Genomic DNA, 72,089 nt, shown 5'->3' on the forward strand with positions numbered 1-72,089 from the left:
TACCGCAAAGTCAGTGGCTGGTGGTAAGGTCTCAGACCCAAAATGGACGCATGCCAATTATTATTTTGCCGCACATCCATTTTCTGCAAAAATTTTAAAAAGGTATTTTTTTTACAGGCATGCTGAAAAATGGATCTGCGTGCACCCAAAACCCGCACCTACACTACCACAGGCCATTTTTCAATGCACCTTAGTAAAAGGACCCCTGGGGAAATATGTGTGCTCTTAAAAATGTTTCTAAAGATATTCAAAGACAAAGACTTCTATGTATCAAATGAGCTTCAGTATAATTATTGAATACCAAAAAATCTTACATCTTGGAATTGTGAACAATGGTGGCTATTTTAGAAGCCCTATTCACAATATGCACATGTAAATTCTGGCTTTTATATGTGGATATCCAAAAAGAAAAACTGATTTTAGAAAGCTGGATTTACATGTGTAAATGGCAAAGGGGTGTGGTTTAGGCATGATCAGGGTGGGACTAGGGTGGGACCAAAACATACATAGATGTACATGCTCCTATTTCAGAAGGAGAATACACATCTATAAGCACTAAAATCAACATTGGGATTTATACCTGCTCCTAGGCACTTCTACCTCCTCAAAGGCACATTTTAAGTTGGCCAGGGGTTTACAATGAAGAACTAAGGTAGTCTTTCACTTTAATGCCATGTAGGTTATTCCTATCTCCAAAATGAAACTTCTAACTGGTTATATCATACAATAGAGCCAGTTAGGTGCAGATATTCAGCGCCAAACCGGTTTAAATAGCAGGCCTATCTTTTGCCACTAAAACATTAACCGGTTATCAGTGAATATGAGCATAGCCAAAATAAACCCAGATATTCAATGCCAGCCACTGGATACAGCCCGGCATTGAATATCCAGGTTTAATGCTGTCGGCGGCCAGCAAACGCTTCATATCGTGCTGAATATTGGGCCCTATGTCTTTATTAAAAACAATAATACACAAAATACCAATTGGTGTAAAAGTACTGTCTGTGACATGATAATATATACTTTGCTGATAGGCATGTGCAAGAGCAGAGATTGGGTGGAGCATGGATAGAGCATGCATGTATAGGTGTAGATGATAAAATATGCTCACCTATGTGCAATGTTATGCTAGTATTTTTTAAGACAAGTAGGTGCCTATTTGTCTTTATAGAATTCACCTAAAATAGGCACCAGAAAATGTGTTCACATTAGGTGCCTCCATTGGCATAGTTTGCCTGTTTCGTTTGGGGAAGAGGTAGGTAGCTCAGATCAGTGGTGGGGTGAGGATGAACTTTCTCTCCTTCCCCTCAAATTGGTATCAATTAATTTTCTGTTCTCTCTCCCCCCACTCCACTAATACTCTCTCCCCCAACACATACACACTGATTATACAAACATCACTTTCTCATTCCTTGCCCTTTCTCGAGGCCTGTCATCACTATCTCAACCTTCTCTTCTGTTCAGTTGTAGTTGCTTTTTCAAATCTTTATATTTCTTAATTTATTTTTATTATCTTCCTTTATGTTTCTTTTTAATTCTTTTATTTAGATTTGTTTTCACTTTTTTAGCTTTTCCTTATTAATTCATTTTATCTTTTCTCACCTTTCGTCTCCCCTCTTGTTTCTAAGTTTTCTTCTGTTACCCATTTATTCTATTAGCATTTATTCTACATATTTTCATCCTGTTGTCAGTTTTCTTTTGCTTATATTATTCCTAGGTTCCATTTTTTTTTCCTTTTTCTTGTTTTTCCTTATCCTACCTGTACTCTTCCATTCTCCTCTCCCTCCCTTCCTGCTCTGTTTCACACACTCCTCCTTGCACATCATCTCCCCACACACTTTCTTCCTGCCCACTCACCCTGTCCTTCCTCTCCATACCAAGGCCACCGAGAGACACAGCTGGCCCCATGGTAAACAATCTTAAGGACCCTGCCACTGCTGCCGCCATCGCCTCCCGCTTCCACTTTCCTCCTCATGTTTGTAAAAATCAAGACCACCTGTCTACCTTTTAAAGCAGCAGACTGTGAGGCTGGTGCAAGCAGTGTGTATCTGTTGCTGGCTGCTTGTTCTTGCTGCTGGTGAAGAACTGCTGTTTTAAAAGGTATGTGGGAGACTAATTTTTACAAAACTGAATTTATTTGAATCAGTTCACCAAAAATGATTCAGTGAATTGATTCGTAATGCAAATCAGACAAAACTAGCACTGAGCTCTCCTTGAAGGCTGGGCCCAGGGAATCTTGCGCCCCCCTCCCCCGCTCCATACATTCCTCATCCTTCATCTCTTCCTCCACCACTTCCTTCTTACTTCTGTTTCCTCCTCATCACTATCTCTCTCTCTCTCTTGATTTGACTCTTCCTTTCCTCTCAGCTCTCTCCTTTCCCCTTTCCCACTCTCTCCTTCTCTCTCTCTCTCTCCTTTATCACTATCTCTCACATTCCTCTACTCTCTCTCTCTCTCTTTCTCTCCTCCCCTCATTTTCTTTTTTCTTATCCTTCCTTTCTCTTCCTTCTCCTGCTGGCACAGTGTCTCCTACTCTATCCTTCTCAACACTCTCTTTCTTCCTCCTGACACACTGTCGCACTCTCCTCTACCTCCTCCAGACTAACATCTCCACCTTTCTCCCCTTCCCCTGTCCAGTCCAGCATTTCAATCTCTCTTCTCTTCTCCTCCAGTCCAGCATCTCTACCTCTCTCATTACTCTTACCCTTCCACTCCAGCATTTAACCCTCCACCTCTCTCTTCTCCTTTCCAGTACAGCACTTTCATCCTCCATCTCGCCCTCCTAGTCCAGCATTTCTACCTCTCCCCATCCCCCACCCAATGCCAATTGTCATATCTCTACCTCTTTCCTCTTAAAAACTCTCTCCATGTGGTGGTTCCTTCTTCTGCAACTGAAGATGAATGGATCTTCAGGAGCTTAGCCGAGATTGGGTGGCAGAGCCGGTGGTGGGAGGCGGGGATAGTGCTGGGCAGACTTGTATGATCTGTGCCCTGAAGAGGACAGGTACAAATCAAGGTAGGGTATACCCAAAAAGTAGTACATATGAGTTTATCTTGTTGGGCAGACTGGATGGACTGTGCAGGTCTTTTTCTGCCGTCATCTACTATGTTACTATGTTACAACTGCAAAAAGGAAAAGAAAATACCTCAGCAGAAATCCACAAGGACAACACAAAGAGGAGATGGGAAAGAACGGAGGCTCCTTCATCTAGCCTGGTCACAGCACCAAGAAAGACAGTATTGAGAAATGCTAAGATGCCCTGTGGAGGGGGAGGAGTCAAGATGGTGATGGGAGCAGACTTGGAGGAGTGAGCTCCGTTGGTTCACAGTCTGCTGTTTGCGGTACTGGACCTGATAGGGGAAACAGAACATGTACCTTTCCCGAGGAGGACTGTGCTGGTGCCCTCCCTGGACAATGGACTTCAAACAATTTGTGGTTCCTGTGCTGGAGCTGACCTCGGAAGGTTAAAGCTGTATTGGAGAGCCAGTGCAAGCTGAAGGGAGTGTGAATATTTCTTCAGTCCTGAGGTACGCAGTACTCCCCCAATACCTAGAAGTGGCCTTGCTGCCAAGGCTGGTGACTTTGGCATTTTGTCAGGAGGCATCTTTATGCTGAAGTTGTTTAGCAGGAGAGACCCAGAGAGTTGTGTGGCCCTTCCTGTTGATTTGGTATTGCCCGGAGCTTCGATGCCCCTGGGTGGTAATGGTCCCTCCAGGATTGGAGTGAGCATTTGTGCCTCTGATTCACTGTGTTTTGGAATCCAAGCTGGAATATCAGGTGAAGGCTAGAGAGAGATACTGGTGGCTGTTGGAAGACTTGAGAAGTCCTTACCAGATCGTTTAGACAAATTTGATGAGAAAGTGGATTTTTTACAGTCCCAGTTGACAGAGTCCAAAGTCTATTCAGTCTATGGGGAACTTTGAGAATCAGTTGAGGCATTTGAATCTAAGATTTATGGATTTTCCCAAATCTCTATTGTCACCTTTAGAGATGGTCAAGAAATAGTTTTGGGAGGTTTTAAGGCTTACCTCAGGAACTATTCCTCCTGACTCATGGGCTTATTATATTAGATCAGGGAAGTTTCTGTGGACAGTTTGGAGTTGACGGATTTTCTGGAAAGTTTCTAACAGGGATATGGTGGAATTAGAAAAGGTACAAAGAAGGACAATGAAAATGATAAAGGGGATGGGACGACTTCCATATGAGGAAAGGCTAAAGTTAGAGAAAAGACAGCTTTGGGGAGATATGATAGAGGTCTATAAAATAATGAGTGAAGTGGAACGGGTAGACGTGAATCGCTTGTTTACTCTTTCCAAAAATTCTAGGACTAGGGGGCACAAATTGAAGCTACAAAGCAATAAATTTAAAACAAATTGGAAAAAATATTTCTTCACTCAATATGTAATTAAACTCTGGAATTTGTTGCCAGAGAATGTAGTAAAAGCAGTTAGCTTAGTGGGGTTTAAAAAAGGTTTGGATGGCTTCCTAAAAGAAAATTCCATAGGCCATTATTAAAATGGACTTGGGGAAAATCCACTGCTTATAAGCATCATAAAATGTATTGTACTGTTCTGGGATCTTGCCAGGTTCCTGTAACCTGGATTACCACTATTGGAAACAGGGTGCTGGGCTTGATAGACCTTCGGTCTGTCCCAGTATGGCAATACTTGTGTACTTATGTACTTAAGTGCTGTAATGGTAAGCCCACCTCCTGTTTTGTATGATCTCCCTTGATAAGTTTCCTATTTTTTATTGATTTGGTTGATTTCCCCCCTTGTACTCTTCAAACAGGGGGTGGTTTTCTTTCGCCTCTCCTCCCTTTTTTTCCTATCATAGGTCAATATTGTAATTGTATTAATATCATTTGACTGATTATTTGATTTTTTTCTTTTTGAGATAATTTTGTATTCAATATAGGCTTTCTGGTTCAATTTATGCTTGAGATGATGTAATTAAAAACTTATAACTTAAAAGAAAAAAAAAAGATGCCCTGTGGAGGCTTCTAGCCCCTATACTCAGCAGTGGTCTGGCAGCTTCCTGTCCCTACAGTAATAGAAAAAATGTGTCAGAGGGGTTGGATACCAGCGTAATCCTATTGAATGCAGGGGCTAGTGCTCTCTGTGGTGGGCCTTACAACAATTTCTCTTAGCACTTCCATTCTTGCTGCCACATCCTGGGTAGAATACCATAAGAACTGAGGGAGCTTTGAAGGGAGATAGTGTGCTGAGGTGAGACAGAGAGTGAAGAAAAAGAAGGAAATGTTGCCTTGGTAGCAGCAGCAGGATGGAAGTACCTGACACCTATGCCCTGTAGTGTTTGATGGGGGGCATTACCCCTCCTTGCCCCCTCAAGGATAAAGAAGATATAGCTGAAAGGAGATATGATAGAGGTCTATAAAATTCTGAGTTGAGTGGAATGGGTAAATATGAATCAACTCTTTCAAAACATACAAAGATTAGGAGATATTCCATGAAGTAACAGTAATATATTCAAAACCAATAAGAAAAAATAGTTTTTCATTCTACGCAAGGGTCTACTTTTTCTGCAATGCTTTCCTACATCTTTCTGCATCGTCTTTGTAAATTACTAGGCTATCTGAACCTTCAGTTTAGAATGTATTCAGATGAGATTCATTTTTTTTCCTGTATTGATAAGTCAGTAAATGAAGATATTGATTACTTAAGACTGTGTTTACAGCCGTGGATGAAAGTGAATAATCTGTCTGTTTTTCCTGTTTCAGATTTTTTTTCTTATTTCACTATTGACAATATTAGCATTCCTATGGTAGAAGAAATCAGAAACTTGGGGGTGTTGCTTGATTCCTCGTTGTCCATGAGACCTTGTGTATGGAAAATTATTCAGCTGGTCTTTCAAAAACTGAAAACAGGCATTTGAAAGACTACTTGAACCCAATCAGTTTTAGGACAGTGTTGCAGAGTTTGATTGTTCCTTATTTTGATTATTGTAATTGACTATTCATGGGATTGCCCAAATGAATACTGAACTCATTGCAAGTAGTATAGAGCGCTACTGCTTGAATGACTGGGGATATTTCCAAGTTTAATTATATAACACCGGTGCTAATTATTTATCTATATATTCATTTATTTTTTTTTTTAATTATATTCTGCACAGTCTACAATTCTTGGCAGATAACAAATAAAGCTGTCACAATATATGAACAACATTTAACATACAATATATCATAAAATTTTAGGGGTCATTTTACCAAACAGTGGTAAAAGGTGGCCTGCGATGACTTCAACGTGCAGGATTGCCAAGTGCCAAGGCCACTTTTTACCACCATGGGTAAAAGGTTATTTTCTTTAAAAGGTCAGTAAATGGCCATGTGCTAATGAAACATATTGGAAGATTGCCATTTGCTGGGGGAGCCCTTACCGCCTTCTATTTAGAAGGCGATGGGCTCCGGCACTAACCCAGTGGTAACTGGGCAGCACATGGTGCTATCCGATTACCACCAGGCACACCCATGGTGCTAGAAAATTTAAAGAATTTCCTAGTGCCAGAAACAGTGTGTGCTAGAAGCCAGAATTATCACTGGGCCAATTTCCTGCACCAAACCTGGCAGGAGCCCTACTTCTGAGTAGTTAAAAGGCCCCTTAATTTGTCTAGGTGGACATCATCTTAAGAACATAAGTGTTGCCATATTGGGACAGATCGAAGGTCCATCAAACCCAGCATCCTGTTTCCAACATGGCCAATCCAGGTTACAAATACCTGGCAACATCCCAAAATATTTTATGCTGCTTATCCTAGAAATAAGCAGTGGGTTTTCCCCAAGTCCATGTTAATAATGACTTTTGGACTTTTCCTTTAGGAAGCTAGCCAAACCTTTTTATACCCCACTAAGCTAACTGCTTTTACTACATTCTTACATGTTGAATGAAGAAATATTTTCTCTGATTGTTTTAAATTTACTACTTTGAAGCTTCATTGTGTGCACCCTAGTCCTAGTATTTTTGGAAAGAGTATACAAGTGATTTACGTCTACCCGTTTCATTCCACTCATTATTTTATAGACCTCTATCAGATCTCCCCTCAGCTGTCTTTTCTCCAAGCTGAAGAGCCCTAGCTGCTTTAGCCTTTCCTCATAGGGAAGTCATTCTATCCCCTTAATACGTTCTTTATCAAATTCTTCAAGTGTTAATTTCAAAAGCCTACTGACTTAACTCAGTTTTCAAGGCCTTTTTAAATAGTTCTAAAGTTTGAATAGATCTTTAAAAAAACAGTCAAGATTTCCAGATTTTTGGACCTGCAACATAAAACATGGAATTTCAGTAGTTCTCAAGGTGTATAACATGATATGAAGGAACATCTAACAAATCTGCAGACACAGATTGCAAAGATTTGGATGGTTGATGCAAATTTAGGACTGAGGAAATTGACAAAGAAACCTTATTAAGCAAAACTTTAAAAAAAATCAATAACATTTTGCATTGTATTCTATATTCAATTGGTAACCAATGTAGGTGATGAAATTTAGGTGGTCAAACCTGAATAGTAGAATTTTGTGCTATTACAATGATTTTAATGATTATTTTAGTTATCCCTAAAAGTAAACTATTACAACAATCAAATTGAGGGATATTTCTCATGATTTAAATAGACTTTAAATGTTTAGAAAAATCACCCCAATCACTTTCTGCACATGATGTTTCATACTCAGATAAAATCAATGATTATACCTAATGATCAAATCTTATCAATAAGCATAATCTCTGAGCCATCAATAATAAAAGGTTTTGGAACATTAGCAACTGGATAGCTTGATAACATCACTTGGGTTTTTGATATATTTAGGGCCCTGTTTACTACGCTGCGCTGTAGGCATGCTAACTTTTTAGAAGTGCGTACTAATGATAGAGACACCCATTATATTCCTATGGGTGTCTCTAGCATTTACGCACACTAAAAGTTCGGGTGCCTACAGCAAGGCTTAGTAAACTGGGCCAATAATTTCAAGTGATTGGTTTTCATCCATTGAATGATTGTTTTCAAATATAAATGAACTAAGTTGATACTTTCTGCAACTGACTTCTCAATCCTAAAGAAAAGTTGAACGTTGTCTGCATAAATCATATATTGCAGTCCTAAACCACCCAACAACACACAAATGAAGAATCTTGCAGTATGCCAGGTGACACTTTATCAAAGGAGGATTTATTGTTATTTTGCACAACACAATATTGTCTATGAGATATACATGATGAAAACTATTTCGGAACAACTCCATTAATACCAATTGATGATAACTGCTGCAGTAAACTTTCATGACTGATTGAATCAAAAGCTGCTGAAATATTTCAGGTAGTCAGGAAACAACTAGTCCTTTTATCAAATCCTGATTGAATGATATCTGTCTTGGAGATCAAAAGTGTCTCAGTGTCATGCTGAGAACAAAACCCAAATTGATAGTTATCCAAAATTTGATGTACATCCAGAAAGTCTATTAATTGATCTAACACTACCTTTTCAATGACCTTCACCAAAAAAAGGTAAAGAAGAGATGGGTCTGTAATTTTCAACATTCAAAGAGTCCAATGAGGCATTTTTAAATGAAGGTTCTAACTGTAGCTTTTTTCAGAGGTTCTGGCAAGAGATTTAGGGGTCCTTTTACTAAGGCGGGCTGAAAAATGACCTGCGCTGGTGTAGATGCACACAGGTCCATTTTTCAGTGCACCTGCAAAAAATGCCATTTTTTTCAGCCGAAAATGGACATGCGGCAAAATAAAAATTGGTGCGCATCCATTTTGGGCCTGAGACCTTACCACCACCCATTGACTTAGCGGCAAGGTCTCACTTGTTAACCAGGCGGTAATCATCAGTGTGTGTACACTGCTGATTACCGCCTGGTTAGCGCCACACGCCAGAAAATAAAATATATTTTCCAGCGCACGTAGTGGACGCATGTAAAAAATGAAAGTACCGCCCAGGCCACAAGGTAGCTGGGCGGTAGTTCCGAATTGGTGCATGTTGGGCACGTATAGGAATCTACGTGGCTTAGTGAAAGGGCCTCTTATTCACAATCTGAGTAATTGTTTCTAAAACTACCCCTTCATAGCTTTAATTATCGAAGGGTGACAAGGATCAAAAGGACAAAATGAATTATTCATATTACAAACTATCATTTTTATTTGTTCAACATTGATACTTGAAAATGTATTCCACTTTTGTTCATCATTCAATGAGCAAATCATTTCAGATGGTAATAAAGAAGAATCAAAAGTCTTAGTAATATTTGCAATCTACTCTGCAAAACCGACTGTAAATTGCTAACATGATATAGAATCAAATGACTTTGAGCATCTATAGAAACTAATGTATTAACTCTCACAAATTGTTCTCTAGATTGAGAAGACAATACAATACTTGTATTAAAAAAATCTCTATTTGTTTTTTATACTAATAAGGCAGCTGAATTGTATTGTATGATCAAATTATAATTTTCCAGTGTTACTCAAGAGAGATATTTCCTCAATTCTAGTTCACACTGACGTACTTCCCTTTTTAAAACATTTTTAAAAATTATTTTTATTGAGGTATAACATAGATAAAAACAGCAACGATTCATTGGCTCCCTATTGAGTGGTGAATTGAATACAAGATGATATTGTTGATTTTTAAGGTGTTAAACAACAATGTAGCTGTTGTAATTGCACCAAGTTTGCATATGTATCAGCAGCCCAGGTCATTAAAATCCTTTCACAGTGTAAAACTGCAGGAATGTAGATCCTCTGATTTTTTTTATATTGCTGGCCCAAAGTTGAGGAACTCATTACTGTCTTCATTGAGAACTAAGGGACCGTTTTACTAAGATGTGGTATGACTATCAGGTGGGTAGCATGCAGTGAAGCAGCATTACTGCGGGGGGTGGGCAGACACTCTGCGGTAGTTCTGGCTTCAGCGTGTGCCGTTTCCTGCACTAGAAAAATAGAAATTATTTTCTAGCGTGATAGGCAGGGAGTAGGTATGTCCAGCAGTAGTTGGATATCGCACGTCTATAGCCACGCACTGCCTGATTACTGCCAGATTAAAATGTGAGCCCTTACTGCCAAGTAAAAGGTGTCGGTAAGGGCTCAGGTAGTAATGGTTGCACACTAATTGTGAAATTAGCACATGGCCATAAAGAACACCAATGGAAAAAAGGCTTTTTATGACCATGGAAAAAAGTGGCCTTGGCGCAGCAATCCAACGCGCCAACACTACCGCAGGCCACATTTTGCCACAGCTCTGTAAAAGAGCCTAGACACTTTTAAAAAATATTTGAAGACCAAGTATGCCATGCTAACCTAATGGTGGTGTCAGTATGTCTCTGTGATTTTGATATTTTATGAAGGAATGTTATCAGTCTGTTTATTTTTTAATGTTTTTTTATGTATTTTATGATGTATGTACATCTGTACCTCACCAAGATTTGTAGTTGTGCAGGTTATACATTCTTCACATAAATAAATAAATAAATACATAAATAAATAAGGTTACTTGCTTGCTTAGGAACTCATTGTTGGATGATGTGGTAAAAACAGTTAATGTAGCTGTGTTTAAAAAAGGCTTAGATTAGTTCCTCAAGGAAAACGTCCACAAACCATTATTAAGGTAGACTAAGGGAAAGCCACGGTTTATCCCCAGGGGCTAAGTAGCGTGAAATCTTGCTTCTTTTTGAGGTGCTGAGCTAGATGGATCTTTGGTCTGCCCCAGTAGGATGTCTCTTGTGTTCTTGTGTAAACTACACCTATGGTGCCCCCTTATAAAATTACCCCCTACCAGAGCAAATCTGTAAAGCATGTGCTCACTGTTATGGCCCAATATGTGCATATGTATATATATGGCAAAATTCTGCTTAAGTGCTATTTACATAGCATGTATTTTACAAGTAGGTGGAGCATGGATGGGACTCCCACATGCGTAACTTACAGAATTTTGCAAATTATGTGTGTATCTCCAGCATTATGGTGCACTTATATACACCAGCTCTTCGGCAGGTGTAAGTGCTCACACCTAAATTATAGGCATGTATATTCATGGTTATACTAGTATTCTAGAAAGCAAAGTTGGCACATATGTTCTTTTATAGATCTGGTTTCTGCCAGGTTTCCAGTAATAGAATGGTCTCCTGCATGTCTAAGCTACTATAGATACTCATATTTAGGTCACAAAATTTATAACTAATTTCAAATGTAAGACAGGGAGGTGACCTATACATGAGCCGATCTATGGGCCCAGCATTTCATTTCCTTCCCTTACACACCCATACTATGTCCAATATCTCCTCTTCATTTCCCTATCCCTCCCAGGGTCCAATATCTCACCCTCTCCTGTGGTTCCATGACCAGTATCTTCACCCCTTGCCTTTTCCGTGCAGCTGCTCTCTCCTCCATACTTCTCGTGCTCTTGTCAGGAGCAGGGCCTTCCAATAAAGGCCCACAATTAAGTGCTGCCATGTCCCACACTCTCCTCAACAGGCAATGCATCATGGGAACATTTTCTAGCTATTTAAGGTTCAAAGGTAGGAGGTGACGTATAAGTGAGAATGACCTACACACAAGTATCCATGAGGTAAGCCTGCACTTATGGTGTTTACATGCATACTTAGGGGGTCTTTTACAAAGTGTCGGTAAGCCCAATGCGGGCTTACCAATTGCTAAATCAGGACTACCGCCGGCCCAGTGCAGCTGCCAGCTGTAGTTCCGCCCTGAGCACGAACCATTTCTGGGAGAAAAAGAAAACTCCCGGAAATGGCTTGCCTGGCGGTAATCAGGCATCGCTGTGCTCTGCCTGGTTATTGCAGGTTACCGTGGGAGCCCTAATCACCACCTCAATGGGGAGACTGTAAGGATTCCCTGCTGCATGGCCACACAGTAAGAGTTCTCTTACCACATAGCAATGTTTGTCTGGGTTTTTTTACCTGCTGTTGTAAAAAGGGCCCTGGCACACTGGAAAAATGGCCCCCACTGCTAGCGCAGGGCCCCTTTTCCCACAGCTTGGTAAAAGGACCCCTGTATGAGCTATATCTTGAGAGATGGCTGGATAGATTTCCTGATTCAGGAACGTGAGCACATTTAATAAATAAAGGTTTTTTTTTTTCTTGATTCCTCTTTTGTTATGCAGATGCAGCAGATTAGATTTTTTTTTTCAAGTCTCTACAATAGTGGTTTGAGACTATTATATTTTGCAAATGCTTCCTATGAAGCAGTGGCATAGCCAGACTGCCAATTTTAGGTGGGCCTGAACCCAAAGAGGGTGGGCACAAAATTTTCTCTCTACCCCCCCCCCCCCCCCAGCAAAATTTAGTCACACTCAGATGCATTTGTCACACAGGGTAAAGTGCTACTTTTCAGTGCATCCGATTTCAGACAATTTATTTAATAGCCTAATCCTTTTCAGTGAGCTTTCAGAGGCCAAAACCTCCTGGCTCAGGTCAGTATAATGCTGTTACAGTATACTCTCCTGACCTAAGGAAGGAAGTATTGGTCTCTGAAACTTTATTAACACCATATTACTTTATCCTAAATTAAAAATAAAATTATTTTCTTTAACTTTGTTGTATGGCCATTTACTTTTTCTCATTGTGTTGCTCCCAGTCTCTAGATTCTGCTTTCCTTCGTTTTCGCTTAACTCTTCTGCCAGGGTTTCCTGGCCATTTGTCATTTTTCTCTCCTTTTTCTTTGCTTTCTTCAATATTTTTCTGCCTCTCTCTGTGTCCAGATTTAATTCATTCTTAATATCCATTCTTTAATTTCCTTCATCTACTTATGGCTTTTCATCTTTTTCTCACCCTTGTTCTCCCCATGCCCCTTCCTCTTATTCTCCAATCTTTCACTACTCCCCCTTTCCATGCAGCAGCTCTCCTCTTTCTCTTCCCATCCTTCCAGTGTCTCCCCTCTCTCTCCACATCCTTCCAATAGTCTCCCCTCTTTCTTTCTGCATCTTTCCATCCAGTGTCACCTCTTTCTCCCTACCCTTCCATCCAGCGTCTTCCCTCTTTCTCTCCCCATCCTTCTACCCATCTACCCTCTCTCCTGATCCTTCCATCTAATGTCTCTCTCCCTCCTTCTAACCAGTGTCTATCTCTCTACCCTTTTCTGTTCAGTGTCCCTTCTCTCTCCACATCCTTCCAGTCTCTCCCCTTTTTCTCTGCATCCTTTCATCCATCTCCCCTCTTTCTCTGCCATCCTTCCATCTGTTTTCTCTCTTTCCCTCCCCATCCTTCCATTTTCCCTCTTTCTCTGCCATCCTCCCATCTGTTTTCCCTCTTTCTCTCCCCATCCTTCCATTTTCCCTCTTTCTCTGCCATCCTCCCATCTGTTTTCCCTCTTTCTCACCCCATCCTTCCATTTTCCCTCTTTCTCTGCCATCCTCCCATCTGTTTTCCCTCTTTCTCTCCCCATCCTTCCATTTTCTCTCTTTCTCTGCCATCCTCCCATCTATTTTCCCTCTTTCTCTCCCCATCCTTCCATTTCCCTCTTTCTCTGCCATCCTCCCATCTGTTTTCCCTCTTTCTCTCCCCATCCTTCCATTTTCCCTCTTTCTCTGCCATCCTCCCATCTGTTTTCCCTCTTTCTCTCCCCATCCTTCCATTTTCCCTCTTTCTCCCCATCCTGCCATCCATTTTCCCTCTCCTGATTCAGGCCCTGGATCGAAGCAGGGGCAGTGACGTAAGAGACGGGCAGAGCCTGCAGAGCCAGTAGCCAATGCTTCGAGGCTGCCTGCGGTGCCGCATTTTTTAAAAAACATTTTTTCTCGTCGAGTCGTCGTTTGCATTGGCGCTCAGCTCAGTCAGCTGAGCGCTTCTTCTTTTTGTAGCTCCGGCCCTGCTGCTCATCAGGAAAAGCAGCAGTGGCTGGCAATGGGAGCTGGGGCTGGCGCCGGTGCGGGCCTGAAGGAAAAGTGGGTGGGTGGGCGGGCCAGAGCTGAAATTGGGTGGGCCTGGACCCACCCAGGCCCACCCGTAGCTACACCCCTGATATGAAGTTGAATAAATTAGTATGGAGCTTATTTAAATGAGAAAGTGTGGCGAGTGAAGTATAGGCAAATGTTTTCAATATCTTATCTTTAGGTACACTTCCAAGGTCTGGCTGTTGGTGTTATTCCGAGAAGGATTCTGCATGTCGAGAAAGGGATATAAAGATGATCAATGCACATTGTGGTTTGGAATGAGGATGGGCCAAAAACCTATATAAAAAAGGAATTTATGCAACTGCATTCCTCTAAATTGTGTTTATGTAATATATGATGCTTATCAAAGGTTCTAAGAAATACAACCATGTTACTCCCCTTTTCCATGCGGAATCTCCCATAGAATTCCATTTAAAATACTCTCGGTGCAGAAAATACACAATTGCAGCATTCCCTCTATATCTCTCTCGACTTTTAACACCATATACTCCAACCAGGTCCCTTTGCTCATCATACTCAAATTTACTAGCTGCCCTTTCACTGCCATATTTGCTACAACTTCATTAATTTGTCTTGAGATCTCACACACTAGATTTACAATAGGTCTCAAGACCTTCCTCTTCAAAGATTTATACAGCTCATGACCTTCTGCTGACCTGCCACATGGTGACAGGCTTGGAGGTCAGTGACTGAAGTCATCTCACCCTGCTCTTTCCTTTCACCAGGTGTATTTTCTTTCCTTTTTCTCCTATAGTAATTAAGTACTAATGTAAACCACTCTGAAAGCTGACTTTGTATAACATACACTATTAAACCTGAAACTTAAACTTGATATCATGTGAGTATTTTTAATATCAGGGTTGGTGAATAACTTTTTTTCTAAGACATGTTTTAAAGTTTCCCTTTATTTTTAATATAATACAGGGGTGAATATTTAAAAGATTGGTGTGGCCAGCTTTGGGAGTTACCTGGACAAATATTTGGGTTTTTAAATTCCTGATGCATTGACTGAATGAATTTTGTCCAGCCACTAACATGTCTGAATGAGTACATAGATACATTTGCTCATAAGGAAAATGATATTGTGATGTTGTTTGCCTGGAAAATCATGAATGGGTGGAACAAGTAAATAGGAAATGGTTGTTTATTATTTCAAATCATATTGTGAGTAGAGGAGTCTAAATGAAGTTAATAATAACACTTTTAAAACTAATTGAAAAAAGTATTTTTTCACACAATGCATAATTAAGCTGTGGAATTTGTAACTGGAAAATGTGGTGAAGGTAGTCAGCATAATTGGATTTAAAATGGGTTTAGACAATTTCCTGGAGGAAAAGTCCATAAACCTTTTTAGCCAGGTAGACATGAGAAAGGTGCTGCTTAACCCCAGGTGTATGTGAAAGCCCGTTATCTAGATACTGTAAATCTCTCTGTTGTGTTTTTAATCTAAAGCCATAGAAACATGATGGCAGATAAAAGCCAAATGGCCCATCCAGTCTGCCCATCCACAGCATCCACTATCTCCTCCTCTCTTCAACTGATCCCATGTGCCTGTCCCATGCTGTCTTGAATTCAGATACAGACCTTATCTCAACCATCTCCATCGGGAGGCTATTCCACACATCCACCACCTTTTCTGTAAAAAAAAGTATTGCCTTATATTACTCCTGAGCCTATAACCTCTTAACTTCATCTTATGCCTTCTCATTTCAGAATTTTCCTTCATTTGAAAAAGGATCACCTCCTGTACATTAATGCCATGGTGATAACTAAATGTCTATCATATTCCCTTTCTCCCACCTTTCTTCCAGAGTATACATATTGTGGTCTACAAATCTATCCCCATACACTTTATAACAGAGACCACTGACCAATTTTGTAGCTGCCCTCTGGACTGACTCCATTCTGTTTATATCATTTTAAAGGTGCATTCTCCAGAATTGCACACAGTATTCTAAATGGGGCCTCACCAGAGACTTATAGAAGGGCATTATCACCTCTTTTTTCCTTCTGGCCTTTCCTCTCCCTATGCACCCGAGCATCCTTCTGGCTTTGACCGTCACCTTTTCTACCTGTTTGATGATCTTAAGGTGGCCAGGTACGATGACTCCCAAATCCCATTCTTCTGTTGTACACTGAAGTACTGCAGCCCCTATATTATACCATTCCTTTGGTTTTATGAAGCCCAAGTGCATGACCCTATAATTTATTTAGCATTAATTCTTAGTTACCAATTACTGGACCATTGTTCAAGCTTTGCTAGATCCCTCCTCATGCTATCCACAACCTCGGCGGTGTCTACCCTATTACAGAGTTAGGTATCATCCACAATGAGACAAACCTTATCAGACAGTCCTTCCGCAATATCACAATATCACTCACAAAGATGCTAAAAAGGGAAAGGGAAATGGGACTTGATATACCGCCTTTCTGAGATTTTTGCAACTACTTTCAGAGTGGTTTACATATATTCAGGTACTTATTTTGTACCAGGGGCAGAGGAGGGTTAAGTGATTTGCCCAGAGTCACAAGGAGCTGCAGTGGGAATCAAACTCAGTTCCCCAAGATCAAAGTCCACTGCAGTAACCACTAGGCTACTCCTCCACTCAGCCCAAGGACAGATCCCTGCAGCACACTACTGATAAAATCCTTTTCCTCAGAGCGAACTCTGTTTAGCACTACCCTCTGTGTTCTTCTGCCTAACAAGTTTTTAAAACAGTCAGCCACTTTATGGCCCATATTATTGTGTTGCCCAGTTTATCAGCCTTCCTAATTTCTCATAACATTTCTACATCTATCTGTTCATCCTGGCCAGGTGAATGGTAGTACACTCCTATCATTATCCTTTATTTCAATCCATAGGGATTCCTGCAGAATTTTCTATCTCCTCTTTAACATACAATGCTACCCCTCTACCAATTCGACTCACCCTATCACTCTGATATAATTTGTACACTGGTATGACAGTGTCCCACTGGTTATCCTCCTTCCACCAGTTCTTAGAGATGGCTATTATATCTAATTTTTAATCTAGTGCAATATATTCAAACTCTCCCATCTTATTTCTTAGACTTCTGGCATTCGCATATAGACATTTTAAACTATGTTTGTTGTTCCTGAAACTGAACATGTCCAAGACAGAGCTTATTATCTTTCCACCCAAACCCACATCTCCTCTCCTCCCACTCTCTATCTCAGTTGATGGCACTCTCATCCTCCCAGTTTCATCTGCCCGCAACCTCGGAGTCATCTTCGACTCCTCCCTCTCCTTCTCCGCGCATATCCAGCAGATAGCCAAGACCCGTCGCTTCTTTCTCTACAACATCAGCAAAATTCGCCCTTTCCTCTCTGAGCACACCACCCGAACTCTCGTCCACTCTCTTATTACCTCTCGCCTTGACTACTGCAACCTACTCCTCACTGGCCTCCCACTTAGCCACCTACCCCCCCTTCAATCCGTTCAGAACTCTGCTGCACGTCTTATCTTCCGCCTGGACCGATATGCTCATATCACCCCTTTCCTCAAGTCACTTCACTGGCTTCCAATCAGGTTCCACATACAGTTCAAACTTCTCCTACTAACCTACAAATGCACTCAATCTGCAGCCCCTCACTACCTCTCTACCCTTATCTCCCCTTACGCTCCTACCCGAAACCTCCGTTCACAGGACAAATCCCTCCTCTCTGCTCCCTTCTCCACCATCGCCAACTCCAGACTCCGCCCTTTCTGCCTTACCTCTCCCTATGCTGGAACAAACTCCCTGAGCCCATACGCAGAGCCCTTTCCCTGCCCATCTTCAAATCCTTACTCAAAGCCCATCTCTTCAATGTCACCTTCGGCACCTAATCATTTTACCTCTATCCAGGAAATCTAGACTGCCCCAATTGATTGTCTGCACATGTTGTCCATTAGATTGTAAGCTGACTGCACATGTTGTCCTTTAGATTGTAAGCTCCTTTGAGCAGGGACTGTCCTTCTTTGTTAAACTGTACAGCGCTGCGTAACCCTAGTAGCGCTTTAGAAATATTATGTAGTAGTAGTAGTGTTGTTTCTATTTACATCTTGCTCAGCAGTTGACAGTGATAGTTTGCAATCGTTTGACTGCTTTTTGTTTAAAGACACCTGGTTTACTATGATCTCTATTGCAACCTTGCTATCGGGATACCCTGTCTTCCATATTTTGGTGATATCTTTGAAAGATACCTTGCTCCAAACCATGCGCTTTTGAACGATTGTTGGCCTTCCTCCAGTTTCTAGTTTAAAAGATGTGGTAAAGGATGAACTTTACTGTACCTTGATGAATTCTCCCCCCCCCCCCCCAATCCTCTAGAGGCCGATGTTCAGAGGTAAATATGGATGCTGGTGGCCATTAGTGCTGGACTAGTTGCCCACATTTACCTGTGCTTAATGTTCAGCCAGCCAGAGTGCCAGAATGAAAGAGCGTGCAGCAGATTAAAGCAGGTAGCATGATAATGTATGCTGGTGCACTTTTTCCCGAATCTGCCCTATGATCAGAGAAACAGCGTGCTGAATTATGGCGCTCTATCGTCTAAAACCCTACGCCAGCTTGGAGCTGGCATTATGGCAGGAGGGGAAGCAGAGGACAGCAGCCAGGCAGCAGGATGCAGCTCAGGTGGATTATTTCAGAATCTCCCAAGCATGGCAGGTCATTGGGAACATGTTTCCCAACTTTGCTGGTTGAATCTTGGGCTACAGACTGAGCGGCCTTTCCCCGCCTCCTGTAAGCATGAGAGACATACACTTTTTGGCAGCAGCTCCACATGTGCTTGAGCCCAGCAGTCTGGTTATCAGAATTCTTTCCACTGCTTTCAGTTACCACACAGGTCTCCCAGGTCAGCTCTCCTGCCCCCACAGACCACATGTTTGGCAGTTTCTCACTGTCAAATTTTCCTGTTTAGTCTTATTTGTACAAAAGACAGGTCTTGTGTGAATGTGCTGGGCACGTGCCCTCCTCCTTACTTTCCAATGCTCAGAGCCAACAGTGTGTATAAAATTTGCATACTATTAGCTCTGAGCATTGATTTCGGTAGTATCACAGTGGTATTTTCCGGCACTGTTTTGTACAGCGCCAGAGTATTGAGCATCTGCACCACAGTGCCTCAAATAAAAAGCTTAGATTGTGAGCCTTCCGGGGACAGGGAAATACTTAGTAAACCTAAAAGTAACTTTTGCCACCAGCTGCTACTGAAAAGACATGAGCTATATCCAAAAATAATTGGAGCAGAGCTTGATTTTACAGCTTTGCTTTGCAAATGCATTTCTGTAAACATACCCCGCATTCACAATCGCAGACACTCCTCCAACAATGGGCACAGAGCAGAACTATTTCTCCTTACACTGTCTATATTAAAACAAAAGAAAAAGAAAATTCTGGTGTCACCTCATTAACAGCAATAGAAATTCTCCCCACTGCAAGGCACATGGTGACATAATTTTAAACCTTGCAAAAAAAGTCTCAGAACCCTTATAACAAACCTGATAATTTTGATAATAGAGGTGTCAGTGCCAAGTGATTATTCTGTGAATTATGTGGAGAGAGAGAGAAGATCCTCAGGCAGCAAGATATGCAGTCAGAGACCAATGTTTTGGGTGCAACAGGTTTCATTAAAAGGAATTTTGAAGCACACCTTGATAGATTGACTAAAGATGTTACATCTTATGAAATTTATAAGGAAGCTCTCTTTGCCCTGATGCAAATACTACAGCAAGCATTAACAGTAAATTTGAGAGACTGAGATCATACTCCACTTAATGTGGTTTAGGAGTGAAGTTCACTACTTTTATGGTATGTGCAAAACGAACATATTTAGAGATGCTTCCCCTGATATTCAGCCGGTGGTGGTCAGCATTTTTTAAACACTGGTCAATGCTGGCTAAATTATCCCCTGATATTCTGTGCTGGGCCATGTCCAGGCACTAACACTGAATATTGGAGGATAATTTTGGGTGGTCTGGCCACCCAGAGTTTATGCAGGCCTAGCCACTATTTAGCTGGGCATACATAAGGCAGTTATGTGGGACTTAACTGAATACTGGACTGGGAACCGCATAACTCTTTTTTTTTTTTTTTTTTTGGTAAAATTTCCCCTGATCCCTCTCCTGCCCCCAACATGCCCTCTTCTTCCCTTCCCTCCCCACTTCCTTCCCAAAGCCCCCACCTAAACCAGGAAATCACTGAAAACCTACCTATTCAAAAAGGCATACTCCACTGACCCAACATAGATACCTACACTCGGCAACACAGCAAAACCAAAGCTTGTAATGGACACTATCCAGCTTATTTTCGAAAGTGATTGCTGGCCATCTTCCTTACTCCCCCAGTGGTCACTAACCTCCTCCCACCCTCAAAAATACAACTTTAAAAACTTTTTTGCCAGCCTCTATGCCAGCCTCAAATGTCATACTCAAGGTACACCGCATCAGTAAGCAGGTCTCTGGAGCATAAGTACATAAGTAGTGCCATACTGGGAAAGACCAAAGGTCCATCTAGCCCAGCATCCTGTCACCGACAGTGGCCAATCCAGGTCAAGGGCACCTGGCATGCTCCCCAAACGTAAAAACATTCCAGACAAGTTATACCTAAAAATGCGGAATTTTTCCAAGTCCATTTAATAGCGGTCTATGGACTTGTCCTTTAGGAATCTATCTAACCCCTTTTTAAACTCCGTCAAGCTAACCGCCCGTACCACGTTCTCCGGCAACGAATTCCAGAGTCTAATTACACGTTGGGTGAAGAAAAATTTTCTCCAATTCGTTTTAAATTTACCACACTGTAGCTTCAACTCATGCCCTCTAGTCCTAGTATTTTTGGATAGCGTGAACAGTCGCTTCACATCCACCCGATCCATTCCACTCATTATTTTATACACTTCTATCATATCTCCCCTCAGCCGTCTCTTCTCCAAGCTGAAAAGCCCTAGCCTTCTCAGCCTCTCTTCATAGGAAAGTCGTCCCATCCCCACTATCATTTTCGTCGCCCTTCGCTGTACCTTTTCCAATTCTACTATATCTTTTTTGAGATACGGAGACCAGTACTGAACACAATACTCCAGGTGCGGTCGCACCATGGAGCGATACAACGGCATTATAACATCCGCACACCTGGACTCCATACCCTTCCTAATAACACCCAACATTCTATTCGCTTTCCTAGCCGCAGCAGCACACTGAGCAGAAGGTTTCAGCGTATCATCGACGACGACGACACCCAGATCCCTTTCTTGATCCGTAACTCCTAACGCGGAACCTTGCAAGACGTAGCTATAATTCGGGTTCCTCTTACCCACATGCATCACTTTGCACTTGTCAACATTGAACTTCATCTGCCACTTGCACGCCCATTCTCCCAGTCTCGCAAGGTCCTCCTGTAATCGTTCACATTCCTCCTGCGACTTGACGACCCTGAATAATTTTGTGTCATCGGCGAATTTAATTACCTCACTAGTTATTCCCATCTCTAGGTCATTTATAAATACATTAAAAAGCAACGGACCCAGCACAGACCCCTGCGGGACCCCACTAACTACCCTCCTCCACTGAGAATACTGGCCACGCAATCCTACTCTCTGCTTCCTATCTTTCAACCAGTTCTTAATCCATAATAATACCCTACCTCCGATTCCATGACTCTGCAATTTCTTCAGGAGTCTTTCGTGCGGCACTTTGTCAAACGCCTTCTGAAAATCCAGATATACAATATCAACCGGCTCCCCATTGTCCACATGTTTGCTTACCCCCTCAAAAAAATGCATTAGATTGGTGAGGCAAGACTTCCCTTCACTAAATCCGTGCTGACTTTGTCTCATCAGTCCATGTTTTTGTATATGCTCTGCAATTTTATTCTTAATAATAGCCTCCACCATCTTGCCCGGCACCGACGTCAGACTCACCGGTCTATAATTTCCCAGATCTCCTCTGGAACCCTTCTTAAAAATCGGAGTAACATTGGCTACCCTCCAGTCTTCCGGTACTACACTCGATTTTAGGGACAGATTGCATATTTCTAACAGTAGCTCCGCAAGTTCATTTTTTAGTTCTATTAATACTCTGGGATGAATACCATCAGGTCCCGGTGATTTACTACTCTTCAGCTTGCTGAACTGACCCATTACATCCTCCAAGGTTACAGAGAATTTGTTTAGTGGGTGCAGTGGACTTCAGGCAGGTGGACCCAGGCCCATCCCTCCCCACCTGTTACATTTGTGGTGGAAAATGGGAGCCCTCCAAAACCCACCCAAAACCCACTGTACCCACATCTACAACCGCCGGCTTTGGTTTCCATTATGGGCAAAAACCGATGCCGGCTATCACAAACCCGGCCAGCTCTGACATTTGGCTGGCCCCAACCGTATTATCGAAAACAAAAATGGCCGGCCATCTTTTTCGAAAATACGGTTGGCTCTGGCCAGTTACTTAGCTGGCCCCGGAGATGGCCAGCCATGGAGATGGCCGGCACCATTCAATTATGTCCCTCTATATTATTTATTATTATTATTTATTGCATTTGTATCCCACATTTTCCCACCTATTTGCAGGCTCAATGTGGCTTACAGAGTCCTGTTATGGCTTTGTCATTCCAGGATGTCAGATACAATGAGTGATGTGAAAATATTAAATAAGGGAAAGAAGAGAAGATTTAGGCGGATAGGTATAGAAAGTAGACGTTCATAGCTGAGTAGGTTGGCGAGGTGATTTAGTAAGGTTGTGGGTTTTCTTTGTAGGCCTTGTTGAAGAGATGTGTCTTCAGAGATTTACGAAAGTTGGTTAGTTTGTCAATAGTTTTCAAGGTAGTAGGTAATGCATTCCACAACTGCGTGCTCATGTAAGAGAAGGTAGTTGAATGCATCAGCTTGTATTTTAGTCCTTTACAGCTGGGGAAGTGTAGATTCAGAAATTTGCGGGATGATCTTTTTGCATTTCTGGGAGGCAGGTCCACGAGGTTTAGTATATAGGTTGGGGCATCTGCGTGGATGATTTTGTGAACAATCGTGCAGATCTTGAACGCGATGCGTTCCTTAAGTGGGAGCCAGTGAAGTTTCTCTCTTAGGGGTTTTGCACTTTCATATTTAGTTTTTCCAAATATGAGTCTGGCGGCAGTATTTTGGGCTGTTTGGAGTTTTTTTGATATTCTGTTCTTTGCATCCAGTGTATAGTGCGTTGCAGTAGTCTAGGTGACTCAGTACCATTGACTGTACCAGGGTACGGAAGATGTATCTCGGGAAGAAAGGTTTTACTCTTGAATTTCCACATGGAGTGGAACATCTTTTTCGCCGTATTCTTCACGTGGGCATCAAGTGTGAGGTTACAATCATTGGTAACTCCGAGAATTTTCAGATTTTGTGAGACGGGAAGAGAACAGTATGGTGTGGTTATAGTGGTGAAGTTGTTTGTGTTATGTTGTGAGGTGAGTACAAGACCTTTCCTCTCATCAAACCCCATTGTACCTGATACACATGTACCTTTATTCAGCCACAATATCACCTTGTATTTATCTCTTTACCGGACTTGGCAAATGCCGTTATTCAACCACACTACCACCTTGTATTTGTTTCTCTACCAGACTAGGTGAAAGCCTTTACAGTACTATGTAAGCCACATTGAGCCTGCAAATAGGTGGGAAAATGTGGGATACAAATGCGACAAATAAATAAATAAAGGAAAAGTCCATTGACCATTATTAAAATGGACTCGGGGAAAATCCACTGCTTATTTCTTGGATAAGCAACATAAAATGTATTGTACTTTTTTGGGATTTTGCCAGGTACTTGTGACCTGGATTGGCCACTGTTAGAAGCAGGATACTGAGCTTGATGGACCTTCGGTCTCTCCCAGTATGGCAATACTCGTGTACTTATTTACACATGTGTTGTACTTGTTAATATTTAGAATACTAGCACTCATGCATATGTGTGCTCTTACATGTGTATATGCCAACATGCAACCTAAGTACTATTCTGCAAATACTCACTTTGGGTGTCTTTTACTAAGCTGAAGTAGCGTTTTTAGCAATGTTAATGATTAGCATGAACTAAATGCTAGAGACGCCCATAGGAATATATGGGCATTGCTAGCATTTAATGCATGCTTATTTCTTGCATGTGCCAAAAACACTATTGTGGCTTAGTAGAAGGCCCTATTAATAACTTACATAGCTCGTATTTTTAAGGAACGTGTATACAAGCGTGGGGCATGGGCAGGACCCAATCTACAGAATACTGTAAGTTATGTTGGTATCTGCCACAAGGCACTAACATTTACACAGGCTTTATAGCTGACATAAGTCATCAAGCCTATGTGCGTATATACCCAGTTATGCTTGTATTTTGTAATTGAAAGTAGGCACCTACATTCCTTTATAGAATAGACTCCTACCACACCCCTTCCTGCTTTTACTTGGCTTCACAATTTCTCAATGAATAGAAGTTGCAGGGTGAAATTTTGACATGAGTTCTTTGATGTGTGGAGTGTTGATCATAGGGTTTCCTGCTATTGGTTATTTTATTTAATATTTATCTTAGCTCATCTGGGGTTGGCCTGCAGGAACTCGGTATTTCTTTTCATTCTTATGTGGATTTTATTACATTGCTTATTCCATTCCCGAACACTTTAGAACAGACATATGCATTATTGAATAAAGGATATTCATTGGTTGCCAGGTGGATGAATGATCACCTTTTTAAATAGGAATAAAACTAAATCTCTGTGGCTGTGTAACTCAGTTATTAATATTCCTACGTTGACTACAGTATTAAATGGATTAAATATCACCTGGTCCATGTCCTTAAAGTACTAAGAGTGAATTTAGACTCTGTGTTAACCATGAATTTGAGATTCAAATGCGGTGAGAACGTTTTTTTTTTTTTTAATTGAATAAATAGAAATAAAACAAAAGAAAATAAGATGATACTTTTTATTGGACTGATTTAATACATTATTTGACAAATTTTCAAAGCAGAACCATGGTCTTTAGGTCAAGTGTGAGCAAAATCAAAATATTTTAATTAAGACACATCAGATTAGATCTCATCTTTCTAAAAAGCGTTTAAGAATTTTATTGCAGGCCATCATATTATCCCAACTAGATTGCTGTAATATTTTATTTATGTGATTATCAGGAAAATGGAAGTCAAATTTTACAGAAAACTAATTGGTTTATAACAGACTTGCAACAGAAAGGGCTACTCTGTTCTTATACAATTGCATTGGCTGCCTGCAAAAGTCAGGATCATATTTAAATTGCTTTATTTAAATTTAAAGTTTTGTATGGCCTTGCTCCAGCTCATATGTATCAGGTAGTTATATTTTCCACTAATAACAGGTTCCTTTTGGAGTTCTGAGCTAGCTTACCCTTCAGTTATAAATTATGTGTATAAAAGAAAATTTAATCAGGTTATTTTCATTTCAGACAGCCATGTAGAACTCCTTACTTGAGGCAATTAGAGGGACTCTGAATTATCTGACCTTATGGCATTTATTATAAACTATCTTATTCTATAAATATGAGAAGGCATAATAAGTAGGGATGGGGCAGCTAAAAAAATTTGTTTGTCATGTTGTTTCCTGTGTTGTTTATGGGAATGTTCATTTTGTTTGTTTGTTTTTCTCTGGGTTTTTGTTTTTTGGGACAAATGTTGTCCTGCATATTGTGATAAAGTCACCTCCAGGATAGTTGGGTTAAGGCAGTTTCAGTCTGAAATACAAGTCCCAGAAGGCATTGCAGGCAAGGAGCCAGAGGGGGAGATGAAGAACCCGGACTGGACTCCTAGCTGCAATCAGGGAGGACATGGGGGTAAGCTGGCAGATTGTGTAGAGTGGCTGCCATTAGGCGGAAAGAGAGTTGGGAAACCCTGTGTGCAGGAGCTCATCATTGGTCTCATTAGTCTAATGCTTAACTCAGCTGGTTTGGCTGTGAGGAAGCTAATGGAAGGAGAATGATTGGTGGTGGTAGCTGAAGCCAGGGATTGATTAGACAGGTGGGAAGGAGTCCCAGCAGTGGAATGGAGTTCAGTTCAGGAGAGAGAAGCAGAAGGGGAGAAGGAGTTGCAGGCTGAAAACCCTGGGGCAAGGAGGTCCTTAAAGTACTGGCAGTTGCAGGCTGAGAATCCTTGGGCAGGGAGGTCCCTAAAGTACTGAAGCAGGCTGAAATTCCTTGGGTGAGAGGAAGTCCCAAAAGTATTGAATTCACTGTGAAGCGGATGCAGGGGAAAATCCTTGGGTAGAAGGAGTCCCTAAAATATTGAACTCTCCTGAAAGTAAAGAGGATAGAAGGTAGAAACTGCTGCTTGGTGACTGAACTGTGATGATGAACTGAAAGAACTGTTTGTCTTGGGAATTGAATTACTGTTTTTTGTGCACTGGATAAAGAGCCCAGACTGAAACCTGTAAGCCTGTATTGAATCCTGGTATGTGCTATGCTGCTGTTGGAACTGTGTACTAGAAACCTGCATGGAATAAAAGTCCTTAAGATTGAAGTTACTGGTGGACATCTATTTCTTCATTGTACCGGGAGCCTGTGGCTGGAGGAGATTGTTCTATTCTTGGCTGCACAAGAGAGGTACCTGGTTACAATATGGTCTCTTTCTAAACAGTGTGCACTATTTGGAAAGAGAGTATACTATCATCAAAGTGTGTGTACTCTTTTCCCGACAGTGCGTGCGTGAGTGAACGTCATACATGGGTCAACCATAGCGTATGCATGTGAAAGTGTATACTATCGGACAAAGAATGCTTGTATGGATGATTTTGCTCACTGAGGAGTTGTTTTACCAAACAGTGGTAAAGCGTGGCCTTGGTGTGCCCTTATGTGGGTAATTCCCTTGCGCTAAGACATTTTTATCACTGTGGTAAAATGGTTAATTAGCACGTGACCATTAGTGTGTGAACCCCTACTGTTACATGTTTTGTAGATGGTAGGGACCTGCATGCTAAACCTGTGCTATTCGGTCAGCATACAGCAAAGTAGATGCGGTAAGGGGTCCTTTTACTAAGGTGCGCTGAAAAATGGCCTGCAGTAGTGTATATGTGTGTTTTGGGTATGCGCTGAATCATTTTTTCAGCACACCTGCAAAAAATGTCTTAAAAATGTTTGCCGAAAATGGACTTGCGGCAAAATAAAAATTGCCGCGTGCCCATTTTGGGTCTGAGTCCTTACCGCCAGTCATTGACTTAGTGGTAAAGACTCACGTGGTAACCGTGCGGTAATGACCTACGTGCATCAAATGCCACTTGATGTGCACCCAATATGCGTGCCCAAAAATAGAAATTATTTTTCAGATGCATGTATTGGATGCATGTCAAAAATGAAATTACTGCAAGAGCCATGCGGTAGCCGGGCTGTAACTCCATTTTGGCACATGTTGGACACGTGTAGATGCTTATGCTGCTTAGTAAAAGGGCCCCTAACTAGTGCAGATCATGCCCAATCTGCACCCCCAGACATGCCTCCAGCACCCAAAACGTTTTGGTGGGTAGCGTGCACATGACAAAATTATTGTGGAATAGAAAAAGGCAGACCCCACTAGGGGAATGCCGCCCTCAAATGGGCGGAAGGCCAGCTGGAGCAAAGGGGGCAGGAAGGGAGGGGCAGGGGAAGGGGGGCTAGAAGGAGCTAGGGTCAGAGAATAGGTCCAGGGAGAAAGTAAGGGAAGGGTTAAAAAAGGCAAAGGGCAAGGAAGAGGAGGAGGGGCGTGATAGACAATAAAAGGTACAGGTGAGGGATCAGGCAGTCCTTTGAGCTAGCCAGCATGAGGAAGCAGCGCTGACCCAACCCACCCACCCAGGACTGAGCAGCTGTCGCAGCTAGGTGTAAGGTTACAACAGTGATACGGACACAGCGACGGGTACACAGCCGATGAACAGACAAACTGATAAGAAATGTAAAAAGCGTTAAGTGAAACAGCTTAGTGTAAAGTTAAAATGTAACTAAGAGTCATATGCCGCATGGTAACTGAGTCACAGCTTGTTTCCTGGCTTTGACGGCCAGGAGGCCCAGATCATCGGATCAGGAAGAGCAGGGTGCATCCTTCAACGGGATACACCGGAGAGAGATGATCGTAGGTGTGTCCTTTAACGGGATACACTGGAGAGACAATTGGTGCTGCAAGAGGCACCACAGCGGGAGAACAGGCTGCTTCAACGGCATGACCTGTGGGACAGAAGAAGCTGTGTACCCATACATACATACGTAATGTTATTAGTTATGATGTCAAGTTTTAGAATATATGTGAGTTAAGATTAGAAATGTAAATGTAAGTGCACCTGGCTGCGGCCAAATAAACTCCAAATTATATCCGAAGTAGACTCCAGTGTATTTAATAGTCGACACAAGAAGTATGATTGAGCATGTGCCGAGTGCCCGCGTTGTTCTCAGCGCACTCTGTAGTATGCCATTTCTTGCTCTGGTAAGCACACATTAGTGCTTACCACAGCTTTGTAAAAGGGACCTGAATTTTTATTGTATTTTTTTAGTATATTTTATTGTCTATTGTAAATGTTCTTTTTTTTTTTTACTGGAATCCATGTTTTGTTGTTCATTGTAAATTTTCCTTGTTTTGCAGGAATGTGCTTTGAATTGATGTGGTGAAAGCAGAATAGAAATGTGGAATCAAATTAAAATTAAATTAAACATGGAAGAACAGCATTGAGTAACAGTCAGAAGGTATAATCAATCTTGGCATTTTGTTCACGTCTCAGATCTAAGAGGCATTATACCTTCTGGGATATCATGTCTGGCTAGCAGACAGATATATTCATGCTCCTCAGAAGGGAGGTCTAAAATAAATATGTAACATTCAGATAATTGCTGAATATCACTGCTATTCTGATAATTTTTTAGCCTGTCCCTGCTCCTTCCCTAACCCATATCTTACCATATAAAATTTAAATAGTTGTATATTATTTGTATATTTATTGAAGATACATGGATAGGGCAATTATTTGTCCAGTGACTGTTGAGAAATACAAAACACTTGTCAACAGTGCTAAAAATTTTATTTATTGTGATTTATTAACCACGTTAGCACACCTTAGTAAACAGGGCCCCAAGCGATACAAGACCTGTAAAACAAATACAAGCTTAAAAAACTCTAAAAAAATTAATACTTGCCAGTAAGTTACACATGCTACTGATTTCTCAGCGTCACTCAGTTCCAACATAGCAGCGTGTGACACCTGCTTTGTTGTGTATGCAATTATTTGCCCGTTTGTTAAGATCTATGTTGGACAAACCACACATCCTCTCAAGATCCGTCTGACTGAACACAAAAGCTGCTGAAGCATGAATGTCGACAGGCTCCGATTGTAGAGCATTACCTTCAGTAACAGCATAAGGTTTCTGACTTAACGCTGTTGTATTTTGGATCATATTCCTACAACTAATGGGGACTGCTCCAAACTTGTTTTACAGTGTGAACAAAAATGGATCTTTAAATTAAAAATAGAAGAACCATGAGGTTTAAATAAAAAAATTGAATGGGGCTATTTTTTCTCATTGGATCATTGCTTTTCCAGAAGTGACATCACTATTTCAGCCTTTTGAAAAACTGGAGGATGTTCAGTTGCCATGTTGGACCCGGTGACACTGAGAAATCAGTAGTGTGTATAACTTACTGGCAAGTATTAGTTTTTTTTAGATCTTTTTAAACTTGTATTTTTCACTGGTCTTGTATCATTTGATGTTTTGAATTTTAGGTAAGCGAACACTTCACTTTTGTCACCTTTGTTTGTGTTTTGGTTGTTTTTTTTTTTTGTTAGGGTTTGATCCTATTACACAATGAGGAAGCCTTGTGGTGAAACAAATTGGTGGGATTTTGACAACTGAGCACACATTGATAAGTCACTTTCTAGAGCTTACCAGTAAAGCATTCCATACAGCCTGAATGATTTTGTATGGGACGTTTTTTGCCTGTGAGGTCACTACCCAGCAAATCCTATCATTTAAGTGATAGGTGGGGTTCTGAGGCTTTTTTCTCCTATTTCAACTTTTTATACCGTCACTCTCTATGCAAAAGTCATCGTTAATTATACACTCTTTGTAGAGTTTAAAATTTGCCAGTTTTGTAACACAGAAAAGTGTATTGCTTTAGTGAGTTTTTTCTTTTCTGTATTCTAATATTGTATTTTATTATATAGAACCTTTTCTAAATTAAATGCAGGAATACACATGTAAGTATCAGCTACATGCAGCAGGAGCAACCATTTTAAATATGTCAATGTCTGTAGGTTGCGCTGAGAGCAGCCAGAGTAGCTGGTAGTAGTAACTACTGTGCTATTAGAAATGCTCCCTCTTATGGAATAACTTCCAGGAGCTGTATGTGGGCTGAGATCCATGTGAAAATACCCTCCTGGTTAGTGTAGCAGACTTTGATCCTGGGGAACTGAGTTCGATTCCCACTGCAGCTCCTTGTGACTATGGGCAAGTCACTTAACCCTCCATTGCCCCAGGTACAAAATAAGTACCTGTATATATGTAAACCGCTTTGAATCTAGTTGCAAAATACCACAAAAAGGCAGTATATCAAGTCCCATTTCCCTTCCCTTTCCCTCCTTAATAGATATCATTAAGACTAAAGGTATGTGATATGTAGAAACAGGGCTGTGAGAGGGCTGTAGAAGTTAACTGTGAGTTTGCTGTTTAAACTCTTTAGGCTATAAGCGCACAATCATAGAATGGCCTCCCAAAAGCCCTGAAAACAATCCACGACCACCTGAACTTCAGGAAATCACTAAAAACCAACCTCTTCAAAAGGCCTACCCCAACGATCCCATGCAAACCTCTTCACCCAGCAACAAAGCATGACTTTGACTGTACTGGACAACACGCAATCTTCATCCTTCCCGACCCTCCACATATACTTCATACGATCACTTTTGAACCTTGAACTTGTTATCAACCGACTGGGCAAACGCCTTTGACGGTACTATGTAAGCCACATTGAGCCTGCAAATAGGTGGGAAAATGTGGGGTACAAATGCAACAAATAATAATAATAATAGTTGTACCACGGAGGATCAAAAAGAATGCCTACTGTTTGTAATGGCACTTTGGAATACATTGTACAAGGGGCTTTATGGTAGTTGTAAGAAGTCCAAGAGGAAGCATGTACTTGTTGTAAATAACATTGTTTGAATAATACACCTGAGTCTTGTCTGCTCATATGAAGGGAGTTAGTGCTGAGTTCCTGTCACTGAGGGGCCCTTTTACTAAGAAGCGCCTAAAAGTGGCCTGAGCTGGTGTAGGCGCATGTTTTGGACATGTGCAGGTCCATTTGCTCAGCGCGCCTGGAAAAAAGGCTTTTTTTTGTGCCGGAAAAAGGAAAATCAAAATCAGCACGCATCTATTTTCAGGATGAGAAGTTTCTACCACCCATTGACTTAGTGATAAGGTCTCATGCACCAACCGGGTGGTAAGCGGCCAGTGCGCATAAACTGCTGATTACAGCCGGGTAAATGCCACACGGTAGAAAAAAATATTTTCTACCACGTGTTTTGAGCATGCATCAAAAATGGAATTACTGCCCGGGGCATGCAGTAGCCAGACGGTAGTGCCAATTTGACACACGTTGGATTTCATGTAGATGTCTAAGTGCCATAGTAAAAGGGCCTGAGTTAGTGAATCCTTGGAGTGACAATCTCTGTTATCAGATTAGTTGCTGGTTTTATGATATCATACAATGAGTGATTAATATAAAATATATATGACCTGCTGAGCGAAAAGGTACCAAAAGTGGGTTTACAAATAACAGAGATAAAGGTTTAGAGGGGCAATTGTCATTTTGAAAGTTTGGTGTACTGTAGGGTCAGTAGAATGGGACTATGCAACTTTTGTTTTCCACAACTTTAGTGTTTTTTTTTGTTTTTTATGTTCCACAGCCTAAAAGCTGCAGGTACCTAAAGTAGAGTATGTGATTTCTGGGGTTAATTACTCTTTTTAAAAAAAAATTGATAAATGTTTCTCATTTTATTTTAAGATGTACTTAGGCCATACCTAAGGTTGCAATTTTGCAGGATTATGCAGTTGATATCCCTCTATCTTGTGGTGTAAATAAGTCACATACCCCACCTTTGGTACCTTTTCGTTTAGCAGATACAATTGTGATCCCTCTTCTGTACTTAACAAGAAAGTCTCTCAGTTATTTTACAGAATTGTGTGGTAGATGCAGTTCCTAAGAGGACTGTAAGTTCTGACAATCTACTTTATTTTTTGTCTATTAGATTGTAAGCTCGTTGAGCAGGGACTGACTTTCTTCTATGTTTGTGCAGCGCTGCGTATGCCTTGTAGCCCTATAAAAATGCTAAATAGTAGTAGTAGTAGTAGTAGAATTCAGACTTCAAAGTCTGAAAAACCTGACAACACAGGGCTGAGGTAGCTTGGCACTGCGTGGAACAACCAGGTGTTTCATGACACACGCACTTGGATTTCTCAGCTACTTCATAGCAACACTTACTGTGAAAGGTTGTTTAATATTATTTGCAAGATGACAGCAGATGTGCCAAATCAGCTTGGGCAGAATATGTGTGCAGGGACAACAGCAGGCAGTAGATATGCAGTTAAAATAATTACGAGGAATACGGTTGGTTCTGTTTTCCAGTAAATGAAAATCATTGCCAGCACTGCTTGTGGCTATAAAACTTATAACTAATGCATTGAACTCCAGAGCAAAAGGCACAGTACAACAGAGACTTTTTGTTGTTTTGGTTTTGCATAAGTGATTTGCTAATTCTCATTAGCTTACTAACTCAGGTACCTGCTTGTAATTTGCCGTGAGCATAGATTTAGACAAGGAGAGGAATTAAATCTAAAATACATATCTTCAAGGAAAATATGGCAAATGAGTTTTCATTCTTATCTGGATTAGGTTAATGTGATGAAATGATGGTAAATAAGCAAGAAATTATTAGCATGAAATTTAAGACAAGAGCCACAAAATCACTTGTAGCACCCCCCCCCCCCCCCCCCATGGTCTGTGGTTACTCACTGGATATGGATTCTTGGTGAGGAGACCTGGGGTACGTAATTCTAGGAGGCATTACAGCCCTTCCAGGGTATACAGGGTTCTGGAATGAGATCAGTTAAGTTTTGGAGGCTATTGGCTTCTGGCTTCTAGGATCATTTGCTTTGCCAAAAAATTCATGGTCCAGTCCAGGGTTCATTGTGACCTATTAAAGTTTACTGAGAACATTTAAATATTACAGACAAATAGGAATAAAGATGCAGAGCATAAAATGGTAAAAGTTACAGTTCACCTTTTCTCCACCCTTAGGTTGAGAGGCCCCTCTTCCTTACATACAGGGCAACCCAGTCTTCTTTCATTCCTCTCTCTTGTTCTTTGGAGGCTCCTAGGGTATCTTTCAGGATCACTGGTAAACCTGCCTTTTCCTTTCTTCAGAGACCTTCTGCCTCTGGCTCCTTACTATGGTTAGGTAATACCAATGTATTGACTTAGGTAGCCAAACTCAAAGCTTTGTTTTGTGCTGTGAATTTTGAGTTCCCTACCATTATCTCATTGATAAGGAGATCCCTTCTAAATCTGGAAAGTACTGACTGGAATAAAAAGGTCACCTACTATAATTAGTAGAACCATCAGAGGTCTCTTAGATTTAATATGTGTAAAATTGTTGTAGAGATATCTGATTTACCATGAGAGTCATCAAATTGCAGTATCCCAGGACAAAGGTTGCTGACTCCCATGTTGAAGGAATAATGCTACTTGTGAGCCACTTCACATTATTCCATCAGGTGTATAAGGCATCTTTTCTTTCAATAGATACAGAAGCTCTTCCAACTGAAGCATGGCTGTGAAAAATCATTTTGTCAGGAAAGTATATAAAAGTAAGAGGAAAAGGAGACCACTTTGGTTTCCAAAAGAAGTATCTGGGAATAGAAGGAAAAAAAAGGTTAGCCTTCATAAACTACAAGACATCACAGAATGAGGAAGTCAAGCATCTATATCTGGAAAAGTTATGAGAAGCTAGTAAAGTAGTCAGGAAAGCAAAGATGTGGAAGATAAATTCAATTCAGTAAAGGGGGGCAAGACATTTTTTAGATATGTCAGATAGGATGAAGTACAAAAGTGGCATTATGAGACTCAAGGGTGAAAGGAAGAAATATGTAGAAACTGATAATGATAAAGTGAAATTGTTGAACAAATATTTCTTTTAGTTGTTCTCAGTTGAAGGGTCAGGAGTAGGACCACAGAAGACAATAACAAATTGGAATGGTAGATCTTGAACGATATTCAGTCTCTCTACTCTCCCCTCCCCTTGCCCTCCTCTCCAGGGACACCATTTCCTCTAGTCTCTCTTCTCTCACCGCCCCTTGCCATCTTCTCCAGGAGTAACATCTCTTCCCTTCCCTCCCCTCCTCTTGCCATCCTCTCCAGAGACATCATATCTTCCCATCCGTTCCCTCCTCCTTCACTTCCCTTGTCCTCCTCTCCATGAGTACCATTTCTTCCACTCCCTTCCCCTTCCCCTCGTGGTCCACATCTCTCCCTCTCTCTGCTGGCACCTTTTTCTGAGCTCCCCACCATCCTGAACCCCACAGTTCACATTTCTCCTTTCTGCATCTTTTTCTGACCCCCCACCTCCACCCCCCACCCCTATGCCCACTACAGTCTACATCTCTCCTTCTCTGTACACCATTATTTGACCCTCACCCCCATCGCTGCCACGACCCACACCTCTCTTTCTCTATGCATCTTTTTCTAACCCCCCACCCCCATCCACACCTCCACTGCCACCGCGGTCCACATCTCTCCTCTCCGCACATTTTTCTGACTGCCTCCGCTGCCGCGGTCCACACCTGTCCTTCTCTCTGCATCTTTTTCTGACCCTCCCCCGCTGTCCTCATCTCTCCCTCTCTCCTTCTTTCTCCCAGTACCTCCGACCTGCAATGCTGAAGGTATGCTGTTTCACTCATCTGATCTGCTCCAAGCATCTCTCTGTACCATCCCACCTGGAAAAAGGAAGTTCTGTTAGAGGAGGCAGGACACTACAGAGAAAAGCTTGAAGAGGATGAGCAAAGCAACAGAAAATATTTGTATGATGGGGAGGAAAATAGCAATGCTGGATGAGGGTGAGACTTGCTGTTAATGTGCATTAAAAGTTTTAATGCACGTTAACCATTTAACGTGTTAATCGCTTTATTAACATGTTAAATGTACAGCCCTAAAATTTATATTTTAGTGCTGGGGTGGGTCTGGGAGCGGAGTGTGGGCACGTTCTGCATTAAACAGTTAGCGCAGCTACATTGCTACATGCTAACCGATTAGTGCATGATTAGCATGTGAGCCCTTAGCACTTACAAAATAGGTGGTGGTAGGGGCTCACACGCTAATGGAAAAACTGGTGCATGGTCATTAATAAGCAAAATAGAAAAATTGGCCATTTTACCCTGGTAGTAAAAATAGCCTTAGCATGTGGGTGCACTAAGGATGCACTAAGGCCACTTTTAACCACTGTTTAGTTAAAGGGCCCCTTAGTGAAGTTCTGGAAGTTTCACTCTGATCTTTTCAATGCTTCTTTAGAATCAAGAGTAGTCCTGGAGGACTGGAGAAGGGTGGATATAGAAGTAAGGAGGAGATTGAGAACTACAGACTGGGTAGTCTGACCTCTGAGGTGAGTTTCTGGAATCCAATGGATCGCAGACCCAAAACATCATGATTTTCCTAGAAGTAAGCCTTGTCAGATGATCTTATTAATTTCTTTGGATCAAGGGGGAGCGCTAGAAATGTCTTTGTCAGAAACCCCTGAATTCTATAGATGGTGCTTTAAATTACATGTGCAAATTTGGGGAGCCCAATTTGCATGCACAGTTTAATTAAATAACTAGTCAATTAGCACCGATAATTGGAATATTAACAAGCAATAATTATTGGTGTTAATTGGCTTTAATTAAAATTTACACGTGTAAATTTAGGTGTGGGTCCAAAAAGGGGGTGTAGCTATGGGAGGGTATTGGGCAGATTAGTAAACAGGGCCCTTAAATTTCTGTGTAATACAGTGAACACCAGCTACATGGCTTAGATTCTGATGAATTTGAGGGCTGTTTACTAAGCTGTGCTAGTGTTTTAGCGCTAAAAACAGCGCATGTTAAATGCTTGTCGCCCATATGTTCCTATGAGTGACTGAGCATTTAGCATACACTAAAAACACTAACGTGCCCTTAGCACTGCTTAGTAAACAGGGCACATAGTTATTAATCCATTTTCTGTTCCAATCATGCTGGCTGCACCATCAGTATTAATACCAATCAGTCGATTGGAAGATAACCAGTCCGAGAGTCCATGCTTGTCCAATTTGTGCTGAATGACTTCCAAATATCCATCTGTAGCTGCATTATCCAGAGGTACGATTGACAGCAATACTTCTCTCACTCTATTGCTCTTTATGTATCTTACATTTAAAATCAGTTTTTCAATACCTGCTTTGTCAGTAGAACCATCTAACATCAAACTCACATATTTTGAATCCTGCAGCTTGCTAATCAGTTTTTTTCTTATGATGTTTGCAATATATGAGACATACTCCTTGCACCTTTTGTCATTTATATACTCATCTCCTTCCTCAATTCCTAATTTACCAGTTAGTTCCAACAATTTTTCAAAGTCAGAAAATGGCTTGTTGTTCTTTGCAATATAATAAGCAACACTGAAAAGTGTCTTCATATGATCAAACATTTTTTGATCCATTCTTTTCATGCATATGGCCATGGGTGTAGCTTCTGGTGCCAGTAGCACATTCTTAGTTGTAAAACATTTCTGATGCTGAATTGATTTCTCTTGTTTTTTAAAATGTCTCCAGTTTGCAAGGGCCTGCAAATTGTTTCACTATCTTAGAATTCTGATCTGCAATGCTAGGAAACGAAACACAAATCTCACAATTACTTATACCTTTCCTCTGATCAAATTTAAGCCATTTAAGTTCCTTGCTGTTCTTTACTGTTTGACCCTGGATAGTTGAAGGGGCAACTTCTACCATCACCTCAGCTGACTGTGCTTCACTTCTGCTTTCGGATATCTCATTTCCCCTTAGCCAGGTCAACACCTCTTCTCGGTGCAGATTGCTTCTTTCTTCTTTCCAGTGGAATACTTTCCAATACTGTGGAGGAGTAGCCTAATGGTTAGACAGTGGGCTTTGATCCTCATAACCTGGGTTCAGTTCCTGCTACAACTCCTTCTGACCTCGAGAAAGTCACTTACCCCCCCTTGCCCCAGGTACAAAAGCTTAGATTACGAGCCCTCTAGGGACAGAGAAAGTACCTGCTTATAATGTGTACAGCATTATGTACATCTAATAGCAATATAAAAATGGTCAACATCTCTTTCCAGCACAGATTGCTTCTCCCTTCTTTCCAGTGGAACACCAAAGAAGTTGGTCCGTCACAATTGTTTTTTGCCTTTCTGTCTCTCAGCTGTTGCTGCATTCTTCATTTTTGTGATGATCACTAAAATATAGTAAAATATTTATAGAAAATAGAAATAGAAAAAGAAATAGATGTTTAAAAGAAAGTACTTATACCAACTGATATTTGAAGTGTATATTTACAACTTGTCCCCAAAGTCTCTCTCTCTATCCTTTACCCCCTTGCAGCAGATACTGAGCATATGGGCCATCCAGTCTATCCTTCCACTCTTTCTGCTCAACTTTAGACCCTGAAAGATGGCCATTTTAAGAGCCCTTTTATTAAGCCGCATAAGCGTCTATGCACGCCCAACGAGCGCCAAAATGGCGTTACCGCCTGACTACCGTGTGGCTTTTGCGGCAATTTCATTTTTGGTGCACGTCTGATACATGCATCTGAAAAATATTTTTTATTTTTGGACATGCGTAATGGACATGCGCCAAGTGGCATTTGAAGTGCGTAGGTCATTACCGCCCAGATTCTTTACCGCTAAGTCAATGGCTGGCAGTAAGGTCTCAGACCCAAAATGGAAGCACGGCAATTTTGATTTTGCTGCACGTCCATTTTTGACCAAAAAAGGCCTTTTTTACAGGCATGCTAAAAAATGGATCAGCGCGCACCCAAGACCCGCGCCTAAACTACTTTGTAAAAGGACCCCTTAGTGTTTGTCCTCTGGATCAACTCCATCTGATTTGCATCCTTTTGAACATATGGTTTCCAGAATTGTAGAGTACTCTAAAAATATTTCAGACACTTATCCAGTCTCTTCACTTGAACCCTACTCAGCTGCACTGGCAACCTCTCTGAACTCCCACCCCTTTCCAAGGAGCATAGACAGCCTCTGAACTCCCTCAGCCTCTTGCTATTATTTCTTTAGCTTCAGAAATATTATAGATTAATCTACAAATACACAAGAGACAGTTCCTTTTATGCAGAGCCTACAATGCACCTTGTCATGACAAACATACAGGAAAAAAAGCAGACCTTATCAATATGAGATTTGAACATCAGTTTATGATCAAAAAGGGCACCTAGAGGGGCATTTTTGAAAGAAACGTCCAAGTTGCGATTTGGACGTCTTTGCAAAACATTGAAATCCAGGGGCGGGGAAACCTGTATTTTCGAAAATACAGTCAGAGACAACCAAATCCTTAGATTTGGACGTCCTTGGATATGTACGTTTCTGACTTTCGGCGATTTTCAAAAGCAAAGACATCCATGTCAAAAATAGTGCACTGGTCCTCCTGATATGCCAGGACACCAAGTGGGCACCCTAGGGGGCACTGCAGTGGACTTTATAAATTGCTCCCAGGAACATAGCTCCCTTTACCTTGTGTGCTGAGCCCCCCAAAACCCACTACCCACAACTGTACACCATTACCATAGCTGTTACGGGTGAAGGGGGGCACCTATATATGGGTACATTGGGTTTGTGGTGGGTTTTGGAGAGCTCACTGTTTCCTCCACAAATGTAACAGGTAGGGTGGGGTATGGGCCTGGGTCCGCCTGTCTGAAGTGCACTGCAGTACCCACTAAAACTGCTCCAGGGACCTGAATGCACTGTCATGTACCCGAGTATGACATCTGAGGCTGGCAAGAAATATTTTTAAATATGTTTTTTGAGGGTGGGAAGGGGTTAGTGACTACTGGGGGAGTAACGGGAGGTCATTTCGGGCACCTTTTTGTGCCTTCTTTGTAAAAAAAACACGTCTGGGTGAAAACATCCAAGTGTTCATCAGGGACGTCCTTGCTTTTTTCGATTATGGGTCAAAGATGTCCAAGTGTTAGGCACGCTCAAGTCCCGCCTTCGCTATGCCTCTGACACAACCCCTTGAACTTTGGAAGTCCTTGCGATGGACAGCAATTGGAGACATCCATAATCGGGTTTCGATTATACCAATTTGGACGTCACTGTGTGAAGGACATCCATCTTCCGTTTTATGTCGAAAGATGGACGTCCTTTTTCAAAAATGAGCCTGCTAGTAACCTAACTGTGTCTGAGAATTGAAGTGTACATTCTTGGCGTATGGGTGGGTTCAGAACTGAACAAAAGTGGTTGGAAAAATGAATAGACTCACATTTGAAAACACTTAGAAACAATTTATAGTCTGTGATTTGATTTGAACAAGAATTAAGAGGAGTGAGATCAGTTCAATTAAAATTCAAAGTAAAAACAATCTGAATATCGTTGGTGTAACAATAAGGACTGCAGCCACAAGATTGAATGAGAGTAATCAGAGGTGAGAGAAATAGATTGACTAACGTAGGAGCAAGGATGGATCTCTGAAGTATACTACACTCGCTAGAACGTTTAGTAGAAAAAATATTGTCAGAGAAAAGTTGGAAAGAATGGTGAGACAGAAAAGATTTAAACCAGTATAATATGGAAGCCCCATAGTTGATAGCTGATGTATTAAAAGATCAAAGTCCAGCAGATCGAAGGCAGATGATAGATCTAATTAAATAAAAACAGCAAATGTCCTTTGATCTAAGGCCAAATGTATTTCATTGTAAAAAGCTGTTAAAAGGGTTTCAGTACTATGTGCTACTCTGAAACTGGCTTGTCTAGGACGAAGGGCAAAAGTTTCAAAAAAGATGATAGCTGTCTCAGAACTATTTTTTCTAATAGTTTGGAAAAAAGAGGTAGGTTACACAGGCTTAATTAGATCCAAATTAGATTTTTTCAGGATTGGTATTTCAATAACATGCTTCCAAAGTTCAGGGACTGTACCATATATAAGACTATGCTGAATCAAAGGTAGAAGAAGGACAGAAGTAAGGAACAGAATCATTTAACTAGTCATGGTGGCCAGGGAGTCAAAGGAGAAGATGATAAATTTAAAGAGTTAAGGACTAGAATTTATACAACGTCGCAATGAGACACACCTAGGCATTCTCTGTACAGTACGCTTAAATTTAGGCATACTTTATAGAATAAGGCTAAATTTTGGTGCGGTTTATAGACTATGCCAAGCGCCCATCCACACAACTAAATTTAGTCATGAGGAATTCCGCCAAGTAAAAACTTGGTGTAAATGCCGATGCCTAAATTACGCGCAGATCATATGTATTCTATAACCAGACACATAGATTTTAGAAACACCAACAACCTGCCCATTCCACACCCAAGCCACTCCCCCTTTTCAACTGTCCTGCTTATTTTCGAAGGAGAAGGGCGGCCATCTTCTGACACAAATAGGGAGATAATCAAAAGCCGATTTTAGCCAGCTTCAACTGCTTTCCGTCGCAGGGCCAGCCAAAGTTCAAGGGGGTGTGTCGGCAGTGTACCGAAGGCGGGACGGGGGCATAGTTAAGAGATGGCCGGCCTTAGCCAATAATGGAAAAAAGAAGGCCGGCTCTGACGAGCATTTGGCTGACTTTACTTGGTCCATTTATTTTCAGGACCAAGCCTCAAAAAGGTGCCCAAACTGACCAGATGACCACTGGAGGGAATCGGGGATGACCTCCCCTTACTTCCCCAGTGGTAACCAACCCCCTCCCACCCTAAAAAAAATTAAAAACATATTTTGCCAGCCTCTATGCCAGCCTGAAATGTCATACCCAGCTCCATGACAGCCGTATGCAGGTCCTGGAGCAGTTTTAGTGGATGCAGTGCACTTCAGGTAGGCGGACCTAGGCCCATCCCCTCCTACCTGTTACACTTGTGGTGGTAAATGTGAGCCCTCCAAAACCCACCCGAAACCCACTGTACCCACATGTAGGTGCCCCCCTTCACCCATAAGGGCTATGGTAGTGGTGTACAGTTGTGGGGAGTGGGTTTTGGGTTTTTTTGGGGGGCTCATCACCCAAGGGAAGGGAGCTATGCACCTGGGATCGATTTGTGAAGTCCACTGCAGTGCCTCCTAGGGTACCCGGTTGGTGTCTTGGCATGTGAGGGGGACCAGTGCACTACAAATGCTGGCTCCTCCCATGACCAAATGGCTTGGATTTGGCTAGGTTTGAGATGGCCGCCATTAGTTTCCATTATTGGCAAAAACCAATGGCGGCCATCTCTAATGCCGGCGATCTCTAAGGGCGGCCCGAATGTTGAGATTTGGCCGGCCCTGACCGTATTATCGAAACAAAAGATGGCCGGCCATTTTGTTTCGATAATACAGTCGGGTACGCCACTTGACGGGGCCTTCATTACAGATGGCCGCCCTTATAGATGGGCGCCCCCGTTCAATTATGCCCCTCCACGTGACTTAGAAGACATATGCATCACGTTATAGAATACAATGAGACAATTCTGTGCATAAATTCTAATTAATGCCAATTAAAATCTCAACTGAGATTTTAAAAACTGAAGATTGGAATGATACCAAGGGGACGAATGATAATTGGATGAAAATATATTATTTTTAGGGGGGGGTGGTACCGTGGTTGTAAGAATACCAGAAAGAGTTTCATGGAATGATGTGACCTGTTTAGAGAAAGAGTATGTGAGGCCAGGAGGAGGAATATGGTTTAAAGCTTTGCAAAGTTTGTTTGATTATCACTAAGACCTCTAAAAGTAGTTAACCTAGGACCAGGAGAGGTAAAATTGTCTTAGATGGATTTGGAATTTTAACAAAAATTGATCTGTCCAAGGGATCACATGTTTAGAAAAGTTGAATGCAATTAAAGGGACAGAATTATAAGAGAAAAACAAATGTAAAATATTGCCATGGAGATGTGTGGGACAATCAATATGCTGATTATAGCCAATGTTTTTGCAAGAATAAAAAAATTTAGAAAAATGGTCAGAGTGAAGATTAAACACACCCAGTAAAAGGAGAGGTGAAAATGAAATAGAAAGTTTAGATATAAAAGCAAATAATTCATCAAGAGGCCAAAGGAGGGGGAGGTGGGTGGTAGACAAGTGCAATGTAAAAAGTAAAAGAAGAGGAAAACTGAACTATGCTTATACCAGAAAAAGATAGAAATTTGATAGAGAAACTAAAGGCCTGAAAACTAGAGGAGTAAAAAATGCTACACCCCTACCCCGATAGGAGGGGCCTGGGAAGTGAATGAAACCATAACTAGAAAGGCAGGCCTCAATCAGAGACACAATGAGGGGCATTTTCGATAGAACGTCTAAATCAGAATTTGGACGTTTTACAAAAACGTCCAAATTCTGAAAAGGAATTAAGGTCATTTTTGAAAAAGATAGAAGTCTATCTTTGGTGTTCGAAAATGCTATGAATGTCTTGTGATTTGGATGCCCTTTTTTTGGTCCATTTTCGAAAAAAAAAAAAAAAAAAACAACTCATCCAAATGCAAAACCTCCAAAACAGAGGAGGAGTGGCTTAATGGTTAGTGCAGCGGGCTTTGATCCTGGTAGCATGGGTTCAGTTCCCACTGCTGCTCCTTGTGACTTTGGGCAAGCATTTTTGGATATGACATCTCAGTCTGAATTTGGACGTTTTTTGTAAAACATCCAAAATCAGAACAGGAAAAGTCATTTTCTACAAAATAAGTCTATCTTTTCCTTTTGAAAATGCTATTTGGAAAAATGTTTTGTGATTTGGATGTTTTATTTTTTGGTCCATTTTCAAACAAATACATCCAAATGCAAAATGTACAAGAAATCCACAATAAAGTGAAACCATTCACATGTTCTAAGTGTGGTAAAAGCTTTGGTTGTAATGTAAATCTCAAAGTGCATCAGAACGTCCACAAGTGAGAGAAACCATTTGCATGTATAGAGTCTGGTAAAAGCTTTGCTCAGAAGGTAAACCTCACAGTGCACATGGCATCAGAGAATCCACACAGGGATGAAACCATTTACATGCACTGAGGACATAAAAGCTTCAGTTGTTTTGGGACAGGTAATTAGGGAATGTACACTCTTGCTATGAAGTACGGAAAAATAGCACTCTGGTATTTAGAAATATGTAATAAGATTTCCTTTTCATCTATAGATCTAAATTCAAAGCCCAAATCTAATGATAAACAATAGACACAAGACTCAGATGTTATAAAAAAAAAAAATAGAAAGCTTGGCATCAGGTAAAGTGACATCCCAGGAAAGCAATAGGGCAACCTTAGGGGCACTGCAGTGGACTTTATAAAATGCTCCCAGGTACACATCTCACCATTGCTCCCTTACCTTGTCTGCTGAGCCCCCTCCACCCCCCACCCCCCCCCCCCCAAAACCCACCATCATCAACTGTAAACCACTACCATAGCCCTTACAGGTGAAGGGAGCACCAATATGTTGGTGCAGTGGATTTCTGGTGGGTTTTGGAGGGCTCACAGTTTCTTCCACAAGTGTAACAAGTTGGGGGGAGGTAGATGCCTGGGCCCACCTGTCTGCCGAGCACTGCACCACTACTAGACTACTCCAGGGACCTACATGCTATTCTAATGGACCTGAGTATAATATCTGAGGCTGGCATAGAGGCTGGGAAATAATATTTTTAGTCACGTTGTTTTGGGGTGGGAGGGGGATAGTGACCACTGGGGGAGTAAGGGGAGGTGATCCCCGATTCCCTCCAGTGGTCATCTGATCACTTTGGGTACCTCTTGTGTGGAGTAGAGGAGTAGCCTAGTGGTTAGTGCAGCAGATTTTGATCCTGGGGAAGTGGGTTCAATTCTCAATGCAGCTATTCATTATAAAAACAGGTCTAGCTCAAAACGCTTTAGTCTTGGGTGTTTTTGTTTTGTTCCAATATGGCTAAAAGATGTCTAATTCTTAGGAATGCCCAAGTCCCGCCTTGAACATGCCCCTGGCACTTCCCCTTGAGATTTAGATGTCCTTCTGACGGACTTCAGAGAAAAACGTCTAAAATGAGGTTTCGAAAATACTGATTTGGACGTTTTTGTGAGATAAACATCCAAATGCAGACATATGTCACTTTTTGGATGTTTTTCTCTTTTGAAAATGAGCCTAAATGTCACCCAGTCTAAGCCCTATGTGTTTTGCAGTAGGTAACTTGTTTGCATGTGCTAAGCACACGGTATTTTTTGTATGTATTTTCTAGAGGGTTCATGTCAGAGGCGGAGAATGGGCGTGTATCAGCTAACTAGCATATTTTGATTACCACATGCTAACTGGTTAGCATGTCCATAATGCGGAAGCTCTTAGCGCCTCCTAAATAGGATGTGGTAAACGCTCCCCTGTCAAGTGTTTTCAGGTTACCCATGCTAATACGAATGTAAGCGCATGACTTGAAAGAGAAATACTGGAAATTGTCCTATTTCCTGGGTGCGCTAGAAATGGGCTTAGCACATGGGAAAGTCCCACATTAGTATGTGCAAAGCCCAACTATTAGCACACTTTAGTAGACATTTCTCTAAGGGGTCCTTTTACAAAGGCATGCTAAAAAATGGCTTGCAGTAGTGTAGGCATGGGTTTTGGGTATGCGCCAATCCATTTTTCAGTGTGCCTGTAAAAAAGGCCATTTAAAATTTATTGCAGAAAATGGACATGCAGCAAAATGAAAATTGGTGCACGTCCATTTTGGGTCTGAGACCTTACCGCCAGCCTTTGACCTAGTAGTTAAAGACTCACATGGAAACAGGGCGGTAATGACCTACTCAAACCAAATGCCACTTGGTGCGAGTCCGTTACGTGCGCCCGAAAATAAAACATATTTTTCAGGCACGTATCGGACGCTCACCAAAAATGAAATTACCGAAAGAGCCACATGGTAGTCGGGCGGTAACTCCATTTTGCCATGCGTTGGATGTGTGTAGACGCTTACGTGGCTTAGTAAAAGGGCCCCTTTAGTCTCCGGCACATGTGTTGGGTAAAAAAGACATTATCATTTGTTTGCATTGCAGAATTTTGATATCGTCAAACATGGCAACTTTTCATTTCTTTTGACCAATATTCAGAAAAAATGCCATTATATCAAGAAAAGGGTCTCTAAACATTGATATGCTTCTTTCATGAGAGCTGATGCTTTTGGAACATTCAGAAATGGAGAAACTAGAATGCTAATCACTGACTTCAAAAGACAAAATATCTCAGGCAGATCAGAAACTGAAAGGGAACTGCATCTTGTCCTGCATATTTTATGGTATAGAGAGAACACCGCAAGGAATCAATGTTTCATCTCATTGCAATGATTACATCAGGTTCCGAGGGGCTTTGTTTTCAAGTCTAACAATACAGCATGCAAAATAGAAAATGTAAATATATATCAATCATATAAAAAGTTTCTATTGTGTTCAATAGGATATACAGAGATATATTGACAAGATGTTGGTGAGCCACCCAGTTTTCCATAGGGGTTCTTAACCAATGGTGACCGCACACCCAAGGGGTGTGGGAAGAGGTCAAACAGGGTGTGGAGTAGGGTCTTGAAATCTGATGCAATTTATTGAAACTTTCTAGGTAGAGTGAAAGCAGTTATTTGGACAGTTATTGGTAGTATAACCAGTGTGTTTTTACTAGCAAAAAAGGTGCCGGTACTCAAATGACAGGCCACTCTTCAGGGATGAGGTGATTACTGATAGGCCCACCCCACAACAGCCGGGCCCCCTACAACCAGTCACAGAATCTATGACAAGGCAGAATTTTTGCGAAGAGCCTGAGCTCTTTCATTAAAACTTGGGGTCCATGGGTCAATTTTAGCAGAAAATGGATAAGGAGCCAGTACGCAGTACCCCCAAGTACCCCCTCAAAAAAAGCCCTGAGTATAACTGTGTACTACTGTAATTTTTTGCAACATGTTAGCAGTTAGCATTGTTAGTGGCTCACGGTGACATATGTTGCTGTCAGTAGTTACTAGCGCACATGTGGTTTAGGAAGGGGATGATGGGGTTTCATTTATTAGTTAAAAGGGTATGGGAACTGAAAAAGGTTAAGAACCCCTGCTCTTGCATATTGTCATACCTAAGGGACCACAGGAGTGGCCACAAGGTGGGTGGGGAGGGGGGGAGTGGGGTTCAGTCCTGCCATAGCCAAAGTACAAGGAAACCTTCCAAATTTGTGTGTGCAACTTTAAGCGCCATTTAAGCATTGTCTGTGGCTGCAGTTTTTTGCTTCAGTGGGATGGATGCTGGAAACATATTCTAGATGATATAACCCCGCTCAAAATCAAACCTCAGCTCGCTCACTGAGGGCTTCTTTTACTAAGTGGTGGTAAGCCCAATGTGGGCTTATGTCTCGCTGTAGAGGAAGTACCACCCCTAGCGCTCCATTTCCAGCGCTACAAAATTTTATTTATTTTTGTAGCACTGGAGTGTACCTGGTGGTAATCGGGCAGTGCTGTGCACTGCTCGTTTACTGCCGGGTTAACGCGGGAGCCCTTACTGCCACCTCAATGGGTGGCAGTAAGGACTCTCCCCTGAAATGGCCGCATGGCAAGTGTTTTACTTGCCGCATGGCCATTTCCTGCAGGAATGCAAGACTTTCCATTTACGCACCAACACCAGTACCGGCCCCCTTCTGCTGCAGCTTGGTAAAAGGGGCCTTGAGTTTCTCCCTCGTTTGATCATACCCTTCTCATACTTGAGACAACTTGAAAGGAAGTGGTCTAAAGATAGATCTGATGTTAATAAATTACTTTGGAGAAGGGCTGTTAGAGATTACAAAGATAAAATTCGGGAGGCTAAGACTTGGCATTTCGCTGCAGAGATTGGTGGCATTAATTTAAATACCCACAAGCTCTAACGGCTGGTGCACAGAGTTTTTTTCTACTAATGAGGTCACAGTTGCTAATGTGATTGCTCCTACAGTGCAACAATTGGCTTCCCACTTTGAGTTGAAAATAGCAAAAATTAAGTGGCAGTTTCTCAGTTTGTTAGCTACAGTGTTGCTTCTCCTATGTCAAGGGTTGAGCATTGGTTCTTCCTTTCAAAGTTTTCCTTGTCCCTTTGTATTCTTGATGCCTGTCCAAGTTCTCTTCTGAAGAATGCCCCTGGCTTGTTTGTTGATTGATGTTGCCAGCTATTGACCAGTTGCTTCTACACCCTTATTAGCCAGAGTGATGGAAGGAATTGTTGCAGCCCAGCTCACTGACTACCTCTCTAGCTTTTGCCTGCTTCCCCGGCTGACTTCAGGCTGTGCTATAGTGCTGAGGCTGTCCTAGCCACTTTAGTCTCTGACTTTATGAAAGAAATATGTTTGGGGAACAAGGTTCTAGTTATGCAATTCAACATGTCAAGTGCCTTTGATGTGATGGATCATGATCTCCTGTTAAATTTATTAGACCAGTTTGGACTTTGTGGGAAAAATATGTCCTGGTTCCAGAGGTCTTACAGAGTAAAGATGTCAGGCTCCTTGTTGGTTAATTTTTTTTCCATTCTTTTTTTTTTTTTTTTTTGAACATTTCTCTCCAATTCATGGCAGAATGGGGACCTGTCACTTTCCTCTTTTGAGTTTAATACTGATAATTTTGTGCCGTGTGTATCGATCTGGAAATCATCTACTTCACAGACCACATGTGGCCATTGCTGTTTTTTTTTCTAGTTTAATGTTTTCATCTAGTACAGAAATATTGAAGACCTGTCAATTATAATACAACCTGCTATTGGAATATTTTTCTTTTGTACCAGGTTCATATCATTACTCAAGGTCTTGCTATCTCCCCACACTCTCTTGAGAATGCTGTGGTCTCAGCAATTATTGGGGACCTTTTACTAAGGTGCACTAAGCTCTAAGTGGGCTTATTAAGCCAAAAAAGGCTTACTGCAGGACACACTAAAGTGTCCTACAGTAATTTCCCTGTCTGTGTGCACTAATTGTGCTCTATTTATTTTATTTTTGGATGGGGCATGGCATGGCATGGCAGGGAATGATCATAGAAGTGTATCAAACCAACATATTCAGATTAGTCTGCGCTAACTGGATAAAATGGACTTAATGCAGGAGTCCTCAATGCCTCCTAAATAGGAGGCCTTAAGTGCTCTCACATTTTCGAAAGAGAAAGGCGCCCATATTCGGACCCAAATCGGGAGATGGGCGCCTTTTTCTTGTGGGCACCCAAATCGGTATAATCGAAAACCGATTTTGGGCGCCCCCAACTGCAGTCCGTCGTGAAGACGAACAAAGTTCCCGGGGGCGTGTCATAAGGGTAGCAAAGGCGGGTCAGGGGCCTGCCGGGGCATGTTTAAAAGATGGGGGCGCCATCGGCAGATAATGGAAAAAAGAAGGGCGTTTTTAATGAGAATGTAGGCCACTTTTTTTGGACCCTTTTTTTCACGACCAAGTCCCAAAAAAGTGCCCTAAATGACCAGATGACCACCGGAGGGAATTGGATATGACCACCCCTGACTCCCCCAGTGGTCACTAACCCCCTCCGACCAAAGAACTTTAAAAACTTTTTTTCCAGCCTCTATGCCAGCCTCAAATGTCATACCCAACTCCATGACAGCAGTATGCAGGTCCTGGAGCAGTTTTTAGTGGGTGCAGTGCACTTCAGGCAGGTGGACCCAGGCCTCCCCCTACCTGTTACACTTGTGGTGGTAAATGGGAGCCCCCTTACCCCTCAAACCCACTGTACCCACATGTAGGTGCCCCCATTCACCCATAAGTGCTATGGTAATGGTGTAGAGTTGTGGGGAGTGGGTTTTGGGGAGGATTTGGGGGTCTCAGCACCCAAGGTAAGAGAGCTATGGACCTGGGAGGTAATTTAATGTTTTTTTTTTAATTTTTTAAAAGTGCCCCCTAGGGTGCCCAGTTGGTGTCCTGGCATGTGAGGGGTACCAGTGCACTACAAATCCTGGCCCCTCCCACGACCAAATGCCTTGGATGTGTTCGTTTTTGAGCTGGGCGGCTTTGGTTTCCATTATCGCTGAAAAACGATACCGCCCATCTCAAATCTGCCCAAATCTGATGCATTTGTCTGGCACCAACCATATGGACGCCCATCTTTTTCGAAAATACGGTCTGTCCTGCCCCTTCGTGTACCCATCCTCGGAGATAGTCACCCATGGAGATGGGCGTCCGGGTTTGATTATGCCCCTATGTGTGCCTAATCTGCACCTAACTTAGGGGCCCTTTTACTAAGTGGTGGTAAGCCCACTGCGGACTTACCACATGCTAAACAGGAACTATCATCGAGCTACCGCAGCAATTCAGCAGTAGTTCCCACCCCCAGTGTGTGCCATTTCCGACGCTACAAAAAATGTACTATTTTTGTAGCACCGGTGTTTACCCAGTGGTAATCAGGCAGTGCTGTGCGCTGCCCGGTTACTGCCAGGTTAGCACAGGAGCCCTTACCGTCACCTCAATGGGTGACAGTAAGTGTGCCCCCCTGAATTGGCCACGTGGTAAGTGGTTCACTTATAGCACAACCATTTCTTAAAAAAAAAAAAAGAGAAAGCCTTTTACCCACTGCGGTAAAAGGGGGCCTCAGCACATGTCAAATACACACGCCGAATTATTGCTACGTCATGCAAGGTTCCACGTTAGGAGTTAAGGACCAAGAAAGGGATCTGGGTGTTGTCGTCGATAATACACTGAAACCTTCTGCTTAGTGTGCTGCTGTGACTCGGAAAGCGAATAGAATGTTGGGTATTATTAAGAAAGGTATGGAAAACAGGTGTGAGGATGTTATAATGCCGTTATATCGCTCTATGGTGCGACCGCACCTTGAGTATTGTATTCAATTCTGGTCGCCGCATCTCAAGAAAGATATAGTGGAATTGGAAAAGGTGCAGTGAAGGGCGACGAAAATGATAGTGGGGATGGGACGACTTCCCTATGAAGAAAGACTAAGGAGGCTAGGGCTTTTCAGCTTGGAGAAGAGACGGCTGAGGGGAGACATGATAGAGGTATATAAAATAATGAGTGGAGTGGAACAGGTGGATGTGACGCGTCTGTTCATGCTTTCCCAAAATACTAGCACTAGGGGGCATGCGATGAAACTACAGTGTAGTAAATTTAAAACAAATCGCAGAAATGTTTTCTTCACCCAAGGCGTAATTAAACTCTGGAATTCGTTGACAGAGAACGTGGTGAAGGCGGTTAGCTTGGTAGAGTTTAAAAGGGGATTAGACATGTTTCCTAAAGGACAAGTCCATAAACTGCTACTAAATGGACTTAGGAAAAATCCACAATTCCGGGAATAACATGTATAGAATGTTTGTACGTTTGGGAAGCTTGCCAGGTGCCCTTGGCCTGGATTGGCCACTGTCGTGGACAGGATGCTGGGCTCGATTGACCCTTGGTCTTTTCCCAGTGTGGCATTACTTATGTACTTATGCCGATGCTAGCGCAGGCCACCTTTTACTGCAGCTTAGTAAAAGGACCACTTAAGTTGAGTGCATTTACGCCTCAGCAACTGAAATATGGCATTCACCTCATGCTCATTCACTACATCAAAAGCCTCCTATATGCAGTTTTTTACATAATCACTTTGCAATGATGTAACTATACCCACAAAATCACTCAACATTTTGGCTACTTTTCCAACAAAAAATTGATTAAAATCCATAGGGCTAATAAAATATCCGATAATGGGGACAGGCCTTTATCTCATCAAAAAGTTAACTGTCTGAAATAATTTTTGCTGGCAACAATGTCTTAGTAATTTTCTGTTGAAAATACTCATTCCTAATGGCACAATCTATCTATATTCTTACAATTTAAAAGCAAATGGTGCTCAGCTTGTCTCAATTCACATCTTAACTCACGCAATGCGGAGTTACACCAGTTCTGCAAATTTACACATTTCGCCTCTCTCATTGGAGCAGTGTCCTCAATCGTGCTGTCCAAAGATGAGTTCCACAATAATACAGCTTCAGTGATAGACAAATTCTGAATAGATTCCAGGTGAGGTAACCATTTCTCCAACAGCAAAGATGCTTCAAAAGGAGATCGTGCTTGTTTAATAACCATACTCTCATGCACTTTCACAAAAGCACAGGAGAAACAAATACACAGATGATTAAACCATAATAGATGACCATAGTGAACAGCAGATGCTATCTGCCATAAAAGAAATGGGAAAAAAAAAAGCTAAATCTAAACTGTGACCAGTCATATGTTTGGATTCTGTTACAATTTGTCGAAAACCTAAAGCGTTCAATGCTTCAAGAAAAATTTGATCTCCCTCTATAAACGAGGGAGACAAGAGAATGAAATACAGGTTTCCCCAAATCTACAGGGAAAGATATTATCACATCTGACAAAAAGGAGCAATTCACTTGGAAAACAGTGGTGGTGGTGGTGTTGGGGGGGGGGGGGGGAGGAGGAATAAAATATACATAGTGCCATTGTCACACTGTCAAGCAGCAAACTATCCAGACGACACAGGAGAGGGAAACCAAAATATATTCAGGAGCAGAAAACAAGAATCCAAAGAGCCTTCAGGAATGGGGAATGAACTCAAGTTTTATTGGGCTGTTCCTGTCCAATAAAACTTGAGTTGACGTTCAATTCCTGAAGGCTCTTTGGATTCTTGTTTTCTGCTCAAGCAGCAAAATATCAACAGGTCCATCACAATGAATGACTACTTTCTTAAAATTAAGTGAAACGCAATAATTAATCAACACCCTCACCTCTTTTCAAGACCCTACGGTCCTGCACATACTTCATTGGACAGTATTGATCCACGCAGACAATCATAACTGTGCAATTCAGTTATACAAAGAATATCTAAGGACATGTCCTATATTAAATCATGAACAAATACAGTTTTATTCCTAAACAATCTCACATTTAACAGGCAATTTTCAAACCTTCCTCTGAATTCTTACAAACAATAGAAGTTGTAACAGTATCAATACTTAAATCTTTGCAAGTCCTGTCTCCCACTCTTAATCCTGGTATCCACTGACAGGTCTCCATATTGTACCAGTCACAACTGGTTTAACAGAGTTTGGCCTAGGGCAAGATAAACTCATATCTGCACACAACAGTTATCGCTTCACTATCAACAACTATACTCACACACTGTCTCCTGTATTTCACCTCTGAGCATCTGATGATGTCACGGGAGGGGGGGGGGGGGCAAGCACTCGTCTGCAGTGGGATTTCCAGCACAAATGAAGGTTACAAGACGTTCCAGGCAGCCAGCACAAATGGCACAACACATAGACAGGTCAAGTAATGTGGATTGCCTTCCAGAACCTCCAGTGTGTTTTTGAATCTCCAGGAGCTCCTTATATCATATCGCAAGTGTTTACTTAACTGTTGTCTTCCCTTCTGTAACTTCCATAACTTCTCTTCCCTTCTGTAAGTTCCATAACTTCCCTCAGCTACCCGCCAAGAGCCCCAGGCAAAGCCGGTGCCAAGTAATGAGGTGTAAAACATGCAAGTGCATGAAAAGAAGCTGATTACAATATACAAACTGTAATGAGACTTGTGTTGTGTACTGAGTGCCGATTATGCAAATACCAATCATCTAGATTTCCAATTATCCAGACCCATTATCCACTAATACCTTCCCAGCCAATCCTCGTGGTCTGCACAAAGAAAAGCCCTGTCCTTTCCTTTTCCGGCCCTTTCCAGACTCATACACAGCAGAAAATAAACCCTTTCTGCCTTGCTCTTGTGGCAGAGGAAACAACCTTGCTAATGTTGCTTGCGGGAACGGGGCAGAGGAAACAGCCTTGCTATCGCTGCTTAGAAAAAAGGCAAAAAAGGCACATTTTGTCATTAAAAGAGAAAATTGATATTGTGGAGAAATTAAGAAAGGGGGTGTCGGAGAAAAATTTGGCAGAAGAATATGATGATCACCTGGTTGATGCTGATGCTGGATCCACACATGCAGAAGCCTTCAAATGTAAATACAGCGATGGCTTGGCTGGAAAACCAGGAAGGAAACAGTGCAATCCAACTCCTTTTTCTGAAAAGACTACATGATCTTGCAGCAGAGAAACAAAAATCGGCCTTGAAGCATTACTTCCTATTTTAGTGTACAGCTGTGTATGTACAATATGTACAAAAAATACAGCACTGCACTGTACTTTTAAAAAAAGTACTTTTTGATTAGAACTAGTGTATTTTATACTTTTTTCCTCAAACATATTGATGAAAATACAACTAATGTTTAATATGCAATGGTGTAACCTTGTTTTCTTTACAGAAATTTGATAGTCTGAATAATTGACGTTCTACTGTAATTGGTGCTAATAATCAATTATTGGCATTAACTGGCAACAATCTGAATTTACGTGTACATCTTGCTAGGTGGTATTCTATAAAGATGTGCACATACATTTTTTAGCATGTGATTGAAAAGGGGGTGTGGCCATGGGAGGGTCATGGGTGACTCAGGGGCATTCACTAGAGATTATTTTTTTTTTCAGCACTTGATATTCTGCAAGTGATCCCTGAGGTGACTATCAGGCTTATTTTTGAAAGAGAAGGGTGCCCATCTTTTGACACAAATCGGAAGATGGGCGTCCTTCTCACAGGGTTGCCCAAATCAGCATAATCGAAAGCCGATTTTGGGCGTCCTCAACTGCTTTCCATCACGGGGATGACCAAAGTTTACGGGGGGGTGTCAGAAGCATAGCGAAGGCGGGTCTGGGGCGTGCTAAACACATGGGCGTCCTCAGCCAATAATGGAAAAAAGAAGGGCGTCCCTGACGAACACTTGGGCGACTTTACTTGGTCCTTTTTTTTTTACAACCAAGCCACAAAAATGTGCCCTAAATGACCAGATGAGCACCGGAGTGAATCAGAGATGACCTCCCCTTATTTCCCCAGTGATCACTAACCCCCTCCCACCCTAAAAAAATAAAATTAAAAATATTTTTTCCAGCCTCTATGCCAGCCTCAAATATCATACCCAGCTCCATGACAGCAGTATGCAGGTCTCTGGAGCAGTTTTAGTGGGTATTGCAGTGCACTTCAGGCAGGCAGACCTAGGCCCATCCCCCCTACCTGTTACACTTGTGGTGGTAAATGTGAGCCCTTCAAAATCCACCCCAAACCCACTGTACCCACATGTAGGTACCCCCTTCATCCCTATGCGCTATGGTGTGGTGTACAGTTGTGGCGAGTGGGGTTGGGGGGGGGGTTGGGGGGCTCAGCACAAAAGGTAAGGGAGCTATGCACCTGGGAGCTTTTTCTGAAGTTCACTGCAGTGCCCCCTAGGGTGCCCGGTTGGTGTCCAGGCATGTCAGGGGGACCAGTGCACTACGAATGCTGGCTCCTCCCATGACCAAATGGCTTGGATTTGGTCGTTTCTGAGATGGGCGTCCTCGGTTTCCATTATCGCTGAAAATCGGGGACGACCATCTCTAAGGACGACCATCTCTAAGGGCGACCTAAATGTTGAGATTTGGGCATCCCTGACCGTATTATCGAAACGAAAGATGGACGCCCATCTTGTTTCGATAATATGGGTTTCCCTGCACCTTTCACGGGGACGTCCTGTGAGGACATCCTCAGGAAAAGTTGGGCGCCCCGTTCGATTATGCCCCTCTATGTGGTTTACAATTTCTATTACTGGTACTTTGCACTGTCCCTAATGGGCTCAGAATAAGGATCTCAGCCCACTGTCAACTGTCAGCCAGCTGTGGGAATCAAACCTGGTTTCCCAGGTCCGCCACCTGCTGCACCAACCATTAGGCATTGTGGGGTCCTTTTACCAAGGAAAAAAAGGCCCTATACTAGCGACAGGGGCCATCTTCCCCTTGTACCAGGGTCCTTTTGACTTCAGCGGGTAAAAACGCCCCCAGACACACATGGCCATATGGTAAGAGAACTCTTACCGCATGGCCTTATGGCGGGAAGCCCTTACTACCACCCACTGAGATGGCGATAAGGGCTCCCACACTAACCTGATGGTAACCAGGCAGTGCGCGGCAATGCACGATTACCGCTGGGTTATCACTCCGCAAGCCTTTTCCAGGGCTTTTCTTTTTCCCCCAGAAATGGTGTGTGATTAGGGTGGGACTACCACCGATGGCTGTGTTGGGCTGGTGGTAGTCCCGGAAGAGCAAGCGGTAAGCCTGTGTTGAGCTTACCGTCGCGTTGTAAAAGGGCCTCTGTGTGCAGTATTATAGAATCCAGGAGATCCATGCCTAATTTAGGTGGGAGGATTTACACTAGGTTTCAGTTGGTGTAAATCCTTGTGTCCAATATTGGATGTACATCCCGACGCTAAGTGCTATTCTATAAATGGCGTCCAACTCAGAGTGCCATTTACAAACTAATGATCAGTGCTCATTTTTTTTCAGCGCCCAAATTTGGCTGCCATTTACTGAATCCAATACAGCAAAGCTACCTCTCTTTTGTTAAGTTTACTTTTTTAATTAAATGTTCTTGATAGCCATATGCATTGTGGGTAATACAACAAAATCAATATTATTCATACCAGTCATTTACAAATGCTATAGAATGGAATTATTTCTCTAACGTGTTTGTCTCACTCATACACACCATACTGCAGCAGGATATGTTTATTCACTTCTACCCTAACTGAGATAATATTTAACCATCTCTCTGACCTCATGTGCAACTTTCTTTAAATCAGTCACCTTTACTTTCTAACTCTTCCTACTCTCTTACCTATTTATATGTTTGCTTTACCCTTCACTTATCAATTATAATGTTCTAATACATATAGTGTTGACACTGTAAATAGTATACTATACCATACTTTGTATTGTTATTTGAATATTTTTACTGCTGTAATTGCCTTGAGTGAATTCCTTGAAAAAGGTGGTAAATAAATCCAAATAAATAAATAAATAATGTGGCAGGTGGAAAGGGATTGCAAGGGAACATTTCAGAAAAAGCAGACTGAAAGAAAGCAGTGAAAGGGTAAATGAGGGGGTAATCAGGATTTAGCACAGAATTGCAATTAAAACTATGACTAGCATGGTGCTGCCATGCTAACACAATGGAAAGACATTTCACATTTAGTAAATGTTAGACGGGGAGAACTGAAAACAAATTGGAATGGAAAGACACAGTCAAGCGTTAGGGCATTGCTGGATGCTGGATCAGCTAGATTGCTGGCAGTGTAGATCTATATGGCTGCATTAAAAAATGCTGAGGAGATGTGAGAAATAGACATCATATTGCCAATCAGTCTGAAGAATGGTGCCCTTTCTTTTGTAAACTTTTAAAATCCATTTAGTTGCCTTGAAATCTCTGCTGACTACATACTGCATGCTGTGATCCTTTCACACTATGCAGCTGTGCTTTAAAAGGGGAGTAAAATAGTCTCCTTTCCCTTTTGGTACTGTTATGTCATTAAGAGCACTTTAATAACCAGTGGATAGAAAACAAAAGGTGACCTTTAGGTTGCTGGGGATAATAAAGTGTGGAGTGGAGGCAACCACAATTCATTGTGTGCACCTGTGCTGTGTAATGCCAGCAACACAACGTGTCTCGTGGAATATGCCAAACATTTTAATTCCCTTTGTTGTGTTATTTTGGTTTTGATAGATAGATAGATAGATAGATAGATAGATAGAATTTAATTCCAGCATTTCTATGCTGCTTAACCTCCAAGTTCAAAGCAGGTTCCAATATGAAATATTAAAATACAGTAAAATTTCAGCTACAATCAATACGTAAAACATGTAAACATCAAAGAAAATAAGGAACAAATTAATGCCTATACAATAATCTAGCTTCATCAAAATCCAGTTATTTACTCATTAAATATTTCTGGAATAGCCACACTTTCAGAGCTTTCCAAAATGACATGTAGGTAATTATTTTCTGGAGCTTTCCCAAACAAAGTTCTATTTTTGTACTGAATCGACAGACTCGATGAGAAGGCAGTACCAATAAACAGTTGTTGTGATGATCTAAGACAGTGATAATTTTGATAAATTGTAACCATAAGTATTAGATAAACAAGACATAAGCCATATAAAATCTGAAAAATAAAGGGGCTCTTTTACTAAGCCATGGTAGGCAGGTGCACCAAAAAGAACTGCCACAGGATGCACTGAGGTGTCTCGCAGTAGTGTGCCGATCAGCGCATGCTAATTCCATGCTATTTTTAAAAACTATTTTGGCTTGGCAGGCATGGCTAAAGACAGAGAGTAGGCGTGCCCAGCACTAATCGGATAGCATGGGTACATTGCTGCGTGTTGCCCGATTAATGTGGGTGTAGAACCGGAACCCTTACCACCAAGTAATAGGTAGCAGTAATGGCTCCCCTGGTAATGGCCAAGGGGCCATTACAGGAAATTAGACAAATGCAACCATTTTACTGCCATGTTCAAAGTAGCTGCAGCATAGTAAAATGGCCCCTAAATATGCAAAAGCATAGGTCAAAACATCATTTATCTTATTGTATACATTCTTGTCAAGATTGGAGCTTGTGAATCAGGTTCTGCCAGAAATAATGGATGAACACACATGAGGTCCTTTTACTAAGCACATATACCATGCAGGTGTGGTAATTGTAGGGGGCATGCCCAGCGTGTCTTCTGCAGGTACCACACTGAAATGTTCTTTACAGTGTGGTGATTGTTTGCAATTAGTGCAGAAACACGACACCATCTCTTGAGGAGCCAGTAAAGTATATCTGCGCTAATTACCGTGAATAGTGCACAATGTCCGATACTAGAGGACAATTGTCCTGATGTAATGTATGTCTAGAAATTGTCAATGTTAGCATTTTACTGATTTTTGATGCACTGTCTACTGTATTTCTCCCAACACTTTTACCTTGAACCAGTGCATTTTTTTCTAGCAAAAAAGGTGCCGGTACTCAAATGCCAGGCCACCCTTCAGGGGTGGGGTGATCACTGAGGGACCCACCCCACAATGGCCAAGCCCCACCCCACAATGGCCAGGCCCCCTGCAACCAGTCAAAGAATCTATGACCAGGCAGAATTGGTGTGTAGGGCCTGAGCTCTTTCATTAAAACTTGGTGTCCAATAGGAAAAGGTGCCGGTACTCAGTACCCCCTCAAAAAAGCCCAGCCTTGAACATACATTTAATGCAACCAACTGTACTTAAGAGGGAAAGGGACTTGATATACCACCTTTCTGTGGTATTTTGCAACTACATTCAAAGTGGTCTACATATATACAGGTACTTATTTTGTACCTGGGGCAATGGAGGGTTAAGTGACTTGCCCACAGTCACAAGGAGCTACAGTGGGAATCGAACCCAGTTCCCCAGAATCAAAGTCCACTGCATTAACCACTAGGCTACTCCTCCACTCACTCAAGAGGGGAATTTTATAAATATGTTTCCAGGTGTGAAGCTTGTTTACTTGCATAGAAAGGCAGTTATAAAATTAAACAGAATGACTGGAGATTGGAACCAGCATAGGCAGGAGCAATCTCAATATACTGCTGAGACCTCCCAAAGCAGTCTCATGAGACTGCCGTTGGAAGTGTGACTTAAGTTGCATGTGCAAATACAGTCGTATTCTGTATTTGCATGCACAATGTAGTTAACAAGCCAAACAGTGCTGATAATTGCCAATAAACAAGCAATTACTGACACTAATTGGCAATAATTAGAATTTATGCACACAGCTGTCTAAGTGTATTCTATAATGTGATGTGCCTGAATTCCAAGTTGCATAGTTGAAAAAGGGCATGGCCATGGGTGAGGAATGGGCAAGTCATGGGCATTTTAAAAATCTATGTGTGTTGTTATGGAATATACCTGTTCTATGCGTAATTTAGGTTGTCAGGTCAAGGTGTCATAGGTAGGAACAAAGCCCCCTTGCTCTTGCATAGAAATAATGGATGTTGCAACCTTTGCGGCAGCTCGCAGTACTTGTGGTCATTAGTTGTGTTATACTTGAAGTACTGTATACAGCTTTAGAGGCCGTATATTGCTAAGGATATAACAAGACTTGAAATACGGTAGTTCAGAGGAATGCCATCAAAATGGTTTTGGGTCTGCACCAGAAACACGAGAAAGGTCTCTATGAACATGTCAAGACCAGCCACCACTGTTTGATTGCTCTGTTGCTGTCTGCACCAGAAGACATATGAGAAGAGACTTGAACATTGTGACAGGGAAGAGAGCCTAGAGTCTTTATGGTTCCTGTCACAGGGTCACAATCCCTTAACAGGAGGTTTGGGAAGGAAATGTTAAGGAGTTTATACCTCCCTCTTGTGGTTGAGGGCCCTTAAATAAAACCCAGAGTAGCAGTGGTAGTTGTCAGAAGAAATCCCTGCACAGGGCCGTCGAGAGCCGGGGCCGGGCCCGGGACAAGGCCGCCCCTGGCCCCCCCCTGAGGTCACGTCGTGTTGTGCCCCCCACCCGAGGTCGCTGGGCCCCCCTCCACCCACTGCCAGTGCCGGGCCCTCTGAACTAACCTGAAGCGCCTTCATCTTCGACGCAAGCAGCAGCAGCAGGGCAGACCTCTCCTTCCTTCCCTGCCTCGCCCTCGCGGACGTTACATCAGGTGAGGGCGGGACACGGAAGGAAGGAGTGGCCTGCCCTGCTGCTGCTGCTGCTTGCGTCGAAGATGAAGGCACTTCAGGTTAGTTGTGGGAGCGATGGAGAGCGGGTGGGCCGGACTGTGGCGGCGCCGGGCCCCCCCCGGAGGCCCGGGGACTTTTGTCCCCCCTGTCCCCCCCTCTCAGCGGCCCTGTCCCTGCTACCCTTAGCTATGTCCCTTTAAAGGAAGGGGGATGGGAGAAACTGGTGAGAGCTCCAGGGATGGGCTGCTCAAGCTTATTGAAGAAACACTTTATTTCCATGGATAATGAAGGGAATGGCTCAATCCCAGAGAAGGGGGAAGGAGAACGGTTAATTACCTGAGGACTGTTTATATTTCCCTTAGGTAAGTAACAAGGTGAGGAGTATAGGAAGGGTTGCAAGGAAGCCCAAACCCGGAACTGGAAGAAATACGTATGGAGAAGTCCTCAGAGAAGACCTGCCATGAGAAGCCTGAGAGGTATCAGGACTGGTTACTGGCAGCTGGGAGAGCTGGACCATCAAAGAGGATTTTAGTCTTTCATTTATAACATGTGAATATGCTGTTAGAAAAGAGAATGCAGCCAAGGCAGCCAGGCCTGAAGAATAAGAAAGGCTGGAGGATGCTGATAAAGTGGCAAGGACTGCAGACCAGGGACAGTTTCCCTGGGGTTTATATTTTTGATTAATATTTGTTTAACAGCTGGTGCGGAGGATAGGATAGAAGTCATGTTGAGAGTTGTCCTATCCAGGGTAAGGTGGCTGTGCTCAAGCTGATGAGCCAGTCTTGATTTTTTCAATATTGAAAACTACAACCCTCAATTAAATTCAAATGCCTGAGAGAGAAGTAACGTCAGAAGTGAACTAATTTGCATATTTCCTAGCTCGTGCCAAAAAGGAAGGAGGAGCTGATTTGCACACCACACTGCATGCTGGGCATAGGCGCCCGGTATAAGAGGCTTGGGGAGGCTATGCCTCCCCAGCCACAGCAGGATGGATCAGCTGTTTCTATAGAAATGCTAAATAGTATTAGTAGTAGTTCTCCTGCGAGTCCTAATTGCAGCAGCTGCAGTGAAAGCCGTCTCTAGCCTGGTGTATAACCGGTTGTAATTTGATTCCCTTACTGCTGGAGAGCAGAGCAGGGGGGTTGGCTGGAAGCAGTTCACACCAAAGAGACTTGCACTGACCCCTGAAATTTTAAAAGTGCTAAAAATAAGTTTTAAAAGTATTTGCATTAACTTTAATTGCAGAATTTAGGTGCTAGGAAGTGGGATTGGTACGCTATGTACTCAAATTTGCTCAAGCCATATGCAAATTAGTCCGTTTTGGGGAGGTTCTCATTTGCATATTTATGGGTAAAAATTGTTGGAAAAGTTTACAGCCTTAATGTTAGGGCATGGCTCTGATCAAAAATGTGAACTTTGATCCAAAAACGAAGGGTTTAGCTAGTGTTTTTGACTAAAAATTCCCATTAGAGTGTCTTTATGTTAATCTGCATTCAAATAGAGCTCTCTGATTGGATGAGCAGCTCCTGTTAGAAAATCTGCCCGGGAACAGAGAGGAGAGGAGAGAATCAATGGGTGGGTGGGTGTGGATGGCTGGAGGGGGGGCAGGGGAGAGGAGAGAATCAATGGGTGGGTATGGATGGCTGGAGGGGGGGCAGGGGAACAAGGACAAGAAATGAAGAAGAAAGGCAGAAAGTAAAGAAATAAATGGAAAGGAAGCCCTGGAAACGGAGTTAAGAGGACAGATAGCAGCAGAATCGGATACTAGCATGATCAGAAAAACAAAGTCACCAGACAACAAAGGTAGAAAAGATCATTTTATTTTCATTATAGTGTTTGGAATATGTCCACATTGAGAATCAGGTGCTCAACATTAAATGTTTATATTTATTTACTTATGTATGGCATTTTATCCCACATTAAACATGAATTAGGATGTTTTGTGGCTCTACATGATATTATGATCCTTGTTTCATATTGTTGACGATCTGCATTTTCCATATGGGTGGTATATTGGTGTATTAGGTTCTGCCCAGTGTAATATTTATGGTACAGTAAGGTTCTGAGTGTGTTTTTGCACAAAGTTGTGCATAGTGTTTTGCAGTTGAGCGATTGTGGTTAGTATATGCTTTGAGCAACCACTTTATTCTTTGACATATGATACATAACTAATATCTAAATTTAATAAAAGGTATTAATTGTGACTTTTATTTTTATTTATTTATTTTTTCTGTCTGTTATCAGACAATTATGGATTTAAGCTCCACCCCTGGTCCCACCTCTAACCCCGCCCCTTTTAGCCTCCCCAAACAGTTGGGCCACCGACCGCCTATGATGCTGGGAGAGTTATTTTTGTTATAAGAAGCTGGAGAATAAAATTAATCCACAGGTAAAGTACACAAGAAAGATGTGGTAGAGATTGGGGCTCAGTTTTGAAACAGGAAAAAGTAAAAAAAAAAGTCCTAATTTTTATTTATTTATTTATTTATTTATTGCAATTGCTGATTTGCAACCCATTTTAAGATGTTTTTCTATGCAGTTCATCTGAAATGCATCCAAATCACAAGGGGGCATGTTGATGGCAGGATTTGGGTGTCTCTAAGGGTACCAAGTCAAAATAGCCCCAAGACAAAATAGCCCCAACAAAAGAAAAAGAAAAAACTAAAAGAAAAGCCCCCAACATAATAGCCTCTGACAAAACGGCCTGCCCACATTATGGCCCTCATCATTTTAGCCCCCGACAATATGGCCCAACATATTAGCCCCCCTCTGACAAAATGGCCCGATCAGGCAATTCTCACTTACCCATTACTAGCTGCCACCAGTTGTTTAGAATACTGAGCTATTGGCATTTACATGGTTCAGTTTAAATGCATTGCTCAAATGTGCCATTTTTAAAATTAGTATTACGGTGCTCTACTCCCAGTGTATGTTTGCGTTAATTGTGAGTGTCTTTCTACATTCTTTGACTGTTTACAGTTATACTATTGTTTGTTATTTAAAAAAGGCATAATTTTACTGTTTTAGATACTTAAACTGTACTGATCTTTCTCAATTATACCACAATCTGTTCAGTGTGTCAGGTCTTTTCAGATTAGAATGTTAGCTTGTATTATTTATTTACTTATTTATGTAGATTTTGCTCACACCTTTTTCAGTAGTAGCTCAAGGTGAATTACATTCAGTTATACTGGATATTATGCTTTTTTAATAACATTAGTTTCCACCTGTGTGAGACTCCCCCCCTTTTAAAAATGTTTACTATTGACATTTTTAAGAAAGTAGGAGCATTTCATCAGGCATACACGTTTTTTAAGCTAGTAATGTTTTGATAGCGTCTATTGCGGGCTAGTTACATTGCATTTTCACAGAAGGAGTGCTATTGTTTTAAGAATACATATTTTTATGTATATTTTTATGAAGATTCTTGTAGTTATGGGTATTGTTCCATTTTGTATTAAGACTGTCTTTTAAAGATGTTTTTGTTTAGCGACGGTTTGCACAAACTTGGTAACCACCTTGTAACCTTTTTTCTGATGGCCTATTATTTATTATTACTTTTTAATTTAACATATATATTTTTCTCTTAGCATGTTGGCATGTTTTTGTCCATTTCTTTGATTGGTTTTATGAAGAACAAGTCACTATTTTATGATCTAATATGTTTTGCATTGATACCAGATATTGTGGCTTGGCTGATACAATTTAAGTAATTAAAACAATTTGTTTTAAGAGATACCTATTTTTGTCAAGGGGGCTATTTTGTCAAGGGTTATTTTGTGGGAGGGGCTGTTTTATCTAGGGCTATTTTTGTCTAGGGCCATTTTGTCAAGGGCTATTTTGTCGGGTCTATTTAGTCAGGGCTATTATGATGGGGTGTCATCTCTAAGACATAGATGTTTTTCTGCCATGATGGAACAAAGCAAAAAAAGTTGGATGTTTTGGACTAGACCTGTTTTAATAGCGACCATGATAGGACACCACAAAAGCGTAGGACCGTGTGCCACTACATAAGTGGAAACCAGCAGAAGGAGAAGTGTAGGTAGCAGGGCTGTTCCACAAAATAACAGAAGGACAAGAGATGTAATAAACAAAATCTTTATTCCTCAAGACCTGCCACAGCACTGTGTTTCGGCGTAAAGCCTACATCAGAGGTTTAAAAATAATAGACATGCATAAAACATAAAAACATAAGTATGAACATAACAAATAAAGGGAATACAATATCTAAAATACATCTAAAATATATTTAGGAACGTGAATCATGAATCAGCACCACTGGTATCACATTGACATGAAACTGGACACACATTGGAGGATCTTAAGTTTTTTGTGTTCAAGATTCATAGGACAAACTGGAGACAAACTGACACAGACAGAATCTTATTACAAGAAGAACAACATTTGATTTTTAATTTTCAAATTGTGTCTCCCCAGGGTTTGAACCTTGAAATTGATTACACCCCTTTTTTATAAGAACTATATTTTTTTACAACATCTGAGACAAGGATTTCTCATTCACAAAATCTCATCACATTTCTCTTCCAACTTTGTACGTAAGATTATCCATCCATCCCAACTTATAAGACTACAATCAATATATCAATATCAAAATCAATATATTGTTTATTAGACTTGATATACCGCCTTCCATGTAAAATATCAAGGCAGTTTACAATCAAAATAAAAGATTCAGGAAGAAACATATAGACGATGGAAGAGAAATGGGGAACATCACTATATTGAGCCTGCCATGAGTGGGAAAGCACGGGGTACAAATGTAACAAAAATAAAAAAAATTAAAAAAAATATGATAGGACAGAGGCAAGAGTGCCAAAGAAGGAAACAGATAAATGTAGTATGTAAGGGAGGAGGTGAGGCAGAACTAGGACAGGCAGACTGCAGCCAGTGCCTCAATGTGCCACAAAGTGTTGCTAGTCACTGGATAAGCCAAACCAAAGAGATGTGTCTTCAATGCAGACTTGAACTTAGGGAAGGATGGCTCTATGCGTAGATCCCTCAGAAGCACCTTCAACATGGAAGGTGCTAAGAAGAAAAAGGCAGAATGCTATGTGGATTCAAATTGAGTAAGTTTTGTGGGGGGATAAACAAACATTCTCACAGGTGTGAGAAGTCTTTGGCAATATCCTACACATATGGGAGGTAATTTTATAATATAGTACCTATGTGTGAAGGCCAAGTGATCACCTATTTGTAGCCTGTTTTATAAAGTCACATGTGTTTATGTTTATGTGACTTTATAAAACACTAGGGGTAATCAGAAAAAAAAACTGAAGCCATGGAAATTTTGTTAGTATGTAAAGAACATGCATATTGGATAAAATACACATACACATCATGACTACACCCAAACCCTGTCCCCTGAACATGCCCAGAACACAGGTCACATAAAAGTACTGTCAACCCTTGATTTAACGGACCCTGATTTAATGGATTTCAGATTTAACGGATAGTAGAATGATATAACTTTAGGTGATATTCAAGATTGGTTGGATGAAAGTGAAGTGGATCCAGGTTATCAAATGCCCTGGACTGAGGTGATTGCACAGGAAGTGCGTGCAGAAGACAAAGAGGAAGAGGATTCAGATAAAGATGCAGACAAACTGGTGATGAAACCCAAGATGTCTCATGTTTTGCAAATGCATTGATACTCTTATCAACTACTACATTGAAGTACCTGACACTTCTGAGGTTAAACCTTACTATGAACATTTGAGAGGTTTAAGAGAAATTGTGATCTGGGAGCAGTGTAAAAGTGGGAAGCAGCTGAAGCTTGATACTTTCATCTTGTAATGTATGTGGAAACACTGTTAAGTGAGCATAAGGAGGCAAATAGTTCATCCAACTTGGAATAAGGTAAAAACAGCCTTTTTAACATCTAATTTATATTCATGTTTATGCTCTAAAACACATTTATAAACAAATCTATTAGATTTCTTATGACTTTTTTTGTTTTTAGTTTTAGGACTTCCCAGGCAACAACGGACAATTGGCAATTAAGGACACTTGCTCACCCCAGTTAGTCCATTAAATCTAGGTTTGACTTTATATGCCTTGTGGTGTTACTACATGTGCTTTTATGTGTATAAAGCCTGAAGTAATGATATAAAAGTCCATTTACTTGCATATAAAGGCCATTGGGACCCTTTTATTAAGCCGCATAAGCTTCTACGAACACCCAACGTGCATCAAAATGGAGCTACTGCCTGACTACCATGTGGCTCTTGCCAGTGGCATAGCTAGGTGGGGCACCAGAGGAGCGGCCGCTCCACCAAATGGAGTTCTGCTGGTGCTTATTTTTTTCTCGTCGTGTTGCATTGAAAATGTGCACCGGTGGAAGTCCGCTCTCGCGACACTTTCGCTCCCCCCATGCCTTCAACCTGGCTCCGCTTCTGGCTCTTGTGGTAATTTCATTTTTGGCGCATGTCCAATATGCGCATCTGAAAAATATTTTTTATTTTCGGGCACGCGTAATGGACGCGCGCTAAGTGGCATTTAGTGCATGTAGGTCATTAATACCCGGTTGCCGCATGAGTCTTTAATGCTAGGTCAATGGCTGGCGGTAAGGTCTCAGACACAAAATGGACGCTTGGCAATTTTCATTTTGCCGCACATCCATTTTGGCAAAATTATTTTTTAAAAAAGGCCTTTTTTACAGGTGCACTAAAAAATTGATCGGCGCGTGCCCAAAACCCACACCATTTTTCAGCGTGCCTTTGTAAAATTACCTCCAGAGAGAACTGCAGTTTGACAGAATGACATTATTGGATCACTTCCTATACCTACCTTAATCCTTTTACTTTTCTCTCACCTCTACTGCAATTTTTTCTTGCACCCTTATTGAATGAAAACCATCTTGTGACTCACAGTTGTATGCTAAATGTAGATGAAGGAGGATGTAAGGGAATATCTTTGTCTCTTCATGATTTCTAGATATGAAATTTGAAAACTGAATGGAGGCAGCTTTTTAAATTATGAAGGACTTTCACTTCAGTCTTCTTGTCTTTCTCATCTTGTTTTCTTTTGCTTCTTTTCTCATGTGTGCCTGACGATCCTAGCAGCATGTTTCTTCTTTTTCTCCATATCAAGGCCTTCTTCCTCATGCTTTATCCTTTGTTTTGCTTTCCATTTCTTCCTCTCTGAAGTGCATTCACACACTTACATGATTGCACATCTACTCCCAGTTGGCTGTAGGCACTTGCAATTGTAATTTTCTGCTCCTTCAGTTCTCAAATTATGTCAATAAAGCTCCAGTTTCTCTTATCTGTTGGCAGCATCAAATTTTATTTTTAAGTATTGATGGAATGTTGAGTATGTTTGCACAGTTAATTTGATTATCATGATGTAAAGGCTTTCTTATCACTCAATGGCATCATGTAATGGAGATGTACTGTGAAAGACAATATAATACAGCGTATCGAAAAGCCATCATTAGCAGTCCGATCAGCTACAGTCTTCTTTCAAGACTATCCCTCAACTGCTGTGTGCATTGGGATGCTTATTATTATTTGCAAGTAACTTATTCATGCATAGAATTTTTCAAAAGTTCAAAAGGAAATTCAGAATGTAAATATAGATTTATATTATATTTACCTCCAACAGAGAATTTTTGTTGCCATGAAAATATATCTTACGTTTTGGCACTGTTCCTGTGCATCACATAACTGTTTATGCTGCATTGATCTAGGGTTTGTGCTGGACTTGAAGAAAATGCAATATGTAATTCTGATTGATTTACTGAGATTTTCTATATAAGCTCATGAATATAGGCATAAGCACATGAATATAGACATAGAGATATTAAAAACACTCTAAACTATCTACAGTCAAAGAATACAACCACTCTTGTCTCTTTTTCTTTTCCTTTTCCTTTCCAATCACAAATATGCCTTGGCTGAAGCTGTTCATTCAGTGAACTAGGATTGAGAAGGGGATCAGATTTCTAGAAAGAAATAAAACAAACAAAAAACGTGCAAGATCAACAAAATTAATTTTAGTCTGAATAGAGAATGTGGTTCAGAATAATGATCCATGCCAGGAAATCATGATGTTTGAATTAATTGCTAACAGCAGCCAGGGGTGTGATAATGCATAGGGATCGTGAGTTTTTCCCCATCTCTGTTGGAAAGTACTTCAGAGAATGGACTTTTTGCTCAGTCCCTTCCCCTCCAAAGGAACATGATGGGATGAGGTGAGCATGCAGCAGATAGAGCAAAGAAGCGCTGCTATACTTCCTAATTCGCCCTTCCCCCTATCATTCAGGGATAGGAAAAGAGAAGGTTGCAACTGGAAAAGACAGTTCAGAACAAGGAAGAGCCTCTTTCTCCTTTGTCCTAGAAGGCCTTTTCAAAATTTTTGCCAAAAACGCACGTGCGGCAAAATAAAAATTGGTGTGCGTCCATTTTGGGTCTGAGACGTAATGACCTACGCGCGTCAAATCCCACTTCACGTGCATCAGAAAATAGAAATTATTTTTCAGACGCATGTAAAAAATGAAATTACCACAAGGGCCACGTGGTAGCCACGTGGTAACTCCAAATTGGCATGCATTGGGTACATATGGGTGCCTACGTGGCTTAGTAAAATGGCTTCTGAATGCAGAAATAACTTTGTATGAATAAGTGTAACATAAAGCTATGCCAGCACTTACCACCCTGACTCACCTCCAAATTGAACTCCCAAAGGGAGCAAAAATGATCTGTACTAGCTTTTGACCCAATTCTGCCATCTTGAAAAATAGCGGCAACTGCAGCCTAGCAGTACATCAGAACATATCTCTAGGGGGCAGGAGATGCTGTCTTTTCTTCTGATCCCAGCGATACATTTTGACATATTGCAAGAGTGCCCAACAATGGTATACCTATAGGGGTGTAGTTATTATTGTGTATTAAGGGAATAATGCACAATTTCCCCTCTTAACATGGAAAAATCATGCATAATTTTAATACAGTGCACACTGGCATTACTTTTCCTGCCCAATTATCTCAGGCACCATCTGGAGCCAATCCTGTTGGTGTCAGTGGGACCAGTGCACTAGAAATACTGGCGCCTACCACATCCAAATGCAAGCCATTTGGACGTTTTTGACTTGGACGTCTTTGGTTTCGAAAATCGCCAAAAGTCAAAGAAGACCAAATCGAAGGACGTCCAAGTTTAAGGACGTCCTTGGATTTGGATGTCTTTTGACAGTATTTTCGAAACAAAAGATGGACGTCCATCTTTTTTCGAAAATACGGTTTTCCCCACCCCCGGATTTGGACATTTTAGAAAGACGTCCAAATCCAAACATAGACGTTTCTTTCAAAAATGTCCCTCTGTATGGATATCAGCAGCTTAATTACATCACTCTCCATACAACTTATTCTGCATCTGTGCATTCTAGTAATTCACCTGTGTATTTGAACACACATATGTGCAATGAACAGTTTCCATACTAAGCTGTATTCTGTAAGTATGGTCCTAGATGGGCAGAGTTTGGATAGAGCATGTGTGGGGCACAAAAGTTACATATATACTGCCAGATTCTATATAGTGTGCCTAGAGATCTGCGCCAAAATCCAGGCACATTCTATAATAATGCATATAACTTAATTGGCTTAACCAGCTGATCAGCATTGATAACAGCACTTAACAAGCAATAATGAGCACTAGTTGGCAATAATTAGAATTTGTGTGCACAACTCACTAAGTATTTTATAATGAACTGCGCCTAAATTCTAAAGCGCGCAGTTCAAAAGGGGCATGACTATGGGCAAAGAAATGGGCGTTTTATGGGCATTCTAAAATGTATGCGCATAGTTATACAAATGGCCCAGTGTGCATAAATCTATGAACAGGGATTTACGTCACATTTTCATTGGTGTAAATGGAGGCGCATAGTTTTAGCTGCTGTGAAATCAACTAAGTGAATTCTATATACTGCGTCTATATGTAGGCACCGCTTATAGACCAAGGGGTACACAATGAAGCTACTAAGTAGTAAATTTAAAACAAACTGAATAAAATATTTCTTCACTTAACATGTAATTAAACTCTGGAATTTGTTGCCAGAGAATGTGGAAAAAAACCATAAGCCATTATTAAGATGCACTTGGGAAAATCCAACTGTTTTTAGGATAAGCAACATAAAATTTGTTTTACTGTTCTGGGGCCTTGCCAGGTACTTGTGATCTGGATTGGCCACTGTTGGAAACAGGATGCTGGATTTGATGAACCTTCAATCTGTCCCAGTATGGCAATGCTTATGTTCTTATGCTCATGTTCTTATTTCCATGAACTAACTTATAGTACAGGATTAGAGCATGCACCCTTACCACCTTCATAATACGTGTCGGTAAGTGCTCATGTGCTGTCAGACTTGTGAGTTCTTGTACCAAGTAGAGCACTGCTGAGCCTGGTACTCAGACCAGGTTCTGCTTGGCGGCCAGACAACCCTGGGTTTCACCTGCGCTGACCGCCATTCCCCAGAGGTTGAGCCCCTAGGTGCACGCGGCCTGCAGGGCTTACGAGACGGAGCAGGAAGTGGGGTGGTGAACGTAATGGCCAGCCAGGCAGCAGGTAAGAGAGTGATCCAGGTACAGGCAAAGTCAATAGGCAGGCAGTAGGCAAGGGAGGAATCCAGGAGCAGGCAATGTTAACAGGCAGGCAGCAGGCAGGGGAGTAATCCAGGTATAGGCAATGTCAATAGGCAAACAACAGGCAAGGGAGTAATCCAGGCACAGGTAAAGTCAATAGGCATGCAGCAGGTCAAGAGAGTAATCCAGGTACAGGCAAAGTCAGTAGGCATGCAGCAGGTCAAGAGAGTAATCTAGGTACAGGCAAAGTCAGTAGCAGGCAGCAGGCAAGAGAGTAACCCAGGCACAGGCAAAGTCAGCAACAAGGGACAAAGTAGAAAAGAAGCACACTACTGAGCAAGTAACACCTACCAAAGTAGAAGCCGGAGTCCAGGAAGAGCTCAGCTGATAATGTGCTGGCGTTTGACATCAGCAGGGACCAGCAGGGAGAAAGAGCACAGCCATAGGACAAGAGCAGGGGAAGGAGGGACCAGAAGACCAATAGGAGAGAAGCAAGGGAAGCCAGGCAGAGAGAGAGAGAGCAGAACCAGGTGCATGGAAGCAAAGCAATCAAGGAGCCTACAGCCATAGGCGCCCCGTATAAGAGGCTTGGGGAGGCTAAGCCTCCCCAGCCCAATCATCAACTTCCGTGTGTGACGCGGCCCGCCCTCCCACCCCCTCGCATGTGTGTTTTATTTTACTTCACTTCCGTGGCAGCGACGTCATTGATGTCGCTGCCACGGAGCGTATGGAGGTAAACTCCGCCCCCTTTAGCCTCCCCACAACAGTTGGGCTACAATCGTCTATGCCTACAGCCAGAGAAGAACTACACACACACGGCTCAGGGCTGTGCCAGTCAAGTGTGCGTGTCGACGGGACCCCGCGCAGCCCAAGGACGCCGCTTGTGTTGAGGTAGGGGACATGACATGTGCTAATTTTTTTAATGGTTGCACACTAATGTCAACATTAGCACATGACCACAAACTGGGCAGGTGGCACCTTGGCACTCTCCTTTCATATCCACACTTGACAAGCTGTCCCAGAAGAAGAATGGAATTTATTATGGCTGCAACAATCTACAGTTTACATATGCAAAGACATTCCAAATAGTGAGCAATTACATACATGAATACAGTTTATATTAAGAAGCAATTAAATACCTGACTCAATCTATCTAGAGCATTTTTGGGCAAAGGTTCTAGCCTTTTGAGTCACAGAGCTCTCTCTACTTCCGCTTTACTCACGAAGTAAATTCTCTGCTCCACCTCGGGCATATACTGCTGACATGCCTAGGAGATAACATCAAATCTTTGGTCGGAGGATTGCTGTAAAAGCATTTTCCCCCTACCAACCATTGACTCTCTTTCTTGAAGCCTTCAGTTCCCATTCTATCAAAGTCTGAGATAGGCACCGCCGATCCTCTGTTATTCGGGTCCTAGCCCCCCTCAGTACAAGAGGGGGATTGTTCATGGTCTTATACATCGTCCATACTTCTGCTAGCATGGGACAGCAATCACGTCACATTTGATGTTGAATTGATCTAATACATACTACTGTGTACTCTATCAAACTAGGACCCACTGCTTGCTGACTGCTGCAACAAGACCCTATTCTCCCTGATATGGGGTGGGTGGGATGGGTGAGCCACTGGATCAGCATGCAAAATGGTGATTACACCTTGGCAAACGCTGTTCCTACTGTCTCCAAAGGCCACCCCCTCTTCTCACCCCCAGGACTTCACCTCATGTCACCTGACTCTACCCCCCTACTACTTTCCTTCCCCTTCATAACTCTGATCCAACTTGTTTCCACCTGCCCACAATCCCTTCTCCGACTCACCAGTCCCCCCTCCCTTGTTCCTAGGACATTACCTGGCTGTGCAGGACCACTGCCCGTTTGTGCATCTGACTGCCTAACATCTGGGTC

This window comes from Microcaecilia unicolor, chromosome 6 (assembly GCF_901765095.1).
Source record: "Microcaecilia unicolor chromosome 6, aMicUni1.1, whole genome shotgun sequence".
NCBI lineage: Eukaryota > Metazoa > Chordata > Amphibia > Gymnophiona > Siphonopidae > Microcaecilia > Microcaecilia unicolor.